The 71,933-nt window shown below is 41.5% G+C and overlaps 2 protein-coding genes across 10 annotated transcripts; both read right to left on the reverse strand.

Moving 5' to 3' along the window:
• Positions 1–7,195: 7,195 nt before the first annotated feature.
• On the reverse strand, positions 7,196–13,787 carry FCRLA (Fc receptor like A). 6 transcript variants are annotated; one of them, XM_046683278.1, is made up of 6 exons: positions 13,525–13,787; positions 10,532–10,546; positions 10,110–10,262; positions 9,521–9,787; positions 8,519–8,803; positions 7,196–7,666 (listed from the first exon to the last, which is right to left on the reverse strand). In XM_046683278.1, exons 1-6 carry the CDS (start codon positions 13,580–13,582, stop codon positions 7,365–7,367), a joined length of 1,080 nt encoding a protein of 359 aa, XP_046539234.1. In that variant the 5' UTR covers positions 13,583–13,787; the 3' UTR covers positions 7,196–7,364. The 6 variants fall into 6 exon arrangements, with proteins under 6 accessions (XP_046539234.1, XP_046539232.1, XP_046539233.1 ...); XM_046683276.1 differs by having other exon boundaries at positions 10,110–10,307; XM_046683277.1 differs by having other exon boundaries at positions 10,532–10,549.
• Positions 13,788–33,487: 19,700 nt separating this feature from the next.
• On the reverse strand, positions 33,488–49,646 carry LOC124249368 (low affinity immunoglobulin gamma Fc region receptor II-b-like). 4 transcript variants are annotated; one of them, XM_046680278.1, is made up of 8 exons: positions 49,449–49,646; positions 45,389–45,409; positions 43,890–44,147; positions 38,655–38,909; positions 37,790–37,906; positions 36,083–36,139; positions 34,107–34,144; positions 33,488–33,993 (listed from the first exon to the last, which is right to left on the reverse strand). In XM_046680278.1, the coding sequence occupies exons 1-8, from the start codon at positions 49,558–49,560 to the stop codon at positions 33,907–33,909; spliced, it is 945 nt and encodes a 314-aa protein (XP_046536234.1). In that variant the 5' UTR covers positions 49,561–49,646; the 3' UTR covers positions 33,488–33,906. The 4 variants fall into 4 exon arrangements, with proteins under 4 accessions (XP_046536234.1, XP_046536233.1, XP_046536236.1 ...); XM_046680277.1 differs by having other exon boundaries at positions 38,631–38,909; XM_046680280.1 differs by lacking the exon at positions 36,083–36,139.
• Positions 49,647–71,933: the final 22,287 nt, after the last annotated feature.

Here is a 71,933-nt window from a genome sequence, read left to right on the forward strand (position 1 = left end):
CACATCCTTCCACTGATGATTAGGCAAAAAAGCATGACTCATCAACCACCCTCTCTGTCACTGTCTCCCAGTGTCCCAGTCAAGGATAGAAACGCAATGTTTCCCCTTCTTTCTCCCTTTCTGAAACCTTAAACCCTCAAAAATTAGAAAACTCTTCTTTCCTATCCATCCCAATGATCTCACCCTGTGGCGTCTCCACTTACTTATGCCTTCCTTCCTTCTTCATCCCTGCAGCCCCTCCCCAACCACGCCTCAGTTCTAGGACTCCTTACCTGGGGCAGAGAAGTCACTGCATCAGCCCCTCAGAATCTTCTGAGATCGGACCTTCTGGCCCTACTTCTTGTGCTTTCTGAGTCACGTGATCATACCCTGAGCAAGGGGGAACCTGAATTCTCTTGTAAATACTTCATGAATTTTCCAACCTGATAATATGTCTCCTTGGACAGTCTCCTGCCCTCACCTGTGGCTGTTCAGTACTGGGGCACCTCCTTCCCTTGGAATTCTGGCAGGAAGGGGATCGATTATGACACTGCCGACTCTCTTTAAGACAGTCTCTTCCCCTCTTGACTGCTGATGCCCAAATCTTCACTCTGAGAATTGTCTCATAGTTTCTCTTAATGTGCTAGTCCTTGTTAAAAATGCAAATGCCTCTTAGGGAAATATGATTGGTCATTTAAACGATGCTGGCCACTTCAGATCCTATTTGGGAGCAGGTTTTGATAAAAGAGAGATAGTCATATGGGTCTAAAAGTAGGGGGGGGTGTTTGATAAGGTGCTCAGGAGCAGGGGAGGGAGAGAGCTGGACACTGAGGACAGAGACCATAAACTGGCTGCATCATCTACAGTTGCCCCAGAGGTCTGGCTTCTGCACCAGGCCTCCACCTCTATGACAGAAACGTAACCCACCCATCAGCTGTCTATCACCTTTGTCTACATAAGCTGACGCTGTTTTGGCTTCTTCTCACTCATAACTCAGATCTCAGCCTCTTCACCAGATTCCACAAGAAACCTGATTACACCCAAAATACATGAGGTATACAGTCTTCCCTGAAAATCTCTAGAATCACTGGGAGGGTTCACATCATACAGTGCTCAGAATTTGGCTTGCAGAATCTTCCACCCAACATTTCTTTATTCCAGGCTTTCTTCTGCATTTTCCCCAAGTTGGATCTTTTTCTCCATCGAGGACTTTTCCCTGCAGAATTTCTAATTCTTCACCCCTTTACTATGCAGAGAAATTTAGCAATTATCATTTGTTACCTGAGCAATTCTTCACAGCCTCTCGTGACATAGTTTCTGGACGAGATACGCCATCATCTGATAATTCTGATGAATAAAATGTCTCAGTGATGAGGATGATGATAATCAGATAGTGCAGCTGTTGCTGATGATAATGACACCAGTTCACTCTCAGCGAGGGCTGTAGTGTGAGTGTTGTGGCACGTAGCAGGCACTATGCCAAGTGCTTCACAAAAATTACTTCACCTAATTCTCACAAGGGCCCTTTGAAGAAGGAATAATCCTTCTTATCATCTCCATTTGATATATGAGGAAACCGAGGTGATAGAACTGGAATTTGAATTGAAGTCTATCTCATTCCAAAATTTGCTCTCTGTCTCTCGTGCTTGTGGCAGATTGTCAGCACTAGTCTTTTCAAGTCTCCTCTCTTGTTCTGTTATTTTTTTATCTTCAGCTATACTACCGTTTTCCTCTCCTCCACATAAGTACCCACTGTACAATGTTTACTGTATGTTCCTGTATGCAAGCATAGATTTATCTTTGAGAAATATTTAGTGTTATTAATTTACATAAATGATGTTGTGTTCTAGATATTATTTTCTCTTTTAGAACAAAGGTTTGGGTTAAGAGGAATTCACTCCTTTTTTTTCCTGCCTCGATGACTTAGCTGGGACATCTCATCTTGTCTTCTTCAGCGATCAGAGTGGGATTTACAACATCGGCTCCCCTTGTTCTCAGGCCTTTGGACTCGGACTGAATTGTGCTTTCCTGGGTCTCCATCTTGCAGATGGCAAATTGCGGGACTTCTCAGCCTCCCGTAATCTTGTGAACCAGTTCCTCTTGCTCTCTCTCCCTCTTGCCCTCCCCGTCTCTGACAACCACCATTCTACTTTCTGCTTCTATGAGTCTGACTATTTTAGATTCCACATGTAAATGAGATTACACAATATTTGACTTTTTCTGTCTGGTTTATTTCCTTTTCATAATGTCTTCCAAGTTCATCCATATTGTTGCAAATGGCAGGATTTTTTAAAAAGGCTGAATAATATTCCATTGTGAGTATATGTGTGCATATTATATATAATTATATATATAATATATTATACATACATATCTCACATTTTCTTTATGAATTCATCTATCAACAGACATTCAGGTTGTTTCCATATCTTGGCTATTGTAAATAATGCTGCAATGAACATGGGAGTGCAGGCGTCTCTTTGAGATACTGTTTACATTTCCTTTAGATATATACCCAAAAGTGAGATTCCTGTTCACAAGGTAATTCTATTTTTAATTTTTTGAGGAACTGCTATACTGTGTTCCATAGTGGCCGTGCCAATGTACATTCCTACTAACAGTGCACAAGGGTTCCCTTTTCTCCACAGCCTGACCAACGCTTATCTTTTGTCTTTTTGATAATAGCCATTCTAACAGGTGTGAGATGCTATCTCATTGTGGTTTTGATTTGCGTTTTCCTGATGATTAGTGATGCTAAGCACCTTTTCATATACCTCTTGGTCATTCATATGTATTCCTTTGAGAAATGTCTATTCAGGTCCTTTGTCCATTTTTAAACTGAGTTATTTGTTTGTTTGCTATAAGTTGTATGAGTTCCTTATATATTTTGGATAGCAACCCCTTATCAGATACATGGTTTGCAAGTATTTTCTCCCCTTCCATAGGCTGCCTTTTCATTCTGTCGACTGTTTCCTTTGCTGTTCAGCAGATGTTGCCTTTTCTCACAGAGGTATTAAGGAATAAAGGGATGTGTAGTATAATCAACTTAGACTTTTAAAAAGTGTCCAATCAAAAATATTGAATGATCTAGTCCAGTAATTCTCAAAGTTTGGTCTGTAGATACTTGCGGGTTCTCATGACGCTGTCAGGGTGTCCACAAAGTCAGAACTATTTTTGTAATAATGTTGAGATTATTTGCCTTTCTTACTAGGTTGACATTTGCAGTGATAGTGCAAAGCAGTGTGTGTGTGTTGGAGGGGGGAACTGCTGGTTCCTCAGCACAATTTAAGGCAGTGGCACCAAACTGTATTTTTCATCATCACGCACTCGCGATAAAAAAGATAAAAAATGAACTTACAGTAAAAAAAAACAACAAAAGGTAAACCTTAATGAAATAGTAAAAAAAAAAAAGAGTTAATTTTATTAAATTTTGAGACCAAGTATAAGTCGTTTTAACATTCCGTGTGATGGGAAGGGGGAAGCATGCACTTTTGTTCCATTCTGAAATATAACGGCTGTCTTTGGGGAAAGCTCTTGTGTGATTATTTGAGTTCTGAGCTGAACCGGCTACTTTTTTCACAGAGCACCATTTTTAATTGAAAGAATGACTGGAAAACTATGGTTGTTCAGACTTGGATATTCCGCAGACATTTCTCAAAAGTAAACCAAGTGATTTTGCCCCTTTGAGAAAAACAACTGACAGTAATTATTGCCAATGATAACATTCTAGCTTTCAAATGAAAATTAGAATTGTGGAAAGCTTATATTCATCATCATGAGCTTGACAGGTCTCCAATAATTAAAGACTTCTCTGATGGTGATATTAAATGTGATTTTTAAAATATCGTCTATAATGAAATGGTATCAACATTTGAAAGATCTGCATAACTTTGTGAACTAATATTTTCAAATGACCAATGCATGGGTAAAAGATTCATTTAAAGTACAAGGACCAATGGATTTTAATGTAACAGAGTAAGAAACATTTATTGATATGGTTTCAGATTCCATATTGCAACTGATCTTTAAGAAACTACCCCTTACCAAGTTTTTGTGACACATCAAAGAAGAATATCCACAATTATATAAAAAGTCTCTTAAACTGTTCCTAGCTTTTCCAATTATAAATCTGCAGGAGGCCAGATTTTCCTCATAAACTCAATTGAACTTGCCTATGAGAGCAGAGATTATTTTATATTTATCTTCTTTTTCTTCTTCTAGAACCTTGCACGTAAATGTTAAATTAAATGAAGTTGCTTCGGTACTGAAGAAAATTAGCTATCTTTTCTGGCCTGATTAAGGCTGGGGAAAATGTGTGAAACACGTCCAGTCGTGACTTTAAGGTCAAGAAAGGCTCACCAAATCCAGTAATACTCAGAGTATTCTGGAACAGTCTTTAATAAGTTGGTATGGTTACTTGAGGATCAATAAAGGGAAGAACTATTCCATATTGTAGGTAATAAACTTGGCCCCTTATTACGTTTAAGAAAAGATACAGGCAGAAAGCATAAAGGAATTTGAAGATGATTTAGAGAAATATATATATTTAAAGGAGGTCTAAATTCCTACTCGGAGAAGATTTTAAAAATTACTAATAATTTGTATCTACTTATGTGCTCCTCCCCCATGGTCTCCCTGATCAGCCCCTCAGAGGTAACTACTGTCCTGACTTTGATATTTCCATTTTCATGCCTTTTTAAAAAGGTTTATCATATGTTTGTGTGAATGCCTAAACAGTATATTCCTTTGTTTTACTTGTTTTTAAACTTTGTATAAAGGGAGTCACACTATATGTTATCTTCTGGGACTTACTTTTTTCACTCACTGATGCGTTTCTGATATTCTTTTATGTTGCTGAATTTTAACTATAGTTCATTTCATTCGTTTTTACTGTTGCTTAGTATTCCATTCTGTGAAAAATAGCACAATTTATCTATTTTTCTGTTGGTGGACAACTGAATTGACTCCAAGTTTTGCTTTTACAAGTAGTGTTATTACGAATATTATTATACCTGTCTTCTGATACACAGATACTAAAACTTCTCTTGGGTATATACATCCAGGCATAGAATTCTGGATAAAAAGGTATGCATATATTCGACTTTACAAGATAATGGATGTACTTACTATCTAACGTTTATTTCAGAGAAAATATTCAGCATAGCTGCATTGGGACCTCTGCGAGTTACAGAATCCTAAACTACACAGGTCGCAAACCAAATCCAGCACAATTCCTCCTTCCCACCTCCTCGCTGACCTCCCCAGGCTAGACAGACTGATGGAGACAAGTAAAAGCTCCTCCTCCCCTGTCTTTCTCTCTCTCTCATTCTTTCAGCTCTGTTCTTGCCTTCCTCATCCCTAATGGTAGGAGATCCTCCTCCTGAAGCTTCCAAGTCCTTGACCTAGGCTGGGTCTCCTGGGCAGAGTCTGGAGATTTTGCTGATGCCAGACATGCCACTCATCCTTTAAGGTCCAGCTTAATTCCCATCTTCTTCTAGATGCCTTCCCCTATTATGCTGACCCAACTCAATTTAACTAAACAAAATTTACTGAGATCTTAAATATGTCTCATTAAACTAGACACCAATGAGCCAATGTGGAACAAAGAGCTCACTCTTTAGTGAACAGAAATAACATACTATTAGCTGAAATCAACTCCATGTAGAATGGTTATAACATAGTATCTTTGGAGGTACATCCAGCCTGGTCCATTGGCAACTGAGCTTCCATTTTTTCAAATCCACCAAAGTCATGACATATCTCTGGTCATCATTTCTTTCAACTCACGTTCATACAGTTGTCAATCAGTCCTCTCAGGCTGCAGTGATATTTATGGACTTTTACCAATTCCCAATTGCCTCCTGATCCTTCACCTGGAAGGTGTTAGGAATCACAACAAAACTTGATTTTAGAGGATGCCAAGAACCACCATAAAACTCGAATTTAAACATCCAGCATGATTTTATTCCTTTGTTTCTTTGTGGCATGTCTAGAATGATCACGTATACATCTTTTGTAAATCTTTGTGGGTCACAGCTATGCACAGAATAAACAGCACAAAGAAAGAGTACAGTGGATAACATCATGCCACATGATTTAGGATAACATGGTAGAATGCTCATTGGCTGAGCTCATTATAAAATGGTGTACTAACTCATTGATCAAAGGTTACTGTACAGTCTGTCAGGCTACCTTTCGTTGGTTGAGAATGTACAATAGCAGTCCAAATATAGAAAAAAAGTATTATTTTGGTACCAAAATAGATTTATATATGTTTTTTAAGAAAAATATTTCAGAGACAAATGAATTAAAGCAAATAATTGCTACTCTGACAATGTTATGCTCGATCACATGTTTCTGAGGGTAGTAGGACCTGTGGGAAGTTGCTTTAATTGTTAATTGTTTTAAGGGTAGGAGTATTACTGTTCCTACATCCCAAAGTCTAAACCCTCTATAAACAGAAACACTGTCTTATGAGTACAATTAATATAGAATAAACTTGGGCGTGTATCAGAGGTCAGCAAAATATCAGCAAGTATATTTGCTGAATAAAGCTGAGAGGGGAGAGTAAGCAGAAGAGGCAAAGGCCCACCCCAAAGTCCAACACCAAGCTCTCACAAGGCTGGGGGTTCTCAACCTCAGGACCATCAATATTTTGGACCAGATAATCTTTTGTTGTTGGGGGCTGTTCTGGGTATTATAGGATGTTTAGCTGCATCCCTGGCTTCTACTCACTAGATGCCGGTAGCACTCTGCCCCCAAGTGTGACAACCAAAAATGTCTCCAGACATTGCCAAATGTCCCCTGGCTGGGGGGTGGGGGGAACTGCCCCCATTTGAGACTGCTGCATTAAATCCATCTCACTGCTTCTGTTTCAATCACCAGATTCTAGTCTGGGCAAAGGAAGGCAATTCCTGGTCTAGAGAAGGCAGGATTATGTTGTCATGTTAAGAGAGAATACATAGGAGCTGGCCCCGTGGCTGAGTGGTTAAGTTCGTGCGCTCCGCTGCAGGTGGCCCAGTGTTTCGTTAGTTCGAATCCTGGGCACTGACATGGCACTGCTCATCAAGCCGCGCTGAGGCAGCGTCTCACATGCCACAACTAGAAGGACCCACAATGAAGAATATACAACTATGTACTGGGGGGCTTTGGGGAGAAAAAGGGAAAAATAAAATCTTAAAAAAAAAAGAGAGAGAATACATAATTATGGCTAAACTCCAGTTATCACTTTGTACAAATTTATTTATACTCACCTATTTCTGTAACTCTAACAAAACACTGGGCAACTTGTAAAACGATTTATGCACATGTATAGGACAGAAAGAGGAAAAATAGAAAGAGTTGGATTTATTGGGGGTAGTTGGGTAATACTGCAGGCGAATTGTTTACTCATATTTGGCAGGACCCTTTGTGGTCTCAAGCTTCAGGTGGAAAGACAAGTTCCTCAACTCCATGACCAGGTGACCGAGGAGAGCTCTCATATCTTGCAGTTGTTTGAGAAGAGCGCCCATTTGGTGATACAGATGGGGGTCTGGTACCTGCAGAGGAGGGGAGAAGCCTGGATCCTCAGAAGAAGGGGTGGACAGTGGAGGCACAGGCTTAGGGGGCTCTTTAGGAGTAGTTTCTGGAGCAGCTGATTTCTGAGAAGCTGAATTCAAGGTGGGGGATGCAGCAGAGCTGGAGGGACCTGGATCACGGGATAGGAGGCACATACAAGAGTGAAGTCTGACTCTGGCCCTACCTTCTTATTCCTGGTCAATCTTTCTTGTTCTCTGAAAGTGGCTGTGTGGCCCAATGGCAGCAGAGACTTGAGAATTCTAGTGTCCCTCCTGGTCCAAATTTAAATCTCAAGCTTGGCTACCTTAGCTTGAAAATCTTCAATGATGAGACTTCATCATTAGAGCACTGTGGATATTAGCTAGCTTCTCTTCTATCAAGGCAGAATCTAATTCCCAGCACATGGATGTGGTAGCTGGTCCTAGGTCCCCCTCTTTATGGTATATGACATTAGTGTAATTCCTCATCCTTGTGCCAGCCTTCAGCATTTTGAAGACACTCTCTGCTGGCCCCTTAAGTCACCTCTTCTTCAGGATGAGCATCTCCCATCCCTTCCATGATTTTTCTTATGACATGGTTTCGAGCCCCTTCGTTACCCTGGACACCTCCTCTGGGTATATTTTAAGTCAAATGCAGCCTTCTTAACGAGGGCTCCCAGAATTGAACATAAACTCTGGACTACTTCAACCTCATTCTAGACACTATATTCCTACAAATGCCCAGAGTTCATGTAGGGACTGTAAGGTCTGTGGGGCAGCAGCTGGAGAGCTGGCTCGGGTCTTGTTTTGGTGAAATATGCACCGTGGTCTGAAGGAGGCGTTCCCTATCTGTGCTCTCTTCCATAACCAGAGACCGTGATTTACGGTTCCTGCCTCTTCTGTGTTCTTTCTTAAGCTGCTCACACCCAACCCCAGCTCATGGGCACATTCGTCCTATCCCCTACTTTTCACACACACCAACAGATGCATACATGCTTACTCACCCTGCACCCTGATCTCCAGCTTGGAGCTCTGTTTCCAAACTTGCTTGTCCTCGGTGGCCGCTTCACACCAGTAGGACCCAGAGTGTGCCTCTGAAGCTTTGAGGATCTGGAATTCTGAGGAGAGGCCCGTGCTGCGCACTGTCTTGCCATCCTTGTAGAAGGAGAAGAGGAGGCGAGTGGCTGACCTCTGCAGGGGCAGCTTTGTCTGACAGCTCAGGGTCACTGGGCCTCCCTCTTTGGGCTTAGCTGAGGGAGTGGCTCTGAGAACTGGTGCTGGAAACAGTTCTGGAGAGACAGGTGGGAAAGAAGAGCTCAGCCATCTGGCATTCAGGGCACCCATGACAGGCAATGAACTCTAGTCACACTTTCCTTCCCGTTTCCTTCCCCTATTTCCACCAGGAATGAGCTCTCTTAGAAAAGTTCCATTTGAATCTTTCAAGTCCTCTCTCTTCTCAAGTAGACAGGACTAGAAAAGATCCAGAGATGGGTAAATCTGACAATAGCCCAGATGTCTAATCAGCGAACATTGGGAAGCATAGATCTGTAGGATAGAGTGGTAGAAAACATGCTGAACTTGGAGGAGGGCTGAATGACTTGAAAAGCAATGATGAGGGGCCGGCCCAGTGGCATAGTGGTTAAGTTCACATGTTCCACTTTGGTGGCCTGGAGTTCGTGGGTTCAGATCCCAGATGCGGGCCTACACACTGCTCATCAAGCCATGCTGTGGTGGCATCCCACATACAAAATAGTGGAAGATTGGCACAGACATTAGCTCAGGGCTAGTCTTCCTCACCAAAAAAAACAAAAAAAAAGAAGAAGAAAGAAAGAAAGAAGGAAAAACAATGCTGAGATGCTTCCTCTCCTAAAGCCCAACTTGGGCATTTGCCAGCAAAATGCCTCTTAGGCCTTCAGTGATCTTGCCATCTCCAGTGAAAGACATTCTTGGTCCCTCTGTCTCTCCCCACCTGCATCTGCCACAACAACGCTCCCTCTAGCTCTCACCTTGAACTGTGATGGTCACAGAAGATGCTGTTTCTGGGCGACCAGGACCAGGACTCCTGAAGATGCCACTGCAGTGATAGTGCCCACTGTCTGCCTCTTTCGCCACGGCGATGGAGAATTCTCTGTTAGGTCCAGGGGGACCCAGGGCTGAGCCATCTCGGTAGAAGGTGACCTGGGCCAGTGGCCAGTCTTGCCAGGCTTGGCAGCGCAGAACTAATGGATCTCCTTCAAATATGGGCTTGGCTGGACTTTGGAGGATGAGCCAGTCTGTGGCCCAAAGAAAGAGCTGAGTGTGACCCATTGCCTTCCTTGGGAGTTCCCCCAGTACTGCCCTTAGCACACACCCCTAAACTTTCTCTGTGGGTCCAGGTAACTCTCACTCCTTGTTGGGAATGTGGAACAACTTCTCTAGGGCCCGGGACTGAGGGCACCCTAGCTTCTGTGGGCTGAATATGGGGAAGAAGATATCTCATACTATGGCCAGCTTCCTGGGGGCACCTTCCCAAGTGAGCTATGGGGCTGAAAGGAGAGGTTTGGGAAATGGGAGAAAGAGCAGGCCTGCACTGGTCAGTCCTTCCCAGGACCTCACCGTAGGACACAATCAGATGGAAGGGTTGACTGAAAGTGTAGCCCTTGAGCTGGAAGTCAGCTTCCCTCTGGCCTCTCAAGTCTTCATCAATGTGGCAGATGCCATCCTGGGTGCTGACAGGTCTTTCACATTGTAATGTCTCAAATCTGGCAGCTGAGGAGGGCATGGTCCGAGAAGAACCAGAAAATGATGCTGTGACTTAGAGAAAGAGGACAGGAGATTGCCCTTCACAAGTGTTCCTCCTTCTCCTGGGGGAATCATCCTTTTTAGGGTGAGATTAAGAAGACACCAAAACCTGTTTTCCAAGAGACTCTTATGGGTCTCTCATAGGGATACTTTGGACTTGATTCATTGGCTTCCAGGTTCTTGGACTGTGGTTTGGGGAAGAGGGAAGGGATAGAATGGCAGAATGGTGAACTCACCAGCATGACATCCAGCTGCTGGTGCAGAAAACCAGAGGCCAAAGACAACGATGACCCCAGAGCAGGCAGATACAGGACAGGAGGGAAAGGAAGATGATCAGATTCTAACATTCATTGGGCGTTTACCATGTGCCAGACACTTTCACACATTATCTTATTTAATCTTCACAAAATTTCTAGGTATGTGATTTCACCCCCATTTTATAAATCTTAAAGAAACAGGGTTAGAAAAGTCAATTAACTTACCCAAAGTTTAAAATAGAGTAGAGAATGAAGCAAGAAAGTCAGGTATGTCTGAGTCCAAAATCAGTGTTCTTTTTACTTCACTGTTCACGCATGATCTACTTCGGTCCTCAGACCTTCCTTGGGGGCTTTCTTCCATATTTTCATTTTCCCAAAATTCACTTGGCTCTTCATCCTTGAATATATTATCTACCAAATAGCTTTCAGTACCTAGCTGTGTCTCTCCTCCTTCCTGGATCTCCCTCTCAGGTCTTCATTGTTCAACCATCTCTACCTTGATGTCTTCTGTCCTTTGAACTTTCCTTGGCAACTTTAGAGCCCTTTCTATGTCCTTCTCTCTGTCCCTGACCCTCTATTCCCAGTCTGTACTGGTAACTACGGAACAATTCTTTCTTTACTTCTGACTTGAAGCAGAGTTATGATTTTCTCACCACATCTCCTCAACCTATCTGTTAGCTCCATGATGACCCAGGCGAAGTAAATTACATTTCTCCTATCTCCATGACTGCTTCACATCCCTCTTAATCCCTGTCTCCCTCTTCCAGGACCATGGCCATTCACGTATACTCTTTCCTTCACTCTGTCCTTTCCTGTCCCACTTGCCTTTGTTCCCTTCCAATCTCAATGACCCACTGCCCTTCTTTCACCTGTGTAACTTCTCTTAGTGAGGCCCCTCTCTACTTCCTAATTCTCATTATATCAGAATCAGGTGCTTTCTTTAGATCCTGTCTCAACTCCCTTCACCACTCTGCTACCCCTTTTCAGTTCCTCCCCTGTCACTCATCTGGACTCAGCCTCCTCTCCTTTTTTTAAAATAAAATCTTCTTGGGCTATCGGGCACTTTCACTCAATAAACCATGTGGTAAGCATTATTATTCTTGTTTTATGACTAGGAAAACCGAATTCATAGATGTAAAAAGTGACTTTTCCAAAGTTTTATAGAGCTAGTAAATAAAAGAAGAGGGGCTTGAACCAGAGTGCCTGAGTCCATGTCTGGAGTTCTTGTCACAATACCATTACTGTATCTTAATACAGTCACCCTGTCCTGTTTCTATGAGTTCAATAAAACAGTTCAATGAAATTATTGTGTAGGGACACTGCAGGTGCTGAGAATTCAAAGACTAATAAGATAAGGTTAAAAAACAAAAACAAAAAGGCATTGTCCCTGTCTACAAATAACTCTCAGTTTAGTGGATGACAGCATATGAAGAGATTATTTCAGCATGAGGAGGAAAGTAATAAGAAAGAGGTATCACAAGCAGCCGTAGGAGGGGAGAGGAAGTTTCAAGGAAGATTTCCTGATGAAGATGCCACCTAAGCTGAGTATTTAGGGATGCCACAAGTTTGTAAATGAGAGGGGAGTAGGGGGCCATGAGGAGAGCTCCTTTCAGGCAGAGGTAGCAGTATGAGCAAAGCTTTGGAGACAGGTGAGAGCCTGGTGTGTGAATGTATGAATATAAGCATGTTGGGATTTATTAGCACATAAATTACATGGCTCGAAGGGTGAGAGCAGAGGCTGAAGAGGCTAAATAAGGGCCAGATTATAGTGGGCCTTGTGTGCCATGATAAGGAGCTTGGCCTGGCAGACTTGAATTTTACAAATTACTCTGGCCGCAGAGTGCAGAATTCATTTCAAGGACATAAGGCTGAGACAGGGAGATTAGCTAGAAAATTATTGGTCTAGCCCAAGTCAGAAATGATGAAGGCTTTCCTAGGATACCATTAGCTATGTTTCAAGGAAGGGACTGGCTCAAAGAACAATTCAGAAAGTATATTTTGCCAAACTTGCTGATTGGCAATATGCAGAAGATGGAGAGAGAGAGGTCTAAGTTGTCTCCCAAGTTTTTGGCCTGGATGTCTGGGTGGATGCCATTAACTGAGATCAGAAATAGTGAAAGATGAAATTAGGAGAGGTAGATGCCAAGAAAACAGATGAGTTCAGCACTGGTCATATTGTGCTAAGATACCTGTGAAACATGTAGGTAGATATGTCTTGTGCAAAGCTTGGTATTTGAATGTGAAACTTAAGAGCATAATTAGGGTTTGAGACATGATTTAGGACTCTTAATTATACAGTGGTAGTGTTAAAATTATACAGACAAATAAGCTCACTAAGGCAATTGTATAAAGAAAGAAGAGTAGGGAAACAAGGATGCAATTGTAGAAAACACCAGTCTGTAAGGGGAAGAGAAGAGAAGCCACCGAAAGGACAAAGGCAGGTAGATAGAATACAAGGAGAAAATGGCATATGGAAGCCAGGATAGAGAATGCTAAGAAAGAATAAGTGATTAACAGTGCCCAATCCAGCAGAGAAGTCCAGCAGTTGAGAATTAAAGAATGTGCAATGGCCCAGTCAATATAGAGGTCATTGCACCCTGGGCAAAACTGATTCCAGTAGAAGCCAGGGTGTAAGCATTGAGGAGTGAGTGAAAAGTGAGGAAGTGAAGATAGAAAGTACAGACTTCTCTTTCCAGAAATTTATCTGAGAAAAGGGAGAAAGGAGTTGAGATTGTAGCTAAAGAGACGACATCATAGTCAAGGGGACTTTTAGGATGGAAAGTCTTAAAGATTTTTATATCCAGAAGGAGCCATTCAATCCTGCACACCAAACTTCCTAATATCTATCGTTCATATCCCACCTGAACACTGCTTCTCCAGAGGGCCGAAGTTAGTCTGCATTTCTTTCCTTTGGGTCCTTTCCCCAAAGTCAGGCATATCTCCATTTCCACACAACCAAACATTTTACTTACCCAGTAGTATCTGGGCTGCCCAGAGCATAGTAAGAGAAAAGTAGAAGGCACCAGCCATGAGGACACAGCTCAGCTTCGTGGTGACTGTGTTCAGGTCTCCTGCAGCATCTAACACACTGATTTTCTTCAACACGAAACCTCTCAAATTAGAAAAGAGGAAGTAAATCTAACTGTCTCATCTCTTTGCATCTGGGGCTTATTTTCAACTTTGTGGCTGACTTTTATCATTCAGATTGGCCAGGTTGGTTCCAGCATCTTCTGCATCCTTAGGGTTGTGGATGGAATGATAGTACTCTCAATTGTTCAAGAATTCCCCCACAGAGCTCAGAGACCTTTCAAAGCATGTAATTGTCTGATAGCTCACTGGCCTTCATGAACCCACTGGGAAAGTTCAGTGCAACAATCATCCATTTCACTGGTGAAACAACTGGGGACAAGAGGCAGGAAATTGCTTGAAGGCTACATGGAAAATCACTGGGAGAGCAATGACGAGAATTCAAGTGTCCTGCCTTATCCTGAGGCAAGCCTTGCATGTTTCTTGTGACAAGACTGGATCAAGACATAAAGGGGAAGAAGATGGGTAATGGGACCAATCAGCTATTATATTAGTCCTTTGTAGGCTCCTACCACCCAAAGCCCACACAAATTTGTACACAAATTTCTCTAGACTCACATCTCAGCTCTCTGTTTCTGCAGCATGACTAAGGCTATTCAGTCTCAGTGGAAATTTGAGTACAAGGCAAAGAGAGTCCCCGGGGAAAGAGCAGAGGAAAAAGGAAAATCAATTTCCAGAGGCCCCAGCAGTAAGCCCAGGACTCATGGCCGAAGCTCAAGCCACTGATCCTGAGGAAATTAGATACAAGAGGCATTCGATAGCTTGAGAAACCTGAGGAGACTCATGAATAGGGGCAATATGGAGGCTACAGCATGTCTCTTCACTCCAGTTGGCCTTATGGGACCCATTGTCCCTTCCTCTAAATATCTGCTGTTTGATTGAAGCATCCTCAGTGGCAGGGCCCATGCTTCTTTTCACAGGGACCACACTCCTCCCCCCTCCCCATCATAATACCCACCAGGCCCTCAGTTAATTATCTGAAGATGAAATGAGCCATCAAAAATGGGGGAAGGCAGTTCTGCTTGAAGGCAGAGGCAGGGCCAGCATGACCCTTCAGCTGTGCAAAAACCACAGATCAGAGCAGGCTTATTAGCAACATGAGCATGAGAGAGCGGATATTTCTCAATCTAAAATAAGCATTCAGAATAAATTTTCCATTATCTGAGAGGCATATGTTTTGTGTGCAGGTGGCCCCAAGGAATCCAGGGGGGTTGAATATGGTCGTGGGGGAGGCAGGAAGCCGTGCAGTTGATGTGATATAAAAGACCAAGCAGCCCCAGAAGAGGAAGAAAAGTCTAGGCCAGCCCTAATGAAAATTAAGAAAATGAATTATTTTTACATGGACCTCTCCCCCTAACACACCCTAAAAGAGAACATCAGGATTAGACAAGTTTTTAAGAGGCTTCTAAACTAACCACAAAAACTTTTCCCTTCTCATGCCACCCCTTCTTAACTGCCCTTACAGGCTTGTCATCCCAGGATAGAGACCCTCGTCTATACCATCTGCATCAACTTTCGCAAGACCCCACTCTCAATATGGAAAGCAAGAAGGCCTCTGAAGGTCTGGGGTGAAGCTATCATATTCTTTACCCTTAAATTCCTACTAAGCTTCTGGAAAGTTTTACTCATTTGAAGCCTGATCAATAAATGACAGTTTCACTGGAGAAAAAGCAACATTGGGCCTGCTATGTGCTTATGGAGACTGAGATTCAGTCCATCAAGTTAGTTCCACCATCAAGATCATCCCAGAATTCTCACAGAGATGGGCAGGTCCCTGCGCTCATCCCATCCCAACACCAATTAGGCCTGTGATGTCAACCCCAGCTGCTCCTGGCTTGTCACTAGTGAGCTGATGCTTATTTTTTCTTTATTTTTAATTGAGTAGATAAAAAATATTTATTAAAAAGGCAAATGTATAAAGAATAATGATGCAACGTGCACTTTTGTACCCTCACCCAGTTGAAGAAATAGACTCTTACCATTCTCCTTGAAGTGCCACGTGGGTTCCTTCTTATTACATCCTCTTCCTTCTCTATGATAATCAACTGCAATCCTGCTCTTGTATTTATCACTCCCTTTATTTTATAGTTGTAATAATTTTCTGCTTTTGAACTTTTAATAAATGAAATCATATTGTATTTATTGTTCTGAGAGTTGCTTTCATTTTTTTTTTCCTGTGAATTTCTTTTATTAGCCTTACGCTGGGCTTGGGCAGCAGGTTCTTAACTGCTTATCTGCCCCCCTTCAAGTCAAATGTGTGTGCATGTGTGTATGTGTGTGTGTCTGTACGTGTTTCATGTTTAAAGACTATTTTTAAAGAGTAGTTGAGGTGAAGGCACAGAGAGTTGTCATATGCCTCCTGCTCTCACACATGCATAGCCTCCCCCATTATCAACATCCCCCACCAGAGCGGCACATTTGTTACAATTGATGAACCTACATTGACACATCATTATCACCCAAAGTTCATAGTTTACTCTAGGGTTCACTCTTGGTGTTGTACATTCTGTGGATTTGGACAAATGCATAGTGACCTGTATCATACATTTTCATTTCCTTAAAAACCCTCTCGGCTCTGTCTATTCACCCCAACCCCTGGCAACGACAGATATTTTTATTGTCTTCATAGTTTTGCCTTTTCCAGAATGTCATATAGTTGGAATCATACAGTGTGTAGCCTTTTCAGACTGGCTGCTTCCACTTAGCAATAGGTATTTAGGGTTTACCCATGTCTTTTCATGGCTTGATAGCTCATTTCTTTTTAGCCCTGAATAATACTCCATTGTATAGATGTACCACAGTTTATTTAGCCATTCACCTACTGAAGGATATCTTGGTTGCTTCTAAGTTTTGGCAAGTATTGATAAAGCCGCTATAAACATCGTATGCAGGATTTTGTGTGGACGTAGTTTTCAACTCCTTTAGGCAAACACTAAGGAGTGCATTTGCTAGATGGTATGGTAAGAGTATGTTTAGCTTTGTAAGAAACCACCAAACTGTATTCCAAAGTGGCTGTACCATTTTTCATTCCCACCTGCAATAAATGAGGTTCTTGTCACTCCATATCCTCGTCAGCATTTGGTGTTTTCAGTGTTCCAGATTTTGACCGTTTTAATAGGTGTTTAGTGGTAGATTTGCATTTTTTTCCCCAAACGTAACAGTATGTTCCTGAGATTCAACCAAATCTTCTTTGTAGTTATAGTTGACTAATTTTCACTATGGTGAAGTATTCCATCATGTGATTATGCCAAATTATTCTACTGAAAATGGAGCTGTGAGTTATTTTCAGGTTTTTACTATTAAAAATTGTGCTTCTATACTCTTACATAACTTGTAGGTATAAGAGTTTCTCTAAGATACATATATGAATGAAATTTTCTTATTGACTTTTAGGGGTCTTTTTTACATTCTAAACAAATTCTTTGGCAATTATACGTGTTGCAAATATATTTCAATCTGTGGCTTGTCTTTTCACTTTATATGATTTTTAAGTTCACTTTTTGAGATATAATGACATACATAAAGTGCACATATTTATTTATTTTTTTATTTTTTATTTTTTTGAAGAGGATTAGCCCTGAGCCAACATCTGCTGCCAATTCTCCTCTTTTTGCTGAAGAAGACTGGCCCTGAGCTAACATCTGTGCCCATCTTCCTCTACTTTATATGTGGGATGCCTACCACAGCATGGCATGCCAAGCGGTGCCATGTCCGCACCTGGGATCCGAACCGGTGAACCCTGGGCCTCTGAAGCTGAATGTGCACACTTAACCGCTGAGCCACTGGGCCAGCCCCAAGTACACATATTTAAATTGTAAAATTTGATGAATTTTGACAAAAGTATGCACTCATGAAGCCATAACCACAGTCAAGATAATAAATAGATGAATCACTCTTGAAAATTTAATTGTGCCCCTTTGTAATCCTTTCTTCCCCAACCACCTTCCATAGGCAATCACAAATTTGTTTCATGTCACTATCATTTAGATCACATTTTCTAAAACCTTATGTAAATAGAATCATGCAGCATATTCTCTTTTTCATCTGGCTTCTCTTGTTCAGCACAGTTATTTTCAGGTTCGTCCGCGTTGTATCCACCAATAGTTCTTTCTGTTCTGTTGCAGAGTAGTAATCCACTGTGTGGCTATAACACACGTTGTTTCTCCATTCACTGTTGGTTGACCTTTGGGTTGGTTCCAGTTATGACTACCACAAATAAAACTACGATGAACATTCTTGTACAAGTTGTTGTGTGGATATATGCTTTCATTTCTTTTTATTTAATTATTTATATTGAGATATGATTGACATATAACATTTTATTAGTTTCAAGTGTGCTACATAATGATTCACTATTTTTATATATTGCAGAACGATCACCACAATATCTAATGAACATCCATCACTACACGTAGTTACAAATTTTTTTTCTTGTGATGAGAACTTTTAAGACCTACTCTCTCAGCAACTTTCAAACATACAATACAGTATTATGAACTACAGTCACCATGGGGTACATTACATCCCCAGGACTTATTGGCTTTCATTTTTCTTGAGTGCCTAGGAGTGGACTGGCTGGATCGTATAGTTATAGGTATTTAAGTTTTTTATTTTTATTTTTGAAAATGTAGGGGCCAGCCCGGTGGCATAGTGGTTAAGTTCGCATACTCAACCTTAGCGGTATGGGCTTCACCGGTTCGGATCCTGGACGTGGACCTACACACCACTCATCAAGCTATGCTGTGGCAGCGTCCCACACAGAAGAGCTAGAAGGACTTACATCTAGAATATACAGCTATGTACGGGGGCTTTGGGGAGAAAAAAAAAGAAGAAGATTGGCAACAGATGTTAGCTCAGGGCCAATCTTCCTCGCCAAAATAAAAGGGACTTAAAAAAAAATGATAGCCGCTCTATATTAAAAAAATAAACAAAGTTTATTTACTTATGTGAGTACGTAGGGGTGTGTGTGTATTTTTATAAGTTTTTATTGTAGCAAAATACACATAACGTAAAATTTACCATCTTAAACATTTTTAAGTGTACACTTCAGTGGTATTAAAAGCATTCATAATGTTGTGCAACCATCACAACCACCCATCCCTGTAACTTTTCATTTTATAAAACTGAAACTCTATACCCATTAAACAATAACTCCTCATCCCCGCCCCCAGTAGAGTGGCAACCACCATTCTACTTTCTGCCTCTATAATTTCAACTGCTCTAAGTACTTCATGTAAGTAGAATCACACAGTATCTGGCTTTTTTGTGACTGGCTTATTTCACTTAGTATAATGTCCTTAAGATTTATCCATGTTGTAGCATATATTAGAATTTACTTAGTTTTTAAGGTTGAGTAATAAATATTCCATTGTGTGTGCATGTGTGTATATATTATACCCCACATTTTGCTTATCCGTTGATAGACAATTGGGCTGCTTCCACAAGGTAGCTATTGCGAATAATGTTGCTAAGTATACGTGTGTACAAATATCTCTTCAAGATTTTCCTTTCAATTCTTTTGGGTATATATCCAGAAGTGGAATTTCTAGATCGTATGGTAATTTTATTTTTAACTTTTTGAGAAGTCACCATACTATTTTCCACAGTGGCTGCACCATTTTACATTTCCACCAACAGTGCACAGGGGTTCCAATTTCTCCACATATTTACCAACACTTGTTATTTTGTGTTTTTGATAGTAGCCATGCTAATGGATGTGAGGTGGTTTCATTGTAGTTTTGATTTGCATTTCCCTAATAATTAGTGATGTTGAGCATCTTTTCATGTGCTTATTGGCCATTTGTTTATCTTCTTTAGAGAAATGTCTGTTCAAGTCCTTTGCCCATTTTTGAATTCAATTGGTTTTTGGTTGTTGAGTTTTATGAGTTCTCTATATATTCTGGATTTTATTTTATTTTATTTTTTTGCTGAGGAAGATTCACCCTGAGATAACATCTGTTGCCAATCTTCCTCTATTTTGTGTGAGCCACTGCCACAGCATGGCCATTGATAGATGAGTGGTGTGGGTCTGTGCCTGGGAACCAAACCTAGGCTGCCAAAGCAGAGTGCGCCAAACTTAACAACTAAGCCACTGGGGCTGGCCCTATATTCTGGATTTTAATCCCTTATCAGATTTATGATTTGCAAATATTTTTACTCATTCCATAGGATGTCTTTTTATTATGTTGATATTGTCTTTTGATGCACAAAATTTTTAAATTTTCATGAAGTTCACTTTGTCTGCCTTTTTCTTTTGTCACCTGTGCCTATGGTGTCATATTCAAGAAATCATTCCCAAATCCAATGCCATGAAACTTTTGCCCTACGTTTTCTTCTAAGATTTTAATACTTTTAGGTCTAATATGTTTAAATTTTTAGGACACTGCCAAACTGTCTTTTCAAAGTTGTTGAACCATTTTACAATCCTCCTAGCAGCATATGAGAGTTCCAGTTACCAGACATCCTCTCCAACACTTGGTATAGACAGTCTTTTTACTTTAAGCTCTTCAAATAGATGTGTCATGGTATCTCATTATTGTTTTAATTTGCGTTTCTCTAGTGACTAATGATATGGAGCGTCTTTTCATGTATTTATTTAGTAATTGTATATATACTTCGATGAAGTATCAATTCAAATCTTTTGCCTATACTTAAAAATTGAATTGTTTTCTTATTAGAGGACTGTAAGAGTTTTTTGTTTGTTTGTTTTTATTCCAGATTCATGCCCTTTGTCAGGTATATGTTTTGCAAATATTTTCTCCCAATCTGTGGCTTGTCTTTTTATTTTCTTATCATTGTCTTTTGAAAAGCAAACATTTAAAATTTTTTTGAAGACTAATTTATTAGTTTTTTCTCTTATAGATCCTTTTTTAATCCTATTTAAGAGATCTCTGCCAAACCTAAGGTCACTAAGATTTTCTGCTGTTTTCTCCTGGAAGTTGTATTGGCTTAGCTCTTACATTTAGATCTATGATCGATTTTAAGTAAATTTTTATACATGGTATGACTTAAAGGTCAAGGTTTAATTTTTACACATGGCTGTCAATTGTTCTAGCACCATTTGTTGGAAAGATTACGCTTTCTTCATTGAATTGCCTTGACATCTCTATCAAAAAGAAATGGGCCATATGTATGTGATCCTATGTCTGGACTCTCTTCAACTTTGTCCTTCTTTTCAAAATTTCAAAAACTATTTCACCTAAGTTTTGCATTTCCATGCAAATATTTTTATACTTACACAAATTATTGAAACAGCATGTCAATTTCCCCAAAAAAACCTACTGGGACTTTGATTAGGACTACATTGATTCTACAGATCAATTTGGAGAAACTTGACGTCTTAACAATATCAAGTCTTCTGATTCACGAGCAACCTATCTCTCAACTTAAGTTTTCCTGAATTTCTCTCAGCAGTTTTCGTATATATATCTTGTACACTTTAGCCAAATTTATCCCTAAGTGTTATATTCTTGATGCTGTTTTAAATAATTATTAAAAAGTAAATTTGTGATTACTCATTGTTGGCATATAGAAATACAACTGAGTTTTGTATACTGACTTTGTAACCTTGCTGAACTCACTTATTAGCTATATGAGTTTTTTTAAACATAGATTCATTGGGATTTTCTATAGGGACCATCAAGTCGTTTTGAAATGGCGACAATTTCCAATCTGTACATTTTTAATTTTATTATTTATTGCCTTATTGCACTGGTGAGGACTTCCACCACTATGCTGAATAAAAGTGCTGAGAGCAGACATCATCTTGTTTCCAATCTTAGGGAGAAAGCATGCAGTCTTTCTCCGTTAATGAGATTGGATGCAGGTTTTTTGTATATGCCCTCTGTGAGGTTAAAGAAGTTTCCTTCTATTCCTAGTTCTTTTTCAAAATCATTAATGGGTGTTGGATCTCATCAAATGCCTTTTCTGCATCTATCGAAATGATCCTATGTTTTTTCTTTCTTACTCTGCTAATAAGGTGAATCACATTCCTTGGTTTTCCAATATAAAACCAACCTTGCATTGGTCAAGAGGTATTATCCTTTTTTATACTGTTGAATTTGTTTTCAAAATTTTTGTATCTGCGTTCATAAGAGATATGGTGTCTAGGTTTCTTTTCTTGTAATGTCTTTGCTTGGATGTCTAAACTGGGAAGTGGTCTTGCCTCTTATTTTCTGGAAGACTTTGTGTAGAATTAGTATTATTTAGTCCCTACATGTCTGTTATAATTCACCAGTGAAGCCGTCTGAGTCTCGAGTCTTCTTAGTGGCAAAGCGTGATAACAAATTCAGTTTCTTTAACAGATATAGATAAAGGGCTTTCAAGGTTATCTATTTCTCCTTGAATACACTTGGGTAGTTTCTGTCTATCAAGGAATTTGTCCATTTTGTCTAAGTTGTCAAATTTATCGGCATAAAGTTTTTCAAAATATTTATTATCTTTTTTACTGTCTACAGCAGCACTGCAGCTATTGAGTGCTTATATGGCTAGTTGCAAATCTATAGTATCTATGATGATGCCAATTGTCCCATTCCTAAGATTTGAAAATGTACTGCAGTACCCAGTTATTCCTCATATCTTGACTTGGCTTACTTGTGTATTTCTTCCAAGAGAATGAAGGAAGGAAGAGGGAGGGGAGGAGGAAGGAGGGGAGGGACGGAGGCAGGGGCAGGAAAAGAAAGAATACACTCAGGTATAGTTTCAGGCTGCTCAGGTAGAAGCTAGAAGTCTCCAGACAAGCCAGACATGAACTGACATGCCCCTCTCTGGATGCCTGTTTCACCCACAGTGAAAGTTTTAGAACACACATCCAGAAAGTATGCACAAAGATGCTCTGAGTCTCTCATGCACCAGACCTCTCATTCTATCGTTTCTTTTCCAGGTGGTGGCTCCCAGTTCCTAAAGAAAGCCAATCTCTTACTCCTAGGACACTAGAAGTATGAGAAACTCATCCTGGTGCCAGATGGGCTTCATTTTCATAAAGAAAACTCACATATTCCTGGAGGATAGTGCCCTAAGCTGTTCCTTCAACCTGATTGCTGGCAGCAAATAAAAGAATTAAGGATATTTCATAGAGGATAGTGCCCTGGGCTCTTTCTTCTTGAGAAATTGAAACTGCTTGAGTTTCTTTGGCCACAGAGGATTCAGTAAGTAAAACAGAGTTATTCTAAACTGGCAAGAGGCACATCACAGAGGCAGGCAGGCTCCTGCTGGGGCCCAAAATGATGGTCTATCTCCTGTCTCTTTGCTGCTTTATTTGGGCCTATCAGCACAGAGCACAGCCTTCAGCTCTCATCCTCTCTGTGGATTTGTTGCTGTAATTTGTCAATTAATTGAAGTAAATCTCTGAATTTCTTTGCTGAAGACTATTTAGCAAAGAAACCATAGTCTTCTTTCCCCCAACATACATGACTGAGAAAATGAAAGCATCAATAAGTGCTTCTTATTGACAGAACAATTTTACAAGTATTTATTCTGTGAAGGAATACAGAGATGTCAATTACGATATTATTGCCCAGGCAACAAATTATGAAATAAGATAACCAAATAGAATTATGGGTTTCTTTTTGAAGGTAATTTCCATAGTACATGGCAAGTTTTTAAGAAGTTCTTCTACAAGTCCCCCTTAGTCAAATTTTACTTCCAAGAACAGATTGATATGGACAGAACAAGTTGGTAAACAATTATGAATAGTCACACAAGTCTCTATTTTGCTCGGGAAAGCAATATTGATATTCTTACAAAAGTCCTTAATTTAACACCTCATCAAATTGGATTCTTTGAGCCAGCATTGTGGTGAAGAAGGATAATGCTCCCTCTGTTGATTCAGGTGAGAGGGTACATCTCTTTCATCTCTTTCCAAGACTCCTTTTATTAGTTATGAAGGCTTGCATTTTAAGGTTAGAGCCTGCAGTTTTATTGGTTAGCACTGTAAGCAAAAAGAAGGCCTGTAAAACTCTGTTTTACTGGTAGAAATGATGTAAAAATGAGTAGGATTTTACTTAAGAATAATAATGAAAGGCTCATAGAGTGTCAAGCTTCCAAATGTTATTTACAGTGATACATGCTAATTGTAGAAAACATGGAAAAAAGAAATAAAGAATTAAAAATCATCCATAGGGGGCTGGCCCCGTGGCCGAGTGGTTAAGTTCGCATGCTCCGCTGCAGGCGGTCCAGTGTTTCGTTGGTTCGAATCCTGGGCGCGGACATGGCACTGCTCATCAAACCACGCTGAGGCAGCGTCCCACATACCACAACTAGAAGGACCCACAACGAAGAATATACAACTATGTACTGGAGGGGCTTTGGGGAGAAAAAGGAAAAAATAAAATCTTTAAAAAAAAAAATCATCCATAAATCTTCCACCCAGAGATTTTTCCTATTGAAAGTTTGGCTTATTTTCTTCTTGGATATTTTTCCCCCAACAAGCTCAGGGGGAAATATAGACTATAATTAATTCTATGTGTTGAGAAAAAATACAAGTTTAAATGTGTATATTAAAAACATAAAGTTCCAGATATCTTCTGGGAATGTGGAGTAGAGGCAATTTTCCATATTCCTTCTGTTAAGTACAACTAAAACTTCTGGACATTATATACAAAAATAAGACTCTTAAAAAATGTAGAGAGGGGCCAGCGCCATGGCCAAGTGGTTAAGTTCACATGCTCCACTTCAGCAGCCCAGGGTTTCACCAGTTTGGATCCTGGGCACAGATATGGCACTGCTCCTCAGGCCATGCTGAGGCGGCGTCCCACATAGCACAACCAGAGGGACCTACAACTAGAATATACAACTATGTACAAGGGACCTTTGGGGAGAAGAAGAAGAAAAAGAAGAAGAAGAAGAAGAAGAAGAAGAAGATTGGCAACAGATGTTAGTTCAGGTGCCAATCTTTAAAAAGAAAAAAATTTAGAGAAGAAGGCAGACCAACTAGTGACCTTGGGACCCAGTGAACAACACGATGGCAAATTCCTTGAGTATTCTTTTTGCTTTATACATCCCAGACTTGGAGCTGAAAAAGCCAGCAACCCAAAAGTGTCAATGGCACAGATAAAAATAAAAAGCACCAGTAAAATCCTGCACTCTCTAGCCAAAGGTCTAGGAAAAGGACAGCCTAGCATGACTGAAAACATTCAGACAATAAGTGCTCTACTCCAGCAATATCACAGGAAAAACTTGCTCCTCCAGCACCCATAAAAGCCTCGGATAAAGAAGACTTTAGAGCAGAGAAAATTACCACAGACAGAGAGGGACACTATATAATAATAAAAAGATCAATCCTCTAAAAGACATCCTATATGTATATGTAACAAACAACAGAGTTGCAAAATATGTGAAGCAAAAATGGAAAGGAGAAGATGACAAACCCACAATTATAGTTGGAGGTTCAACACCCCTCTCTCAATAACTGACAAATCAACTAGACAGAAAATCAAGAAGAATATAGAAAAACTCAACACCGTCAGCCGACAGGATCTAATCAATATACAGATTACTCCACCCAATAGCAGTGTTGGGTCTAATCAATAACAGAACACACATTCTTTTCAAGTGTCCATGGAATATGTAGTAAAATAGTCCACACCTGGGATCAAAAAGAAACCTCAACAAATTTTTAAAAATTGAAATCAAACACAGGTGTGTTTTCCAGCCACAATGGAATCAAATTAGAAGTGAATCAAAGAAAGAGAACAGGAAAATCTCTAAACACTTGAAAATTAAACAATATACTTCCAAATAATCACGGGTCAAAGAGGAAGTCTCACAAGAAATTAAAAAATACACTGAACTGAATGAAAATCAAGATACAACATATCAAAATTTGGGACACAGTTACAGCAGTGCTGAGAGGGAAATTTATAGCACTAACTGCATTTATTAGAAAAAGAAAAATCTCAGATCAATAATCTAAGCTCCCACCTCAGGAACCTATAAAAAGAAGAGCAAAATAAATCCAAAGCAAGCCAAAGGAAGGAAATAACAAAGAGAAGAGCAGAAAACAAATGAAATTGAAAGTAGGAAAACAACAGAGAAAAATCAATGAAATAAAAAAGAGAAAATTGATCTTTATTGAAAAGATTGATGAAACTGACAAACCTCCAGCAAGACTGACAAAGAAAAAAAAAGGTAGAAGACGTAAGTTACCAATATTTGGATGAAATAGGATATCATTATAGAATCTGCAGATATCAAAAGGAGAATAAGGGAATACCACAAATAATTTTATACACACAAATTCAAGAACTTAGATAAAATGGACCAAATCCTTGAAAAGTAAAAACTATAACAATTCACCCAAAATGAAACAGATAATTGAATAGTCCTATAATGACAAAGAAAATGGAATTCATAATCTTAAAACTCCCCCAAAAGATATCTCCAGGAACAGATGGTTTCACTGGAGAATTCTGTCAAATTTTAAAGAAGAATTAACACCAACCCTACAAATCTCTTCCAGAATACAGAATAAAAAGAAACACATCCCAGTTCATTTTAGAAAGTTAGTATTACCCTGATACTAAAGCCAGACAAAGAGTAATACACATTATTTTCAAGAGCCCATGGAACATATACCAAGATAGACAGCATCCTAGGCCAAAAACAAATACAGGTTTAACACACGCAAACAGAGAATTACCGACTAATATCTCTCATGAATATAAATGCAAAAAATCCTTAACAAAATACAGCAAATAGAATTTAGCAACACATTAAAAGAATTATACACCATGACCAAATGGGATTTATTCCTGGGATGAAAGGATGGTTCAATATTTTAAAATTATTCATCGTCATTCACCATGTTAACAAGCTAAAGAAGAAAAATCACTTGATCAAGTTTATCAAGGCAAAAAAGCAATTGACAAAATCAACATTTATTCATGATAAAAAGTCTCAAAAAAAAAAGGAATACAAAGGAACTTCCTCAACTTGATAAAAAGCATGTACAAAAGACCTACAGCTAACATCATGCTTAACAGTGAAAAATTGCATGCTTTCCTCCTAAGATGGGAAACCAGGGAGAGATGTCTGCTCTCACCACTCTTATTCAACATAATTCTGGAAGTTCTAGCCAGTGGAACAAAGCAAGAAAATAAAATAAAAGGCTTTCAGATTAGGAAAAGAGAAACAAAAATATCCCTGCTTGTACATGATATGATCATCTACATAGAAAATCTCAAGAATCTATAAAAAAACTCCTAAACAACCCAATCAAAACATGGACAGGGGACATGAACAGACATTTCTCCAAAGAAGATATACGGATGGCCAATAGACACATGAAAAGATGCTCACCATCACTAATCATCAGGGAAATGAAAATCAAAACTACCCTAAGATATCATCTTACACCTGTTAGAATGGCAAAAATAAACAAAACAAAAAGTGACAAATGTTGGAGAGGTTGTGGAGAAAAAGGAACCCTCATACACTGTTGGTAGGAATACAAACTGGTGCAGCCACTATGGAAAACAGTATGGAGATTTCTCAAAAAATTAAAAATAGAAATACCTTATGACCCAGCATCCCACTACTGGGTATCTATCCAAAGAACTTGAAATCAGCAATTCCAAAAGTCCCATGCACCCCTATGTTCATTGCAGCATTACTTACAATAGCCAAGTTGTGGAAGCAACCTAAATGCCCATCAACTGATGATTGGATGAAGAAGATATGGTATATATATACAATGGAATACTCCTCAGCCAGAAAAAAGACAAAATCGTCCCATTCACAACAACATGGATGGACCTTGAAGGTATTATGTTAAGTGAAATAAGCCAGACAGAGAAAGACGAACTCTGTATGACTCAACTCATAGGTGGAAGTTAAACATAGAGACAAAGAGAACTGATTGGTGGTTACCAGGGGAAAGGGGGGGTGGGGGGAGGGCACAAAGGGTGAAGTGGTGCACCTACAACATGACTAATAATAATGTACAACTGAAACTTCACAAGGTTGTAAACTATCATAATCTTAATAAAAAGTTAAAAAAAAAAACTCCTAGAAACAATAAGTGAGTATCCAGCAAAGTTGCAGGATAAAGATAAACATACAAATTTCAATTGTATTTCCATATATTTAGCAATGAACACATTGACTCTGAAATCAAACACGCAATACCATTTATCTTCACTAAAAAGAAACAAAAGGTGTAAATCTAACAAAACATTTACAAGATTTGTATGATGAAAACTACCTAACAATGATGAAAGGAATTTTAAAAATCTAAATAAATGGAGAGATATACCAAGTTCATGGATTAGAAAACTCAACATAGTAAAGAATTCATTTCTCCTCAAACTAATATACAGGTTTAACACAATTCTTGTCAAAAACCTAGCAAGATGTTTTTTGTAGATATAAACAAAATTATTCTACAATGTATATGGAAGACAAGGGAACTAGAATAGCTAAGAGAATTTTGGAAAAGAAGAATAAAGTGGGAGGAATCAATCTACTCTATTTCAAAACTTACTACATAGCTGCAGTACCCAAGACTATATGGTATTGGCAGACAGATAGACACACAGACTAATGGAATGGAACAGAGAACCAGAAATACCAGACCCACACAAATATGCCCACTTGATTTTTGACAGGGGTGAAAAAGTAATTCAACTTGAAGAAAGACAGACTTGTTAACAAATAGTTGCTGAAGCAATTGGCCATCCACAGGAAAAAAAAATGAACCTCAACCCAAATCTCACACCTCATAAAAAATGAACTCAAAATGGATCATGGACTTAAAGATAAAATGTAAAACTATGCAACTTTTAGAAATTACATGAGAAATTTCTTCAGGATCTAGTGCTAGGCAAAGAGTTCTTAGATTTAATGCCAAAAGCATGATCTATTAAAAGACAGAACTTTTCGCTGGATATGTGGAAATCATAAATTGACACAGTTAATGTATTTTACCAAGAATAGTTATAGAAATGTATGTTACAAGGTGTTTGATGAAAAGTCTTAAGTAATCTTGTTGATGTAAATACCTATATAGTTTAAACACTCTGATGACATTGTGCTTCTCACAAAAACAAAAGAAGAGAAATATGGAATATTTAATTCCAGCAGACGCAGGAGTACAGTAAAAAAAAATGACTATTCTGGTGGGGCAAATATCTTAGATGACTTTAAATCTATACATATTCTTTAGTATTAAAAATGAAAAGTATTAGAAATAAGAAGGGGACATTATTCAAAAATTATTACAAATACAGAAGAGATTACAATGTACAAGACAGAAGGCCAACAGAAGACTTGACCAAAAAAACAAGAACTAAATCTGTGAAAAGACCAATAAAATGACCTTTGACAAGTCTGATTAAGATAAACAGAAGTATGAAGATGTCTCTTTAGTATTCAACCTCTGAACAACAATATTGTGTTTAATATTTATGAAGTAACGTTGGGATGACCACAAATCTCGGTCATGTTGTTATAGAAAATTGAGTTATAAGGAATTGAGTTTCTTTTCCCAAAGAGGAGAATGCTAATAAAAAGCAAAATAATTTTCCTGAAAGATCCTGTGAAATGTTCAGGAATTAGAGGAATGAGACACAATACAAGATATGGATCAAGAATGATTTTGAAAATAAGAGGATAAGGAGAATTTAGACTCTTAGGGCCTCTCTCCTACCCAAGGGGAGTAGGTGTTTCCGGGTGACTACTTTTCCCCCACAATAGTTTAATTCTCAGGAGAAATTGAACTAGTCCGTAGGTGCAGGTGAATTCAGGTGAGTCCACTGAATATGAGGTGGAGCATCAATGGCAGCTGTTGTGCCTTTCATGCACCCTGTCTGAGGACGTCCTGGCAAACGTGTTCCAGCCAAGCAAGGAAGTAAACCAAGAAACAGGAAGACATAAGATTCAGGAAAAACAGAGGTTTAACACAAAAGACTAATGAGGAGAAATCCCAGGACAACAGCTGTGCAGAAGGCCTACGGATCAGACAATCCAAATTAGTTTTGAAGTACAGAGAATTCCAGGAGGGACTTCTCGGTGAAGAGAAAAAAAGAAAAAGAAACCGAAAAACTACTTGGCATATTTGACCCTATGGGAAATAGTATTAAGCTGCTTCCGAATGTTTTTTAAAATTTTGGGAAAAGCTAATAATAGGTACATAGAAAACTAAACAAATAACAAAAATGAAACAGTTATTATCTTTAGAGGGGAAAAAAGATTGTTTAGGAAAGGAAATGTAATCAGAGAACACTATTTGTCTTAGTAACCAACAGTAGTCATAAAATTGTGATAAAGCTATATTGGATCACTGGCTAAGAAAAGTGGAAAGCAAGTATCATGGAATAATAATAATAGTCTTCATATTCTTTTGTAGGAAATCAAACAGATAATATCTAATATTGAAAAATCAAGGAATAGCATCTTGTATTATTTGGAAAGATGGAGGTAAATTAACAGAAGACATAGTTAAAATTGCTGAAAATGATTGCCTCTGGGGAACAAGACTGAACGGATGTGAGGGAAGGGGGAAGAAACAGCTATTTCTTATTATATGCCTTGTATTCTACTATACAATTCAAATTATGTGTGTGTTACTTTAAAAGAAAATTTAAAAATTATTTAAAAACAAAAGAAAGCATTGTCTTCACATATACATTTAAAGACATTCACATGCAGAAAAATCATACAGACCACATCACTGTGCAACAAAAGTGGAAAATAACAAAAAAAATAGTGCTCATTCCCCTTGGAAATAAAACCAAAAAAAAATATAAAACACTGTTCTAAATAAACCTTGAATTAAGAAAAAATAAAACTATAGTTATGGATTATTTAGAAACAAATAACAATGACAGCAGTACATATCAAAATCTAACAGATATGGCCAAAATAGCAATAAGAGGAAAAGTTATAGCCTTTTGTAAATTTGTTTAAAAACAGAAATTTAGAAATGAATGAATAATACAGTAAATCAAAATAAAGTAGAAGAAACATAATATGTTGGAAAACAAACAAAAGGTAAAGTCTTGGTCAATAAGTCAAAAGCTGTGACAAGACTAATAAAACAGACAAACCTTTGGCAAGTCTGATTAAGATAAACAGATATAGTGGTCAAGATAGTTGACTCTCCAGCAATCATTCCACCTCTAAATGATTAAGCTAAGTAAGTTATGGTAATAATCTCATTTCAGTTTCTAGTGATTGTTTTAAGAATGGGCATGTGACCCAGCCCTGGCCAATAGGATGTGATGGAAAGATTGTTAGAAAAAGGTTTCCTCACTTTTAAGAGACACATAGAAAAGGTAAGTAGTCCCTTTCTTCCCCTAGATATATGGGTATGATGGTTAGAACTGCTGTAATCATCTCGCTGCTAGCCTGAGAGCCATGCCCAGAGAATTGTGAAAAGTGGACCCAGAGTTCTGATGCACTGGAGACACCATGTCTCTGGGCTTTTTGTTATGTGAGATAATACATTTCCTTATTGTTTAAGCCAATTTGAATCATGACTTCCTGTTATTTCCAGCTGACATCACCTAACTGATAAAAGAAAGAATGCCCAAAAGCTAGATATGTGGGGGGAGATGTAAGTACAGACACAAATTATTACAAAAATTGGAAGAAAATACAGGGTACAGCTGCATACCGATAAAAGAGATGATTTCCTAGAAAGTAAAATTTTTCAAAATTGACTCCAAAAGAGATAGAAAAGCCTGATCAGACCAATAATGCAGGAAAAAAAAATTGTCAAAGATCTATCCTAAAAAGTGTATCAAGTCCATGTAATATTGTAGGAGAATTCTGTCAAATATAAATTAACTAATATAAGGAGAAGTTGAAGGACCTTCGAAACTACAAGAAACAGGACAGATTCAGGGATGTAGAAGTTGATCTCACCCGGGCAGTGCCACTGGGACGAATGAACTTCACCTGCTTTCAGTCCTAGTGTCACTCTGCTCAGGATTTAAATTCCAGGGAAACAGCACCTGTTGGCCAGCTCGGAGTGCACGCCCTCCTCTGGAATCAGGGATGAAGTCAGCCCACCTACCCACATGGACTGAGAGGGAGGGTAGAACCATTTTGCCAAAATTAAATTGGGCTCTGTTACTGGAACCAGGGGAAATTCACGCTGGGTAAGGAATAGCAACATAGTCGATCATAATCAGATTGGCAAAAATCAAAAATTAAAAACGTCCAACATTAAGTGTGTTGGGAAATGGGCTCCCTAATATACTGTGGGAGGACATGTAAACTGCTTTGTCAAAGACAATATGAGAGTATCCTCTGAGCCAGTGATTTGCCTTCTAGGAATTTATGCTGCAGAAATACACACACAGCCAAAAATATCATCCCAAAATGTTGATCATTGCAGTATTGTGTATAACAATGGAAAATCGGTAACATTTAGAATGTTGGTTAAATAAAATGCAGTATTGTATTTGTACTATGGAATGCTATATAATCATTAAAAAGAAAATACTTCCACAAATATCTCTATAGTACACTGTTAATCAAAATAAAACAACTGCAGAAACATATGTAAAGTATGATTCCATTTATGGACTTTAAAAAACCATACATATGTGTTATATGTATATGAAAAAATCCTGAAATACACATCCAATGTTCAACAGTGGCTACCCATAGAAAGGGAAAGAGGATTCTGGGGGGTGGAGGGGGTGGTGGTGCAGACAAAAAGGAACTTTCATTTTACTCTATATATTTCTGTATTATTTGAGGTTACACGCTTACAATGAACATGAATATTTCCTGATGTATATTTATGAACATGTAAAAATACAATGTGATCCAATTTTTAAAATACATACACATATTGCTACAGACAGGAATGTGAATTGACATCCTTTAAAAGTTAGTATTGATTATTTCTAGCTTGTGGGTTTATCTTTTTTTCTTATCTGTATTTTAATTTTATAAAGAGAACATTAGTGTTGTAAAATAATTTACATATAAATAAAAGGAAATTAGTTGCTACTATGTAACTTATAAATCAAGGAAAATACAGTGTTACTCTAAACATGGGCGAAAGTATGTGAACAGGAAAATCACAAAGAAGAAATAAGAATGGCTAATACTCTTCAACTCTCTAATTCTAAAGCACATAGTTTTGCATAAAGTAAGCCCTTAATGACCCAGTAATTGCGATTACTATTCCCTGTTATTATAACAATATCTGAGTGTGGGATCTGATTGTGGGGTTATAAAACGTAAGTATCATAGAAAGCTATGGAAACTACCCAACAAAGAAGTCTACTAAATCCTGAATACAAGAATGTCGCACAACGAAGCTGTGTTAAGAGTTCCAGGAAAACAAGGCTTCTCCAAGGGCATCCACCAAACCCCTAAGGAAGCTGTCAGTCATGCTTCTAACCTGCTGGGATGGCTTCTCTGAGAAGGCCACATCCTTCTAGTAACTATGATAGGAGAACAGCAGGGCAAGAAGAGTGAGCCATCTCCACTAAGGACTCATTGGAAGCTCAGCTTCCTGAGAAGCGGTCTTGCAAAACAAAATGATTGTCTCATTGCCGTGGGAGGAAGAGGAAGAAGACATGACAACAAGAATACAAACTCATTGGAAGAAGAGTATTCAGTTTTAAGAAGAAAGACATTCACTCTACACTCCCCATCTTCCCTCTCTCCCACCTCCTACCCATTTCTACCCTCCCAGGGTTTTTACTATTGAGAAAATATAGCAAAAATATTGTTGAAAAACAGACCCCAGATCAGTCCACCCTCCAACCAACACAGCCTTTAAAAGGTAAAAGAAATGTTGTTTTTACAGTGTTTTATTATAAAAGTAATACTTGATCTGTAGAGAAAAAGAGAGAAAGAAAAGGAAAAGTACCAATAATTCCATCACTATCACCTTAAAACAATCACTTTTAATATGTTGGCATATGTTAGCCTGTTCCAACATTTCTGAAATCATATATACTTATATAATTTTTCTCATGTAACATGTAACATAAGCATTTCTCAGGTTGCTACAATCTCGTAATAAAAGTAATTTTTATTGGCTGCGTGGATGTGTAACAGAAGAGTCTTCATGGTGAGAAGTGCTAAGGCACGGAGGAATTCAGCACAGTCAGTCATCTGGGATCATACTGTCTACGGCTTTCAGGACAAGGAGCTTCAGGATTCACGTCGATAACTCTGGAAGAGTCCCGTTCCTTTGGAACTGCAGCGTCCTCTCGTCCTCCCTCAAGGGAATTCAGGCCACAAGACACCAGATCCTGGCCTCTCCGGTTCTCTTCCCCAAATCTCAGGCAAGACAACAGAGACTAAATGTTCTGGTAATCCGGGGGCTCTGTTTCATCCTCTGGAGCTTCCGGGTGCATAAGAAGTGAATAGGTGATTGTATGCTCAGCCTAGAGAAAGCAGAAAAGAGCAATGCGGATCCACAGAGAAGTCTCTGGAACGGAGACAACAGAAGAGGCAGCAGGAGAAAAGGGGCGAAAGGGAGATGGCTGGGATGGCTCACCTCAATTTTGTCGGCCTCTTCAGCACCAGTGACGTTGGCTGTGGACAAAAAGAACAGATGAGCCAGGGCACTGCTGTGGAAGAGGGCCTGCGCACGCTGCTGCTGAGGCTGCACAGCCAAGCCCCAAACCAGACCTGAGGCAAGGACCACCAACCCCAACTCAGACCTGCAGGCCGAGAGCTTTGTTCCCTACCCACCCTCGGCATCCCAGGCACGGCCTCCTCCACTGACCATACTGGCAAAGGGAGGCAGGTATTTGTGCCGCATTCTTTTCAGAGAATTGCTGAGCTTTCCTAGAAGCAAACAAGGCAGCTTCGGGGATCTGAGATAATGGGGAAGAGGCGAGGGGTATTCAGTATCAGAGTAAAGTCAAGTCCAGATTTTTGCCAGCCGCAGACTTCGAGGAGAGAAGACTGAGGGCCATTTCCACTTTGGCCGGCTGTAGCACGTCTTTGTTAGAACTTTGAAGAATCTGATACTCCATGACATTAAAAGAAAGAAAGCATGAGAATGAGGGAGGGAGGGCCAGGGAGGGCAAGAAGGAAGCAAGCCAGCAAGCCAGTACTTTCCCTGGTAAATATCTAAAACACACCGAATTCCCTTATGTTTTTGCCAGTAAATTGACTTTGCCAATGTGAAAAGCAGCCTCAGGATCTGCAAAGCGGCTTTCCTCGGGAGGTGGGGGAGGGGTCTGAGACAAAGCATCTAGTCTCTTAACTCATCCCCTGGACACAAAGAGTCTCTGTTTGCCATGCTCCAAATTCTGGAACAAATCAGGTTCTGAATTCTCTTTTTCACACTTCAACAATCCCAGCAACCTTGCTCTGCCTTTTGGGGCTGGCTGCATAAGTGACTTGTGAAATATATTTGTGCCAGTATAGACAAACCAAACATCAAAGCAGCTAATCCAATTATGTTTATTAGGCTTTGTTTTCTAGATCTGGTTTGGCCCTGGCGCGGACTCAGGCCCGTATGCCCACTTGGCCCGGCCAAGGGACACAGGGGCCTTGCTCAAAGCGCAGCTGGACGAGTGCCATTTTGCTCATGCTCTCAAATCTGTTGGCTCTGCTCTGAGTCATACTCCAGCCATAGTCCTCGAGGCCTCTTTTTCCTGGCCGTTGCTGCCGTCCGGGAGCCCCGAGAGAAAGCTCCAGGTTCCTTGGTGCTCTGGATTTCACTACAGTCGAGAAGTCTCCTGGGACACTCCTGTTCCTTTTACACACTCCCACCTGGCCCAGGGGTTGGATGGTAACTGTCTATCAGACTATCAGACCTGGAAGGGCTTAGAGGGTATCCAGGCCAACCCACTCAATTCCTCAGTGAACTGACTGAACCCCGTGAGGCGGGAATGACTTGTTAAAGATTCCATTGTACAATGGTGGCAAAGCTAGGATCAGGCCCATAGTCAATAAACCTAGAACCAAGCTTTGCCCACAAAACCCACTAATACCTCTGGTCCCCCAGAACTTTCTCAAGCCAAAATCTCCTCTTAACGTTCCCTGAAAAGCTGAGCCCTATTACCCTTACCTATATCACTCCACAGAGACAGCCTCGCCAACAAATCCAGGGTTTTTCCCTAGGCCTCCTCCCTTCCTCTTAGAATACTACCCCTTTAATCTTATTTGCCTCAGTCACAATTTCTAACCCCTGCCCTGGGCCAGCTCTGCGAAAGCTCCACAGAAAGACCCAAATATCTCTGATTTCCTGTTCTGGAAATATCCCCAGCATCAAACACAGCCCTCCCCTCTCTATCTGGGTCAGGTGTTCCTCTTCTCATCTCTGGTGAGGTCCTCTTTAGGCCCAGGAGTTAGTCTCAGCACTGACCAAGCGATTTGAGCCCCTGCCCTCCTCCCACTGCCCCCTCCCTCTCCTGTGCCCCCAGCTGAACTCACACAAGCCACTTCTTGCTGGCTCTAATCCATCTGACAGCCCCAGGTGGGGTGTCACAGAGCCCCCAGAAGGGGAGCTGCACTCACCTGGTTCCTCAGGGAGAGTCTCTCCCATTTCCCTGTGCTCAGGGGCTCCTGAGTGAGCTAGGAGGGGCACATAGGAGGTTAGTAGGATTATGGGGTGAGGCCTCAGTCCTCAGAACCAAGGACCAGGGGCAGGATTGGATTAGAACCAATACAAACCCTTTCCCCACACAGACGTGTCTTCTCCTCCCCCCTCCCCAGCTCTGCTGCCCAGGGACTGACCTCGCCTGTAAGGGGGCTGGTCTAGAGAGATGTAAGTCAAGTAGGCTAACCGTGAGGGCTCCTTGGGCTGTCAGAAAGGCCATTTTATTGCATCTTTCTTAGGCTTGCTCTCTTTTAAAAAGCACCTCTTTCTCCCTTGTGGTATCTCTCTCCATATCTCTACATTTTCTTATCATCAGTATCTGCGGTCCTGGCTGTGAACCAATTGCAAAGTGCTTTGTCAGGTATTAGTAGTACTATTTTCTCTTTCTCAATGGCTCCGAGTCTCTTTTTCCCTTTACTTTCTCTGTGTCTGGGTGTCTTTAGTGCTCTCTCTCTCTACCAGGCTAGCTTTTCAGTGTGATGAATTATGACAATTTGCTTATTGGATTTCTATGGCATCCTCCCTTCTCTCTCAGCTCTTTCACATTAGTACTAAAGGGGAGAGAAGCTGCTTTCCAAGAGTTGAAGTTCTTCAGCTGATCAGTCAGTGAACAAATGTTTATTGAGCATCTTGCTGCAGGGCAAGCACTGTGTTCCGTGCCGGGGGGAAACATGAAGAATGAGGAAACGTGGTTACTGCCCTCCTGTGGTCTTGCCAACGCCGCTGGAATACAGCTGAGTTCTTTAATGTGACCTACATGGTCTGCGTAACCGGGTCCCTGCCCATATTTCTGCCCTGCTTCCTCTCTCCTCTTTTTCTGCCTTGCAATTTATGGTTTCAGTCTCATCAGACTGCTTATAGCATCCTCCTTATGCCTCCCTCGACCCCCATCCTAGCCACAACACTGCTCATTTCCATGCCGTGGCCCCCATGCTTGGAACGCTCTTCCAGCCCTCTTTGTCTGGCTAACCGCTACCCTCGAACATCACCTCTTCCGTAATGATAACAGCTAGTACTTATGTGCTGTTTGCTACATCCTAGGCACTGTTTTAAGAACTTCAGCCTCATTCATCCTCATAATGACTCTATGAGGTAGGTTTTATTAGTGTTCTCATTTTCCAGATGAAGAAACTGAGGCACAGAGAAGTTGAGTAACTCACCCAAGATCATATAGCTGGTGAGCTGTGGAGCTGAGATTTGGACTCAGGCCCCACGACATGTGCAACACAACACTGCTTCCCACTGAAAGCTTCTCTAGCTGCCCCAGCCCATGCTGGGTTATGTGGGCTCTTCTTCCCCTCATCAGAGCCTTTGCATTTCTCTCTCATTGCTCTCATCTCCTCTGACTATTGTACCTCCCCACAATACTGTGAACTCCTTGAGGACAGAGGCTGGGCTTTATCTCATTGTCATCCACAGTTTCTAGCACAGTCCTTGACACATAAGCAAGTTTGTTCAAGCCTGGTTGAATGGATGAATGAATAAATGAATGAATAAAATACAGGGCTCTCCCTGAAAGCTAAGGATTTCTCTAGCCCAAAGATGAGGGTTCTGGCAATGTTTAGGGTTAGGACCTTGGCCAAAAAAGGAACTAATAAAAAGAAGGACCAAGAAAAGCCACAAACCTGAAATCTTTTTTTTCCTGAGGCGGAACCAGCCTACTGCGGCACCACCAACGGCCACTGCAACCATCACAGCAACCACAGCCATGACTATCACCGCCAGTGAGGACTCCCTGGACCCTGGGGAAGACAGATCTCAGGAGAGGCAGTACTCTCCCAGTCCCGCCTCCACCCTCCCCGCCCTCCTCCAATGCTGTACCCCAGTGCTTCTCCCCTGGAGCTCTTTTGTGTCTGGGTCACTCACAGGGGCAACACTTACTTCCTTCCCCAACCTTACCTGCACAGGGTTTCTGTGCCTGGACTTGTGCCTCCCCCATACCCAGCTTTCTCCACTACTCTAACAAAGACACACTGTTGAGCGTGTGGGCACAGAGGGCAGGGTTCCTCTTAGCCCTCAGGTAGAGCAGGGAGGGGGACCTGAAGCCTCCCATAGTTGGAGGCAAGACCCCTGGATCCAGCACAGCCTTGAACTGTGCGGGACATACTATGCCTTTGAGAGTGAATGGGTGCAACACGAGAACTGAGAAGAAATGAGGAAAACCTCAGTTCTCAGGAATGTCCAGGAGCTTAGGGAACCCCTGAGCCATTGAGGAAGCTCTGCTCCGCTGCCATCCTTAGTATGGGCCTGCATTTCAAAGTAGCACAACAGCCTTGTCACCTGTCACTTATTACCGGAAGCTGAGGGCTTCAAGCTCTGGCCCCTACTCTTGCCCACTGGCCAATGCTTAGCAAGGCCCTCAAACCTCTCTTCTTTGCTCCAATGCCCCAATGCTGTGGCATTTCTTAGATCTCCATGTAGGCCTACATGACCTTAGCCCTAATTGTCCATCCCCTTTCTCCCCACCTTCCATCTTGACAGAGGTGTCACCTTGGACAGTGATGTTCACAGGCTGTGACGAGTGCAGCATCTGCCCTATAACTCCTGTGCAGTGGTACGCGCCACTGTGGCTGAGATTTGCCTGTGGAATGGAGTAGCTGAGATTCACATGGGAAAACATCTTGGATTTTCCATTCTGGAAGAATGTGACCTTGTACAGAGGCTTGCTTCTCCAGCTGTGGCACCTCAGGTGGATGGGCTCCCCCTCTTGGAACACCAGGCGAGGGGTCTGGAGCAGCATCCAGTCTGAAAGACACAAAGGAACCACAGGACCCAGGTGGTCTTGACTGAACTCTGAACCCACACCATCCTTACTGATAGGACATGACATGTAGGGGAAAGAGCTTAAGTTTGGAATCAGACAATCCTGGTCTCTAATTCTGGCTCCATCATTTATGAACTCTCTAATCTTGGGCAAGTAACGTAACTCTTCTGTGCCTCAGTTTCCTCATCTGTGAAAATGGATATAATAATACCATGCATCTACAATAGTTCCTGGCACATAGTAGGTGTACAGGATATGCTTGTCTTCTCTTTCCTCTTCTGGGAGAAGACAGCTGCCGTGCTGTCCTGCCCAACAGGCCTCCACAGGAAGGCTAACAAGAGACCCTTGGGTGCAGTCCCTTCCCTGGGGGAGGGAGGGAGGGATCCATTCTGACATGGGAGATGACATGTGAGGGAGACACAGCAGAGACATATGTCTTTGGGGATGGGAGGAAGTCATGGACATTCAACAAATATTTAGCTTATTTGATGAATGTTAGTAAATGTGGAGCTTTGCTTCAGTGGGGTCTTCATCTGAAGGCAGCAGTGTCATGGGTGGATCATTAGCCTGCTGTGTACATTTTTTCCCCCAATTTTCATACTTTCACTGAGGCATTAAAAAAAATATTTAGTATTTTTGTTGTAAGGGCATAGAGCCTAAGGCAAGTACTTACACTCCTGACCTCAGCCCCACACACTCCATTTTTCTAAACCTATAGGACAGAGAAGAGTTGGAATTGGAAGGCAAGGTAGAGTAGAAGACAACAGAGAAATCGGAAGGGAGCAGGGGATGCAGACAGAATGACAACAGCCACATACGTGCCAGTTGAACACTCTCAGTCCCTGCAGTGAATCAGAATGAGTCCAACCAAGTCTCTACACTGGCTGGTGACCCTGCCACGGAGGCAGGAGAAAATGTTCCATACCAAGGGAGGGAGTGACAACAAGGAGAAAACTCTGAGCCACAGCTACAGTAGGAAAATCTAGAGGGAAGAAGGAGGAGCACCAGATCTTGCCACTTGTGTCACTACCTCTCCCATTGAGGAGGCACTCCTACCTTCCACCCATTTTCTTGCCTACCATACTGCATATTCCTCCTCTTGGAGAACTGAAACCCTGGCTAGACACTCCACTCGAGAACAAGGCTGAGCAATCCTGGTTCTCTAGACTGCCTCTTCTATAAAGATTGGGTTAGGGTAGGTGGGAATGCTGAGAATTGTAAAAATTTTTTAAAATAAAGTAGAACCCAGAGAAAATGTCAAAGATGCTGCCATGTAGCACCAGCAGCCAATTCTTGCACTTCTCTTCCCTGTCTGGATAGTCCCCTTTGCAGAAGATTTACATCATTGGAACAGTTCTTTCTTCCCTGCAAAGTCTCTGCTGGCGCCAGGTTATAACCTGGATAGGGAGGAATGTCTGCCTTAGGCTGGTTTGTGCAAGAGGGCCACCCTAGGTTTCCTTGAGGACATTTATCTTGGTGCAGATCTTGAGGGCAGGGCCCAGCTTCATGTTCACGGCACTTATGAGATGTTTTTCTTTAAGTAATAAAAGGGCCTTTCCATCAATCTCATGGGAACAGAACTCCTCTGCAATCTCCTGGAAGCCTTGTAGAGAAGCAAAAACTCATATACCTGCTCTACACTCCAATAGCTAGGATTACTGGACAGGAACACAGGGTTGATGTCATATAATTTTGGTGTAGGCAGAGATGTATGGAGGTTCCCCAGGTCACAGTCTCCATGACCAGCTCTCACTGATAAAGGCCCAGGAGACATTTGAGAGAGTGCTTCATCGTAACTGGAATTCTCTGAACCTCGGCTAGAACCCTCTTGACCCCAATGGTGTTTGCCCTAGGTCTTGGCACGGGCAATGTCAGAGGAACTGCAGTGGGGTCCATGCTGTGAACATGAGCATAGTTGGCTTCTAAAACTCTCATTGTTTCCCCTTTCAGCCAGAAGTGGCTGAAAACTAGTTATACCTCTTAGAGGTACAGCTCACATTATACCTCTTGGAGCAACTCATGGAGCAGAAGCTGTTGGAGCCACGGAACTGCTCTGCAGGGGCATACTTCCCACAGTGCTTGCAATTCAGGAGATTCGCCTTCTTGTCTACTTGGCAGATGGGCTGTCCCCTCCCAAAGGGCCACCTGGCTGACTCTCGTTCAGCCCTATCAAAAGGCCAGTCTATAGTGACTTCTCAGACTCTTCCAGCAATGAAGAACAACCCACCAGGAAAGGTTCTGCTCCTTCCTAGACATCAAAGCCTTCAAAGATATGGGTGAAAATCTGAGGCTTCACAATGGCCTGTGGGGGTTTTGAGTCACTCATTTGTCTGGACACCAAGGTTAGTGTAGGAGGTGATGCTGGTGGGCAGGGGCCACCGCTGCCAGTTCACTGCTTGGGGTATTAGCATTCCCACTGGTTACCGGTTCAGATTTCTTTCCAAAACTGCTCTTCTCCATGGCCTTGGGGCTTTCTGCTACTGGAGATGCCTTGGCAGGAAGCATTGAATCGTCTCCCTTCTCCTCAGACTCAGCCTTATATTTAACAGCCAATGTCTGGATTTGCCTGCATGTGCACAAACTGCATGTAGAAGGACCTGGGCTCCGGTGGCTGAGAGACAGTGAGAGTTGTGGCTGCAGCTGCTGCTGCTGCACCAATTGGAGGTGCATAGCTGTGTGGAGCACTGGGATTGACGGTGCTAGAGCTGTTTCCAGTGGTGGATGGCAATCTGCTGCTGGATCACCACCTGTTTCTCCTGGGGCTGGATCTGCTGCTGTTGATAAACCAATGAATGGGGCTGGATCTGTGTGTGGGTGGCTGAGCTAATAAGAGACTGGCTGGGAGCAGCTGTAGCTGTCCCTGTCAGGTTCATAACCGTGTCCTGCTGTCCATACCCAACTGCTTCTACCTTCTTGGCTGCTGCACTTTCATCCTCTGCCTAGCTGCCCTGGCTCACAGTCACTATTTGAGCTGCAGCCCAGGGCTCCACAACTCCTATGCCTTTCCTGGGACAGCTCCCACCACCACCCATTCCTGAGTAAGGCAACTGATCCAAACGCCCACATGCCTGGCCACCGCCACCTGGACTCGTGAACCCTGGGATGCTATTCTCACTGCCTCCCTCAGCTTCACTAAGGTTGAGGACTAGCCTAAAGTGCCAGTGGAAGCCTGAGTCACAGCTAGGGCCTGGCTAGAGATGGAGGAGGCTAAAGACAGGAGAATGGCCTTCTGAGTAGATCCTTGGGCTGAGGCCTGTTGGTTCCTCACTGCCAAGTTCTGCACCTGATCTGCATCTGCATAGACTTCAGGAGACTGAGCAGATGGCACCTCCTGCCGGCCTGCAGCTACTGCCCTGATAGGCGTCAGGGTGAGTTGGGAGGCCAGAGGCACATTCTGGCTCAGGGTCCAGTTTACCTGCAGTAGGTTTCCCAGCCATGGCCTTAGATACCTCTGGGCTTGCGACTGGTCGAGAGGGCAAGGAGAAGTTGGTCCCCAGTAGCACAGATTGGGTTAAAGCAGTAATGCTGGGAAAGCTCACACTCTGGGATCAGCTGATGAGCTGAGTGGCTGATGTGGTGGCCAGATGGACTGAGGCATGGGTGGTAGTAGTCTGCTACTGAGTAGTGCTGGTGTCTGGGGAGCTGGGCTGCTGACTGGCAGCAATTGTGGCCTGCTGGACAGCAGCCAGCTATGCAACTGGGCGTTGCAGAGCTGCTGCTGTAGTGTGACCTCATAGAGAGCCTACTGGGCTCCCGCAGCAGTGCCTGCAGAGCCTTCTCTGCTTGCTGTTCATAGAGTGACGTTTGCGCTATCTGGGGCTGAGAGCTGCCTCCTGACCTGGAACTCCCATTGGTGGAGTTGGAGGTCTGTTGGCTCTCAGTCTCCATAGTAGTAGCCCAGGGTCTGCAAGACTGGTGCTCTGGCTCAAGACCCTGCACCCAAGTTCAGGGTCTGACTGCACCCAAGTCCTCCAGGGGAGCATCTGCCTCATAAGCTGGGTCCCCAGTTGCCAGGCTTGGCAGCTGAGTGGGGTCTCATTCCATCTCAATGGCGGCATTCCCTGACCTTCTCCCCTTCCTGGAGGGGCAGGGTCACTGAGGTCAAGGCTCTACCAGGCCTCCAGGGCTTCCGTCTGGGTCTGTCACTTCCTGCTGGGCTGAGAGAGAAAAGGCGGCAAGCCCAGGGTTGTGGGCCCCCCTGGCCTGCTATGTACTTTTGAGGAAAATTTGGAAATCAGGTGAGAGAAGGGGACTAAGTGAAGAGTAACAGTGACAATATTCATCATAAATCACATTGTAGCTTTTCTTTATGGAGAACCTACTTTTTGCCAGGGGCTCTGTAAAATCATTGATCTGTTTAGCAAACATTTATTAAGCCCTGCCCCGTGTCAGGGGCTGGAAATGCAAAGACAGTCAAAACATAACTTTCACCTCAAGTTGCATAGAGGGCAGGAGGGCAGGGAAACGCTGATTTTCACCAGAATCTGATGAGGGAGGCATTAGTATCCCCATTGATCAGATGAGGAAACTGAGACTCAGGGTAAATGAATTCATCATGTTTATATGGCTCATAATTTCCAGGGCTAGGATTCAGGTGTGGGTCTCCCTGTGCTTTTTGACTGCCATAAAAATAGAAGGATTTTTATGAAGTTGGGATTTCCTTCTGCTTCTCTCAACCCCGGCTGCTTGTCTTTGGCCTTTTAACCTTCTTGCTCAATCAGGACTGAGGCCAAACAGCCTAACATGTTCTGAGGAATCTCTTAGGAACTTCCACCCCGACCACACACACCAAGCAAAGGGGGTTGGTGAAAAGGGAAATGAGTGAGGAAAAACTACTTCAAACAACTCACAGCGATGCTGCTCAATAAACAGGCCACCCGTTCCCTAAAAACTTCTGCCATGTCGGCAGATTTCATCTCTCCTTGTCCTCCCAGACCTTCCCCGGACTTTCCTCCACTGACCGGAAATCACATCCAGATGCACAGGGTCACTGAGGCTGGTCTGGCCCGTCTGGCACCTGTAGTCTCCACTGTCATTGTGTTTGGCCTTAAAGCTGTAGCTGGTCTGGACCTGGGTTGGGATGGAGCTCCCATTATGGAACCACTGAGTGGGGTGGTCCTCAGGGGTATGGGCCCCCTGGCACTTCAGAGTCACATAATCCTCCCGGAGCACGTTGATCCATGGGGGCTCAAGGCTCACCACAGCCTTCGGGAGAGTTTCTGAGGGGCAGAGAGAGGAGGCAGCATAAGGAAAGGGGACACCAAGAGTCTAAGCAGGCCCCAAATCTCAGACAGTGAAAAACTGTGGTCCTGCTGGGGACATCAAGAGTGGAACCCGGCCCCCAACTGTTCTGCAACTGGAGGCAATTCCTCTTACTCATACATCCCACCATAGGGGTCTAACAGATCCCAGATCCTCTCAGAGAACTTGACTGCTCCTCAGAAGGAGAGGGCAAAAGGTAAAAGACAGGGAGAGGGGGCAAGGTAAACACTCTAGAAATATATGTATACCTCACCGAAGGATATCTAACCAGTTTCTTCTCTCTCTCTATTTATCTCTCTCTGTCTCTCACACACACATGCGTGCACACACACACACACACATCCTCTTGGGACTCACTTTCCTCCCCTCCAAACTGAGGCATTTGGACACTAGAGGATAAATTCTTTCCAGAGCTGGATGAAGACAAGTGGGGGCATCTGGTGGAGGTACCAGGCATAAGAGTCAGACATCAAGTTTCAGATCTGACCTGATGTCATTCTTTATCCCTTAGAAAGGAGGCCAGGATGGATTATCCTCACACCCCCCACAGAGGAGTCCCTGTGGCTTCAGAAGGATAAAGAAAGTGGGAGAAAGGCTGGAGGGCCAGTCTAGGGAGCCCTGAGTTCAGTGCCCCAGGGAGAGCCCTGGCCCCAACCAGTCCTGGGAGGTAGGGAGCTTAGTGGTATAGAGAAGGAAGTGCCCAGCAGAGCTCACACCACCAAGCTGCAACCGGGGCTATCTTCTCCTATTTCTGTTCAGGGGAACAGGCCCTGAAGCCCTCAGATACCGGCAAAGTAGAGGATTGATCAACACATGGGGACAACCTAAGCAGCGTATGTGATTTCGCGTGCAGCTGGCTTAAAATTGCCTGGGTTCTTAATTTTATTTGGAGAGGAAGGCAATTGAGAGACAGCACAGAGCGACATTCTGTGACAATGTCTGTGACATTTCACTATAACAGAACCAGAAGAGGTGAAGCACCTCTGCATCATGGCTGCCCCTCCCCTGACTCCCTGGGAGGAGGAGAAGGAGGAAGGAGAGAGGGAGAGGGGACAGGGCATCTTCTGGGAGCAATTATTCTTTCCTGGCTCTACCTCAGCATTGGGTTACTTGTGCATTCAGAGCAGTCCAGATAGGGTACTGGGAGTAAAAGAAGATGGTAGCTGGGGGAGGGAGAAGATGTGGGTAGAGTGCTTACCAGTTGTTCCAGCAACCGGAGCTGTAAGAGAGAAAGCAAAGATCAGCCAGGAAAGATTCGATGATTCATCGTTATAAATAATCACCTCCCTGCAAAGCTCTTTAACTCCCTTGCCCTTATCTGCATCAAATTCACCTGTATTGTCCATATCTTTACTTGTTTAGCTGTGTGTTCCTGAAATTACCACAAAGGCAGAAAGAAAGGTGTCGGTAAATTTAAGGTCACCATATTCAAAAGGAACACTGCCCCGCTACTAGTCCTGAGGGGTAGGGAAGTTACTCAGCTGCCATTCTGCCCCTTTTCTCTAGTAAATTTGCTCTGCTACTGTTGGTGGTGAAACTCATCCTTTCCTCACTCCCCAAACTTTCCCGTCCTTTGCCTCCAGTCCCCTCTCACTTAAAGCTGATGCCTTCCTTCACACTTCACAGAGAAAACAAAAGCTGTTAGACGGGAGATCTCACATCTTCTCCAACTGAATCTTCTACCTCTCCGCATCTCCACCCATCTTCCTTTCTTGTTTTTCCCTGGGGAAAGTCTCTCTCCTCCCATCCATCGTCAGTCTCTGTCCTGGTAGCCCCCAGGTTGTGATAGGGAATTCAGAACACATTCCTTATCATCCTTCTGAGGACTTCCCTCTCTCTGTAATTCCCTTTCTCTTCTGCATCACCAACTTCTCCTTTTCAACTGGATCTTTTCCACTAACATAAATATATTTCAGGAGCTTTAATTAAAAAAACAAACAAACAAGAAAAACTTTCCCTTAACGCCACCTATAATTCCAGAATTATTTCTCTGCTCCCTTTCGCAGCCTGATTCGTCCAACACTTTTCCTACATACGCTGTCCTCATTTCTTCTCCTCCCATTCACTAATTCTCTGCAATTTCGACTCTGCCCTCACCAGTCCGCTAAAGCTTTTCGTGTCATAATCACCAGTGAACCCCGTGTTGTCCAATCAAGTAGACACATTCTATTTCTCTCCCAGTCTTCCCCAAATAAGTATCTATCTTCACTATCTACACACTTACGCCTGAAACCTGCAAGTCACCTTTTACCCTCCCTGTCTCCCAAGCCTCATCCCTCGGTAAATCTTGTTATTCTGTTTCCAACTCAGGTCTTGAATCCATCAACTTCTCTCCACCTCCATGGCGGCCACTTTAGTTTAGGTCACCCACCACATGCTTTCTCCAATCTCCTTACTTGTCTCCTCACTTCTTTTGTCTTCCCTACAATCCATTTTCCGCAGAGAAGCTAGAGTTCTTTTTAAAAAATCAAATCAGATAATGTCACTCCCCTGCTAACAAGCCTTCAATGGCTTTCCCTTGCTCTTAAAATAAAATGTAAATAGTTTACAAGGCCCCACCTGACATGGCCCCTGCTCACCTCTCCAGCCTCATCTCAAAATCCTCTTCCCCTACTCACTGAGCTCCAGTAACACCAGCCGTCTTTAAATTCTTCAAACTTGGGGCTTTTGGGTACACCGATCCTCTACTCTAAACATGCTTCCTTTGTATTTTCAAATGGCTAAATTCTTACCATGCTTAAACTCTCAGCGTAAATGTCACCTCCTCAGAAGTCTTTCCATATCATCCTGCTTAAGTAGGCTGCTCTCACTTCTCCCCAACAACTATTCTTATCAGAGGATCCTGTTTACATCTTCATAGCGCTTTCCAATTTATATTTATGCCACTTTGTTTGTTTATTTAATGTTATATCCCTCCATAGAATGTAAGCTCAAAGAGCGCAGTAGCCAAACTAATTTTACTGTCAATGCTCTGGAAATCATTCATTGAATGCATCTAGGTGGGAGATAAAAGAGCCCAAAATTGTGTTGACAACAGGAAGTGAAGAAGAGGACAATAGACATGAGGGAAACTTAAGAGGCAGAACTTCGAGAACTTGGTATGTGATATGATGTGGGGTGGTAAAAGAGGGTGACTAGGAAAAGGGTTGGCTGTGCTCAGACAAATACAAATGTTAGAAGAAGAAGAACAGTTAAAAGGGGAAGATCATAAGTTGGATTCTGAGCATGTTTTTTATTCTGAGCTGGCAAATCAATTTGGAGGTGTCCAACCAGCAGGTGGAAATATGAAATTGTACTTGACACCAGCCAGAGAGATAGATTTGAGAGTTATTGACATAGAAGCGGTAGCTAAAACCCTCAGTGTGCAAGATTGACAAGGGAGACAGTGCAGGAGAAGAGCGGATAAAGAAGTAGTGACTAAAAGGAGGAGAAGGAAAAGAAGAAACAAGGAAGAGATGAGAAAAGGAGAGAAGTCACCAGTTATTTATTCCACATTCAGAAAACAGTAGCAAATACTAAATATGGTCACAACCAATGCAGTCATTTTCAGAGAGAGAAAAACCTTGTGCTTTAGGCCAGGAAGGCTGTCTGTCTTGGTCACTGATAAACCCCCAAGTCCTAGACCTTGTGTCTGCACGTAGCATTCACTTAGTGCTTAAATAAGGCAGTTTGTGGAATCTGTGAAAGCAGAAAGTGCAGTGCACACATCGCCCGGCTGTAGAGGAAGATCCACTTAGGATGCAATGGGGAACATGGTTAGGAGGGTAGAACCGGAGCTTTATTCAGTAGGCATTGGAGCAACACTGAAGGCGTTTATGAAGAGCAATGACTCAGCCACAGCTGTATTGAAGATGTCACTGCCTCAGTGTGCAGCATGAATTCAGGGAAGAGGAGACAGGAGCAGTTAAGACCAGGTCAGAGGGTGCTGTAAAAATGGAGTCTTGGAGTGATGAAGACCTAAATATGGGGGCCCGAATAAGAATGGAAAAGATCGAGTTGATCCTTTGTGACTTAGCAAAAAGATACATGGAAGAAAACACCGAATCTCTCCCAGGAGTCTTGCCCAGGTGACTGGCACATTGGTGGCACTATTAGCAGAGACAGAGAAGCATATCACCTCTCTAGGCCTGAGCTTCCTGACATGAAAAATGAAGTAGTTGAGTGCTCATTTTACATGCTGTTCTGCTTCAATCCATTTCATCCTGCTCATAGGGGAATACTCTCTCTTCCTCACCTCCACCTCCTGTCCCAGTAGCATCCAGCATTGAGGGCCTAGGGCTCCCAGAACTGACCAGATTGTACCACCAGTCATAGCACATAACATGGGAGAGTGGCTACATGCCTTCCTTTGGGGCCATCATTTGTGAATGTGAGGGTGGAAACTCCAGGAACTGAGCTGGAGGACACAGTCCTGGCAGTAGGGCTCCCCTCATCTGCCTCCCCTAGACTCTTCCTCCCACCCAGCACCATCTGTCCCTGGCCCCTGGCCCAGGCTAAGATCATGGTCAGAAAAATAGCCCTCCATCTTGGCTTAAGACCCTGGCTTTCTCCCTGATCAGAGCTACAACTTGTCCCCATGCTTGTGCAGTGCAAGGAGGCATATGTGACTTCTCTGGTCCCACAATTTGTAATTCCAGAATTGCCCAGGTTGTTTATCCTCTGAGCCCCTGTTGCCTAGATAACCCAGACCCGCTTGTGCTTCCCCCCAGGGGAATCTCCTTATACATAAACAGAATAGGCTTCTTCTGCATGAAGTGGTTTCAGTGACACAGAGAATGGCTTCTGCCTCCCCCACAAATGTGTCTTATAGCTTCCTCTCCACTGCTTGTCTAAGACAGCATTAGCCCTCCCAACTAAGATTTGGTCCTTGTGAAACACAAATTTCTAAGGAAGGGAAACATCCTGGCCACTCATCAGTCATTCGAGTCTAGGTCATTAGCCTTTCTTCCGAGCAGGTTCTGGTGTAGTGGGTGGCAGAGCATCAAGGACCTGGGTGCCCAGTGAGACTGGGTAAAAGACATTTAAAAAAAAAAACAAAAACAAACGCTGCCAATTTCACAATTTCCCAAGGCCAGCAAAGTTGGCAGAGTTTCCTCTTCATTAGCCTGCCTTCACCCTCCTGACTTTCCTCACACACTTCCTATGCCACCCCTCATCCTCACCTAAGCTCAGCTCCAACCAAGTGGCAGCGGCTGAGTTAGGAAAGCTCACCTGCCTCTGTTCCTGCTCCTCTCTCCCTTCTGGGGACTCTGACTTACCCAGGAATAGCAGAGCAGTCCACAGTAGCATGTGGCCCAAAGGATGGCAGAGTGTGCAGTCGGCCCAGCCACTCTCAGCAGCAGGGATGGGCAGGAATGAAGGAATCTCCATCCCCTCCTGGAGTAAGCTGGCTCTGCAGCACCCGCGTGGCAGGCACAGGTTTCTCTGGAGGCTTGACAGATCACCTCAGAGGACAAATTCTGGAGTCCAAAAGAGGAAGTGAAAAGAAGTGTTCTTTTATCACAGGCTCCTCCCCTTCCACCCTCTTTCCTTTCAACTGTTCCCTCCCAGAAGATTCAGGGCTTCCCAGAATGAATCTGGCTCAGCCCAACTCCAAATTCACAGAAATCTTAGAAGCTGGGAGACAACTTCCTCCTCTTCCTCTGGAGTCATGGTGGGGCTGGGCCTCTGGAGAAAGAGGGGAATGGTCTCCCCAACTCAGCTCAGAACCCCCTATCTGTCTCTAACTCTTTAGAGAAGGTGAAGGAGGAGAGTGTGCAATAGTCTTCTTATACTTCCATGTACTTGTAGTACTTCTTGTACTTATAGCTCCATTTGGGGGCCTGGACCCTGGAATCTGGATTCTTCTTGAAACTGAGCATGGGAGCTTGAGGCCACCCACCATTGTTTGATTTTCTTTATTATAATCCCTGACTCACTTTTGGATTGTGGAACAAGAGCAAAGAGGTGTGTCAGGGTGGCAAGTGGATGATCACACTCATCCTCATTATTCCCTTCCCTCATTCACTTTTACTCATTCAACAAATATCTATTGAGCACCAATTTGTGCCCTGGTTCTTTGTCTTCGCCACCCTCATTCCCATCACTGTTCTTATCACTACGGCATGGTGAAAGAGCATGGATTTGGAGCTGTGTAAGTCCAGGTTTGAATGCCAGGTAGCTTCTCAGAACTTCAGGCTCCTGATCCATAAAAATGAAGATTATCATGCCTACCATTCCAGCAAGATTTCTCAGCCTCAGCACTTTTGAAGTTTTGGGCCAAATAACTCTTGTTGTGAGGACCTGTCGTGTACATTGTAGGATATTTAGCAGCATCTCTAGCCTCTACCCACTAGATATCAGTGGCACCCCCCAGTTGCAAAAATAAAAATGTCTCTAGATATTGGCAAACATTCCCTTGGGGGTAAAATCGCCCCTGGTTAAGAACCGCTACACTCAAGGTTCTTGGGAAAAAAAGCCAATGTTTATGCTAGCAGAGTGCATAGCCAGTGATTACTAATTTCCTTTTCTTGCTTTCTGTCATCATCTTCACCACTACTTGTTCACCCTTCACACCTCTAAAACATGAGATATGCTGGCACCCCTCTTGGGGCCCTCTGCTAGAGCCTCTTTCCCAAATGCCCTCTCAGGAAGCAAGCTGTAATACTCAAGGAAATGACTCTGTGGTCTTCAGAAACCTCAACAGCCCCACCCTCGGGACACATGATTTTACTACCTGCTGCATTCTATCCTGGGCCACCCAATCTACCTCTGGCCTTTTTCTGATTTTCAGGTGAGAATTTTTTTTTTTTTGGTGAAGAAGTTTGGCCCTGAGCCAACATCTATTGCCAATCCTCCTCTTTTTGCTCAAGGAAGATTGTCCCTGAGGTAACATCTGTGCCAATCTTCTATTTTTTGCATGGGAGGCTGCCACAGCATGGCTTGAGGAGCAGTATGTAGGTCCGCCCCAGGGATCTGAACCTGCGAACTTAGGGCTGCTGGAGCAGAGCGCGTGAGCTTAACCACTACACCACCAGGCTGGCCCTTAAATTTTTTATTGTGGTAAAATACATATAACATAAAATTCACCATCTTAACCATTTTTAAATGTACAGTTTGGTGGTGTTGAGTACTGCTTTGCTTTTTAAATTTATAATTTCCTAAAAAATAAAAAATGTTCTTGCTTTTCTCCCCTCCTTACCTTTAAAATTTCTTTATTTGATTTTTCTTTCCCTATTCTTTTTATTTTATGGAGGTAACGTTGGTTTATAACATTACGTAGATTTCAATTGTACATCATTACATTTCAATTTCTGTATAGATTATATTGTGCTCACAATGCAAAAAAAGTCTGGTTGCCTGAGAAATGTTTTTATCAGTGACAAGACGCCAATAAGCTGACATCAGCACTTTGAAAATATCATTAGGAACAAAAGTATAGAGCAATATATAATTAACACACTGAGACCACAATTAATACTGTATAACCACGTGAATGCTTACTATGGAGGAGGCGCTCGACTTGCAGTATCTCTAATACAACAATCTCAAAAGGTAAGTTATATCATCCTCATTTGCACACAAAGAAACTGTTAAAAGATAAACTGAGGCATATTAAAAATTTTAAGAGTTTATTTAAGCAAAAATCAATTCGAATTTCATATCACCAAACCAGAAGTGATGAAGAGTCCCCCACCAACAGGAGCCAGGAGAAAGAATTTATAGAGAAAAGGTGGAAGCAAAGCAAGGAAATCATTTGATTGACTATGACTTAAGCATTTGCATTATTCGGGAAAGCCTAGTTGGCTGTTTGTGATTGGTTGTCCTGAGGTTTTGATTTCTTAACCTTTGAGGCATTCACAGGCTTAGGTTTTGGTTTGCTTACATGGGCTGCTAGGGTATCAAAAGCCCATCAGTCTAATGGTTTCTTGGTTTAACTAGTTTGACAAAGCTTAGCTGAAGAGAAGTTAAAATGATTTGTCCAAGGCCACGTGGTTAGTAAGTGGTGGAGTTAGAATGAGAAACCAGGTCTGCCTGACTCTAACACCTTCATGCTTTCTACACCAGAGGTTCCTCAACAGTGTACAGGGACCAAGCAACCCAATCAGAGCATTTCTATACACTAATAATGAACTAGCAGAAAGAGAAGTCAAGAATTCAATTCCATTTACAATCACAACAAAAAGAGTGCCAGTGTGAGTTCTAGGCGGGCTGAACCACTGCGTCTCCCTGGGGTCTGGGATGACTGGGTGGGGCCAATCGCCTTGTTTGCTTACAAAGGTACACGTAGGATTTTCTGTGTGTGCCACGATGTGCTAACCATCCAGAAGCACTGCACGGAACATGCTAGCACCCTGAACGGTCTCAGGCACCAGATACCACTACTGCCGCCTCACTGAGATAAAAGTGCCAGACAAAATCTTTAGGGTGACGTAGAAAAGGAGAGATTCACAGAGTCAAGTAGGGCATTTCCAGGGACACAAAACCAAAACAGAAATAGGAGTCTCTCTTTCCCATCACACCAGGAAAAGATTAAAGAAAGAACAAAACACAAGGAGAGGTTTCTAAAAGAAAAGGATTACAAAAACGGGGGCACACTATTTAGTGAAAACTGAAATATGTCAATGAGAAAGCAGAATCCTTTGGAAGGGACAGCTTCATATAAAATGTATATGTCTGGAAATGGGAAAGGGATAAAGAATTAAAAAAATCAGAAAAGCTCAGTGATTAAGAGCACGAACTTTGGACATAGACTCAGATCAAAAGGCTCATCTCTTACTGTGTAATCTTGAATATATTACTCATCCTTTCTGAGCTTCATTGCCTTGTCTGTAAAATGGAAATTACATTAGTACTTACCTTATTATGATGTTGTGAGGATTAAATGAGAAAATCCACAAATAACACTTAACACAGAACCTGACATATAGATTTGTCTTTGTCACTATTACTAAAAGACTAAGAGAGTCTAGTCCACTGCTTCCAGTGGGGACCGGAGATTATGGACCCAGTTTGGAAAGAACAGATAAATGCTATAACCTCAAATGATTCCAGCTCTAGATACTTTCAGATTACAGCTGCTTGATCAGAAGGTGCTATTTTCTCTTTTCTCCGCTTGATTGGGTTTTGTTTCTCTTTCTCTTAGTACCCTGACCACCCTTCAGTGGATCCCTGTGATTGTTTTATCAGTCCTCTCTAGGATTTCCTCATTATGGCTTTTCCCCAAAAGCTGAGCCACCTGTGACAACACTACAATCAGCGCCTGATCGCAAAGGAGGAGGAAGTCTGGGAAGGAAGGCAACCACAAAAGGGGAAGAAAGGAGAAAAAATGACTGAGTTATGGAGGTTCTGGCTTGAGGGGTCTCAGCCAGGTCCATGCACCAGCATCACTAGTCTCACCAGGAAAATTCCTTAGGGAATTCATGTCTTTGTGTTAAAGTATTGTCTTTAATAACCTTTTAGAAATGCCAATATCCCAAGCTATGTGGATCATTAATTTTAGAGTGTGAATTTGTTCACCAGTCACTCTTTTTTAGAACAGCAGAGTGCTGAAGAGTTTTGATGAGAAGAGGAGAGAGAAATAATATGGGAGAAGGGCTATTTCCCAGGAAGCCAAGACTCATGACAACGTAAGGGACAACTGAGGCCTATTTATCTCTGAGGACCTAGGTCAGGGAGGGAGAGACAAGACCTGATCTTAGACCCAGCTATGCCACTGTGGGGTCTTCGGCAAGGCAGTTTGCTTCTCTGGACCTCCATAAAGTGAGGGGGGTGGACGGGATGCTCTTTAACAGATATGACTTTTGCAAATATTTCCTCCCCATCCGTGGCTTGTCTTCTCATTCTCTTGACAATGTCTTTTGCAGAGCAAAAGGTCTTAATTTTAAGTCCAGCTTGCCGATTATTTCTTTCATGGACCATACTTTTGGTGTTGTATCTAAAAAGTCATCATCAAACTCAAAGTCATCTAGATTTTTCTCCTTTGTTATCTTCTAGGAGTTTTATACTTTTGCATTTTACATTTAAGCCTGTGATCCTTTTTGAGTTAATTTCTATGAAGGGTGTAATGTCTGTGTCTAGGTTTACTTTTTTGCATGTGGATGTCCAGTTGTTCCAGCATCATTTGTTGAAAAGATATCTTTTATCTATTGTATTGCTTTTGATTCTTTGTCAATGATCAGTTGACTGTATTTATGTGGGTTTATCTCTGGGCTCTCTAGTCTGCTCCATTGATTTGTCTATTCTTTTGCCAATAACCAGATGCTCTTTAGGAGCTCTTCCAGTTCTAGCCACCATGTTCCCAAATGTCTAAAAGGCTAATAATGAAGCTGAGCATTGACTCATTTCCAGTTTTACACAGTTCCAGATCCAGACTCTACTTTCTCTTCAGTGATGATTTCCAGGCTAAGGATGACCAGTCTTTCATGACCTGTCAGAGAAAAGAGAGAGTCAGGACCCTAGGTCACACTCAGGCAGGCTGTTCTCTGGGGCAACATACAGAAGGGTGGGGACAAAGAGATAGCTTACCCTGAGTGTAGTCCTAAACAGATGCTATGCCAGGAGGGGAGAGGTATGCCATTGCCTGGGGAGAAAGCAGAAGAATCAGGAGCCAGAGAGGCCTATTAATCAAGTATTCAGAGCAGAAGTACTAGAAGATGAAGAGTCAGAGACAGATGTAGGTGTGGTAGATCCAGACTCAGCTTGGAACAAATCTCGTCAATACCAAGTTCCCACCATTCATTCCTCTTGTGCATTGGTTGACAGATTACTGGGAAGGACAGATCCTAAAATGACAGGAATGTAAATAAAGGAGATCTCTGACCGTAGCATTTGAGTAAAGTTGCAAATATGAAAGTTAGTGCTGTTGCTCGTTGAGGAGCCTTATGAAAAAGTCCCTCTATGGCACCTCAGTTTATCAGTTTAGAAACTGGGAAAAGTTATTTTGTGCAAGAAGACAGTGGGAGTCCCCAGATCAGCACCTGTTCTTTCCTGTGGGTCCCAGTCTCAGGAGAGGCCTCAGGAAAAGAGTTTACTATGGCAAAGGTACAGAGCAAGTGGGCAGGCTGGAATGAACTTGGGCCCTAGCAGAATTGCTGAAGTGAAGGTTGGTCTTCTGGAACCACTGAAGAGAAATGATACTGAGGTTATTGTTGGGACCCAGGGCAGTGCACCCCTAAATATCCTACAATGGCATACTGATTACTTTGAAGTAAAGTTACTTGAGAAGCAGCCAATGTTAAAAAAATTAGAAAGGCATTTTGACCCTCGTCTCTCTATTCTCCTTGAAAAGTGGAATAAATCTCCCATATGAATGGTACCTTCTTTGCACCAGAAGATAGACGTCCTATTACCAGAGCTAGGGAATTCAGGACTGGGAAACCTGTATAAACAAACCCTGTTACTTTGACTAATGTACTACCTCAAGCCTAAAGTCTGTTTAAATTCCTCTCTTATTAGGTAACCCCCAATGTAAGTTTCTTTATCCTGTCATTCCTCACAAATTTATTGGGGTTTTTTGTGTGTAAAAAGACATAAAAGCAGCCTGGTTTGCCTATCTTGGAGAGCACTATTTTTATTATCTCCAATGGGTACACATTAAATTGGATTTTTCTCCTGTTAATCTGGTCTTCTGTCAATTTTATTATGAGTCCAGCCATAAGAACACAAGAAGGGTAGAAGGGAGACTTTCCCCCTCCCTGACATTGGCAATAGCACCAAACACTGAGCAAGGGAGAACTTGCCCAAGGGGAAGGGGCCAATTAGAGACTTGGTGATTCAATCAACACCCAGTGTTCTAACTATTTGTTGACTCTACTGACAAAAGAGATGGGGTTGGGGTGGGAGAAGAAGATGAAGAAGTAAGAAAAGACAGGAGTCTCTGCCCTGAGGAACTCTTGTTATAATGACAAAGACAGGATACATGCAGAAGACAGATATAAAAACAACAAGAACACATCCTGTCCTTCACCTGTATTAGCAGAGCAGAAAGGAGCTTTGAGTTTGTGACTGGAATTAAAATATGAAGAAAAGTGTGAGTGTTAGAAAAAATGATTATTGATTGTAGAGTGAAAGTATCCTGGGGGATCAGAATTGGCCACTCAAAAATGTGTCTCTTTGACTTGATTATTTTTAAGAACAGAAGACTCTAGAAGAAACTTTGATCTCTCCCCTAACTGCCTAAAAGAATTTAACTTTAGAGGCAGAAGAGGGTGAGACAAGGAAGTTACTAGTAAAAAAGTGGATTGTTTCAGACAAGGTCACCTTCCTTTGGGGGACAGCAGGGGTCTATCAGGTAGATTAACTCACTAGTGCTGGCCAGGTAATTCCAGATTGACTGGGTTAAGATTCCATTCCTGAGAAAGATGAAAACTGCAATTAAACTAGGTATGAAGTTTTGGTTTGGTGACATAGGCTTAGTACAAGTGACTCCATTTTGGGCTTGTTGTCTCTTTTTTCAATAGAAGTAATGGCATTCAACCCCTGGAAAGAGACCTTCTGAGGTACAGGCACATAGGAAAGGCCTAAAGTTGAGGGTAGAGCAGGAACATGGAGAAAAACCCTTCAGGAAAATCAGCTCTCACCCCAAGCACAAAATAACACTAGCAGAATCAAAGGTAACTATGGCAACAACAAAATCCAAGCCTGGCTCAACTCCTGACTAAATTGCAACCCTGTGCACTAATAGCTTAACAGAAGAAAAGGGTGCCCGTGTCCAAGCATGAATACAATTTACCTCAGTCTCTACCATCCTATGTTCAGAATTCAATTAAAAATGATAAAAATACACAAAAAAAGCAAGACAAAAACAACCTTGTCAAAAGACAACACAAGTAATAGAAACTGTCTCGGAGATGATCCAGATGTTAGTACTATCAAACAGGGAATTTAAAACAACTATAAGTAATATGTTAAAAGCTCTAGTGGAAAACACAGACAACATGAATAGATGGGGAATTTCAGCAGAGAGATAGAAACCATAAGAAGAATCAAAAGGAAATGTTAAAAAAATTTTAAAACATGGTAAGAGAGAGGAAGAATATATTCATTAGGCTCATCAGTAGACTCCATACATCTGAGAAATAATTAGTACCTTGAAGATGGTTCACAGAAATTACCCAAACTGAAATTCCAAGAGAAAAAAAGAGTGAAAAAGAGAAAATAGAACAGAACATCCAAAAACTGGCACAATATAAAATGGTCTAATACATATGTAATTGAAATTCCAAAGAAGAAAGAAAGAATAGGGCAGAAGAAACATTTGAAGAAATAATGGCCAAGAATTTTTCAAAAATAGTGGAAGTCATCAAGCCACAGATCCAAGACGCTGAGAGAACCACAGGCAGAATAAATACACAGACACACACATCACCCAAATACATCATATTCAAATGGCTGAAAACCAAAGATAAAGAGAAAACTGTTAAACTACCAGCAGACCTTTATTTTAAAAATCTTGGAGAGCTAGTGTATCAGTGCTACTACTCTAACCAGCCACCAAGGGCATAACTGCTCCAGAGGCTATGTTAGCAGAAATGTCAAGATATTTAAATCTTTCTCTTGGTTAACTCACAATTGGCTAGAAGATTTTTTAAAAACCACTTTTTTAAAGACATGGAGATGAGCAAAAGAAGAATGGCAGGGCCCAGTTTCTAATGCATGCCATGCAACAATACTCTCCTAGAATAGGTGAGAACCTCAGTGGAGCCCAGAGCTGGTTTTCTAGTCTTCCCTTCAAGATTAAAACGTTAGGCCATCTCCTCAGGCTCCAGGTGGCTGCTCTACAGTCTTCCTTATTTCTTCCCTTGAAGAGGAAGTCACTTTTCTTTCTGAATTTCAAGGGTTCCTCTCCTGAGTTGTCCTAGATGCAGCCCTGGGTCCTGTCACAGGAAATGCTCCTTTCACTCTAAGGCCAGGGAGTACTCAGAATCCTCTCACTTTTCTATGAAGTAACTTATGAACCCCAGGGGCAGGACATAATCTATTGTGAAATATCATTGCACTTTTCAGGGCCAAAATACTTTGATGTTGTTCATCATCCCTTTCATCAAGACTTATTAGGGTTCTCTTCCTGGTGCCCTTCTGATGTTTCTTGTTACTCTCCTTGAATGTTCCTCTATCTTCACTGGCTCATCAAATATTGGTGTTTGTTCAGCTTTCTGTTCTCAGTGTACTTATCTAAATAAGGAGAGACTCCTCCATGGGGTATATCAGAGTAGGAGGGGGAAAGAGAAGTAGGGGTGTAGACTGAAAAGCTTATTCAGCATTACAATCAATTTTATACTTGTAAATTTGACAAACCAATTTTGAAACTTCAGATAAAATTAAAGGAAAATGAAAAAAATTTATGTTTACACTTGAAAGGTTGAGAATGGACTTTAAAGTATTGAGAAACATGATGCTGTAAATTTCTCACTTCTTCTAAATGATTTTATTCACACTCGTGACTACTTCTATACTGGTGGTTCTCAAGTGAGGTGATTTTGTTCCCTGGGGACATTCGCCAATGTCTAGAGACATTTTTGGTTGTTAAAACCAAATGCTCCTGGTATCCACTGGGTAGAGGCCAAGAATACTGCTAAATGTCCTCCAATGGGCAGAATGGCCCCCACAACAAAGAATTATCTAGCCTCAAATGTCACTAGCACTGAGGTTAAGAAACTCTGCTCTGCTCCCTATATGCTGATGATTCCCAAGTCTTTATCTTTACTCAACACTTTTCTCCTGAATTCTAGAAAAGTGAAAAATATTTAGCTACTTATTAGGCATTTCTACTTCAAAATTTTTTTCCAAAATGGAATTCATTTGTTCTTCCAAACTTGCACTTCTTTCTCTATGATCTACTTTGTTACCTAAGTCAAAATCCTTCAAATTATCCTAGGTCCCTGACTCTCCTTCATCATTCCCATCCAATCAATAATTAAGTCCTCTCAAATTTCTTTCCCTCATGCCAGTTGTTAGCAGTATAAAACTTTGAGTAAGTGACTTAATCTCTCCATGCCTTGGTTTTTTTCATCTGTAAAACAGGGACAATAATAGTACAACTACCTCACAGGGTTGATGTGAGGATTGAATAAGTTAAAGTGGGAGTCATGCCAGCATCATGGCAGACTGAGTTGTTCCCTTAGTCTTTCCCCTCTAAGTTACAGTGAAAGTCCACTAACCAGCAGAGCACTCCCTGTACAGCACAAAAGGACTTCCGAGAGATCCACTCAGATACATCTGAAGGTTGGTGGATTGGATCCCCAGGAGGCAGTGGAACTAGGTGAGTTCACTGCTACCCCTCCCTGGTGGCAGCAAGCCAGGTCATCGATCCTCACACTGTTGCCTTCATGACTGTAAGAGGAGGGAGGGACAGTCCAGCTTGCACAAACACTTTTGGAGTTGCAGCTCAGCCAACAGGAACACCCACTGAGCCGTGGCAGCCATGCTGGTGGGAACTCTCTACACTGAGTGGTGGTGGCTCAGCCACTGTGAAGGTGCCTGTCCCTGAGCAGGGCATAGGTGGAATGCACCTTGCCCACTCAGAGGCATCCCTGCTCATAGAGCACAGCAGCCCATGGGACCTACCGAGTGGTGGCTCAGCCCCCACGTAGACACTTCTCCCATCTAGCACACAGTATCTCAGCAGGCCCCCTGCCAAGCACAGAGGCGCTGCCTAGGGTGCCTGACTCACCTGCCCGGTGCAGAGGCCATGGCCACATGAGGGCAACCAGCAGAATGGCTGCAGCAAACATGGGCAAATGCAGAGTAGCCCTACCTGCACAACTTCCAGCAGACAGGGTGGGATCAGAAAACACAGCTCCTACTCTGCCCCACTGGTGCCAGGTGGAACCTGTGACCTGATACTATCACAGATGCACCAGCAAAGGATCCATTCATCAAACACCATGAAGAACTACAGTAACATTTCAGAATAGAAGGTAAATAACAAGTCTCCGAAAATCCTGAAGTCATAGAAATTTACAAACTAAATGCCAGATAATCCAGAATAGTTGTCATAAAGAAACTCAAAGCATTACAAGAAAACTCAGAAAGACAGTCCAAGTAGCTCAGGAATAAAACTAATGAGCAGAAGGAATACTTCACCAAAGAGATGGAAACTATTAAAAAAAAAAAACCAAACAGAAATTCTGGATATGAAGAACATAATTAATGAGATAAAAAATAATCTAGAAACCATAAAAAAAAATAGAGGTGATATTATGGAAGACAGAATTAGTGAATTAGAGGACATAAATATAGAAATGCTACAGGCAGAGGAAGAGAGAGAACTAAGATTTTTTTTTTTAAAAAAAGAAGGAATTCTTCAAGAAATATCAAACTCAATTAGGAAAATCAGGATAAGGATTACAGATATTCCAGAGAGAGAAGGAGCAGAGAGCTTGTGCAAAGAAATAGCTGAGAATTTCCCAAACCTGGGGAAAGAACTGGATTCACAAGTACATGAAGCCAGTAGAACTCCTAATTGCATCAAAGCAAAAAGACCTTCTCCAAGGCATATAACATGAAAACTGGCAAAAGTCAATGACAAAGAAAAAATATTAAGTGCAGCAAGGCAGAAGAAAATAACCTACAGAGGAACCTCTCTGAGATTTTCAGTGGATTTCACAGCAGACACCTTACAGGTTACAAGAGAATGGGATGATATATTCAAAATACTGAAAGACAAAAACTTTCAGCCAAGAATACTTTATCCAGAGAAACCATCCTGCAGATACAATGGAGAAAAGACAGTTTTCCCAGATAAGCAAGAGCTGAGGGATTTCATCACCAATAGACCTCCCTTACAAGAAATGATGAAGGACACCCTCATATCTTGAACAAAAATCTACAAAGCTTTGAGCAAGGAGATAAATAGACAGACAAAATCAGAAAATTTTGCAGCTTTCTATCAGAACAGGTTAGCAAACACTGAATTGTAACATAAAAGATAAAGGGAAGGAAAGCATCAAAAATAACTTTAGGGGCCAGCCCAGTGGCATAGTGGTTAAGTTCACATGCTCTGCTTCAGTGGTCCAGGGCTAGCAGGTTCAGGTCCCATGCACAGACCTACACACTGCTCATCAAGCCATGTTATGGCAGGTTCCACGTAAAAAAAATAGAAGAAGATTGGCACAAGATGTTAGCTTAGGGACAATCTTCCTCAACCAAAAAGAGGAAGGTTGGCAACAGATGTTAGCTCAGAGCCAATCTTCCTGACCAAAAAAAAAAAAAAAAACACACACAAAAAAATCCCCACAACTATAAACACTTCAATTTAGTGACAAACTCACAAAACAAAACAGAATAATTTCTGAGAATAATAACTCAGAAGGGGAAGAGAAGAGGGATGGAACCTGCTTAGGCTAATGGAGACAAGAGGCTATCAGAAAATGGATTATCTCATCTATGAAATCTTTTATACAAACCTCATAGTGACCACTAAACAAAGAATCAGAACAGAGCCACAAATCAAAAATAAGGAAAAAACTGAGAAAACCATCACAGAAAACCATGAAACTGAAATGGCAATCAGAAAGACAAGGGAAGAGAAACAATAGAAATATAGAACAACTGGAAAACAAGAGATAAAATAACAGTATTAAGCCCTCATATATCAACAATCACTTTAAATGTAAATGGATCGAGTCCTCTAATCAAAAGACACAGAGTGGCTGGATGGATTAAAAAACAAGACCCAACAATATGCTGACTCCAGGAAACACATCTCAGCTATAAAGACAAAAATAGACTCTGAGTGAGGGGATGGAAGACAATACTCCAAGCAAATGGCAAGTAAAAAAAAGCAGATGTTGTCATACTTAGACAAAGCAGACTTCAAGATAAAAAAGATAATGAAAGACAAGGAGGAGCAGGATATAATGAAAAAAGGGACATTCCACCAAGAGGTAATAACACTTACAAATATATATGCACCTAACACAGGAGCATCAAAGTATATAAAGCAAATAACAGACCTAAAGGGAGAAATGGACAGCAACACAATGATAGTAGGAGATCTCAACATCCCACTTACATCAATGGATAGATCATCCAGACAGAAAGTCAACAAGGAAACAGTGGCCTGAAAGGAAACACTAGACCAGATGGGCTTAATAGATATGTATAGAACATTCCGTCCAAAAACAGCAGAATACACATTCTTTTCAAGTGCACATGGAACATTCTCAAAGATAGACCATATGTAGGGAAACAAGGCAAGCCTCAATAAACCTAAGAAGATTGAAACCATATATCAAGCATCTTTTCCAACCACAGCACTTCAAAACTAGAAATCAACTACAAAAATAAGCTGGGAAAGCCACAAATATGTGGAGACTAAACAACATGCTACTGAACAACCATTGGATCAATGAAGAAATCAAAGAAGAAATCAAAAAATACTTTGAGACAAATGAAAATGAAAATACAACATACCAACTCTTATGGGATGCAGCAAAAGCAGTTCTAAGAGGGAAATTTACATCAATACAGCCCACTTCAACAAACAAGAAAAATCTCTAAGTAATTTTAAACTAACAGAACCAGAAAAAGAAGAACAAGCAAAGCCCAAAGTCAGCAGAAGGAGGTTAAATAGAGAAAGCATCTGACAAGATCCAACATCTATTTATTATTTTAAAAACTGTCAATAAAATGGGTATAGAAGGAAAGTACCTCAACATGATAAAGGCCATATATGACAAACCCAATGACAACATCATACTCAATGGTGAAAAACTGAAAGCCATCCCTCTGAGAACAGGAACAAGACAAGGGTGCCCACTCTCACCACTCTTATTCAACATAGTACTGGAGGTTTTGGCCACAGCAATTAGGCAAGAAAAAGAAATAAAAGCTATCCAAATTGGAAAGGAAGAAGTGAAACTCTCACTATTTGCAGATGACATGATTCGACATATAGAAAACCCTAAAGAATCCACCAGAAAACTACTATAAATAACCAACAACTATAGCAAAGTTGCAGGGTAAAAAATCAACTTAAGAAAATCAGTTGCATTTCTATACACTAATAATGAACTATCACAAAGAGAAGTCAAGAATACAATCTCATTCACAATTGCAACAAAAATAATAAAATATCTAGGAATTATTGAAAGAAAATTGAAGAAGACATAAAGAAATGGAAAGATATTCCATGCTCATGGGTTGGAAGAAAAAAACATAGTTAACATGTCCATATTACCTAAAACAATCTACAGATTCAATGCAATCCCAATCAGAATCCCAATCAGAATCCCAATGACTTTCTTCGTGGAAACAGAACAAAGAATCCTAAAATTTATATAGAACAACAAAGACCCAAATAGCCAAAGCAACCCTGAGAAAAAAGACAAAGCTGGAGGCATCACAATCCCTGACTTCAAAATGTACTACAAATCTATAGCAATCAAAACAGCATGGTACTGGCACAAAAATAGACACACAGATCAATGGAACAGAATGGAATGCCCAGAAATAAAACCATACATCTATGAATAGCTAATCTTTGACAAAGGAGCCAAGAACATACAATGGAGAAAGGAAAGTCTCTTCAATAAATCGTGTTGGGAAAACTGGACAGCCACATGCAAAAAAACGAATGTAGACCCTTATCTTACATCATACACAAAAATTAACTCAAAACAGATTAAAGACTTGAATGTAACATCTGAAACCATAACATTCCTGGAAGAAAATATAGGTAGTACACTCTTTGACATTGGTCTTAGCAGCATCTGTTTGAATACCATGTCTACTTGGGCAAGGGAAACAAAACAAAAAATAAACAATTGGAACTACATCAGACTAAGAAGCTTCTGCAAGGCAAAGGAAACTGTGAACAAAATGAAAAGACAACCCACCAACTGGGAGAAAATATTTGCAAATCATATATCCGACAAGGGATTAATTTCCAAAATATATAAAGAACTCATACAACTCAACAACAAGAAAACAAACAATTCAATCGAAAAATGGGCAGAGGATAGGAACAGACATTTTTCCAATGAGGATATACAGATGGCCAACAGGCACATGAAAATATGTTCAATATCACTAATTGTAGGGAAATGCAAATCAAAGCTACAATGAGATATCACCTTACACCTGTTAGAATGGCTATAATTAACAAGACAAAAAATGACGATTGTTGGAGAGGATGTGGAGAAAAGAGAACCCTCATACACTGCTGGTGGGAATGCAAACTGGTGTAGCCACTATGGAAAACAGTATGGAGATTTCTCAAAAAATTAAAAATAGAAATACCATATGATCCAGCTATCCCACTACTGGTTATTTATCCAAAGAACATGAAATGAACAATTCAAAGATATTTATGCACCCCTATATTCATTGCAGCGTTATTCACAATAGCCAAGAAGTGGAAGCAACCCAAGTGCCCATCAACTGATGAGTGGACAAAGAAGATGTAGTATACATACACAATGGAATACTACTCAGCCATAAAAAAAAACAAAATTGTCCCATTTGCAACAACATGGATGGACCTTGAGAGTATTATGTTAAGCAAGATAAGCCAGACAGAGAAAGACAAACACTGTATGATTTCACTCATATATGGAAGATAAGCAAACACATGGATAAAGAGAATAGACTAGTGGTTACCAGAAAGGAAGGGGGTAGGGGTTGGGTGAAAGGGGTAAAGGGACACATGTGTATGGTGATGGATAAAATTTAGACTATTGATGGTAAGCATGATGCAATCTACACAGAAACTGATATATAATAATGTACATCTGACATTATACAATGTTATAAGCTAACATGACCTCAATAAAATAATTGGAAAAAAAAGTTAAAGTGCTTAGAATGGTGCCTGCACACACTGCTTGCTATTATTATTATTATTATTATTATTATTTCATGTCCTAATTACTCCTTGCCTAAATTATTGAAACAGAGTCTCAACTAGTCTTCCTTCCTCAGTCTTGCTTCATTCCAATCCCACTTCTATACTGTTTTCAAAGACTTATCAAGTTTTTGCTCATCAAAAGACATCGTTTAGAAAGTGAGCAGCCATACACTAGGCCTTGTAATAGGTATATCTGTTTTTCTAAAGGGTATATCTAACAAGGGATTCATATCTGGAATATACAAAGAACTCCTACTAATCAATAAGAAGATAGACAACCCAATTAAAAAGCGAGCAAAAGATTTAAACAGACACTTCATAAAAGAGGATATCCAAATCGCCAAATAAGCACATGAAAAGATACTAAACATCAACACTTATCAGAGAAACGCAAATTAAAACTCAATGAGATATCATTATACACTCACTTGATTGGCTAAAATTAAAAAGACTGACAATACCAAGATATACCTCAATTAAAAACAAAAAAATAAACAAGAAACCAAAACTGCCTAACAGACCAGGTTCCAGCCCTGGTCAAAATCCTTCGATGACTTCCCATTGCCTTTAGGATCTTCAACGCTTCAAGATGACATGTAAACCCTTCAGGGTGGCACATAGCATCAGAGAGGGTATCTATCACTGCTGTTCCCACCCAAATCCTGTGCTCCACCAATACCAAACCTCTTGCTGTTCCCAAATTTGCCATGTGTTGCCATGTTTTCACCCATGTTGTTTTCTGTGAACCAAACTATCTCACCAACTCATACTCATTCTTCAAGACCAAACTCCTTCTCCATAAAGCCTTCTATAATTTGCACATAGCTAAACTCTTGTTTGAACGAGGAAGTGTCATCTAAAAGTTGTTGACTCTCCAGGGGCTGCCCTGCCTCCACAAAGATCTCTCTTATTCATGAACACATGAAGCACAATGTGTCACGTTTTGGGTACCTTGACATTGGGATAATGTTGTAGACTGACTTGTTTTGCTTTTTTCTGGGCTTAGAAATGTAAGCTGTTTGTTGTTCTCTACTGCCCTCTGTTGAAACAAAGTGGGCAATGTGAGTCCCATCTGCAGGACAAAGATACCCAGTTTTCAAGAAAACTAAAGAAAGATCTGAGTGGTTTAACACAAAAAGCAGCCATCTTATGGGCCAGGGGAGTAAGAGTCAGGTTCAGGAGCAAGGAGATGCTGGGGATGCTCTTGCTTTCAGCCACTTGCTCTGCTCTTCTGCTTGAGCGACTCTTGACCAAGACAGTGACATTCAGAAACAGCCTTGCTTTCATTCCTCTGTACTCTGGCTTTGGGCCCTTAGTGGTGAGGGTAGAATTTGAAGTTGTAGTAGAAAGCTAGGAGTTGGATCCCAACATCTAGGGTCTGCAACTCATAGCTTAGAACCTCCCCCTCAGGCCTGCTTTGTCCTTTAACCGTATGGAGTGCATGGGTCTCTAGCAAAGGTGAAGATTCAGGAAGGTAAGAACACTGTCCTAAGCAGGACATGCTGAGAGTTGCTGGGAACTGCTTCTGGGGGAGGCTGAAGCTGCCCTGCTCAGTAGCAAGTAAATATTTGGCAAGAACATTTGAAGTGAGGTTCTAAGTGATTCAACATTATCTTCTCATCAGCGGAAAGAGACCCACCTCAAGGCCTCAGCAAATAAAAGAATCACTTCTACGGCTTCCAGTTATTTCTTAAAGCACAATTCAGGGTCCATGTCTCTCGTTCTAGCCCAGACCGCTCCTTCCAGATATCCAATGATGCTGACCACTCCACTGTTACGTCCTGTAGGCACCTCAAACTCAGCACATCCAAACCTGAACTTATCACGTCTCCCCAGCTCCGTTCCAGCTAAACTTCTTCCTGTCATATTTCCCACCCCAGGGAATGACACCTCCTAAGCCAGAAATCACGGTTTCCTTCCTCTCTTTTATAATTTACATTCCATTTTGCCAGCTCTCCTTGCTAAATATCTCAACCCCACCACCATCACCTTAGCAAAAGGATTCAAAGCAAGATTTTGAAGAAATATCTACCCTCCCATGTTCTCTGCAGCTTTATTCACAGCAGCCAAGATATGGAAACAACCCAAATATCCATCAATGGATGAACAGACAAAGAAAATGTGACATGTGTACAATGGAATGTTATGCAGCCTTTAAAAGAAAAGGGAAATCCTCTCACATGCTACAACATTCATGAACCTCAAGGACATTATACAAAGCAAAATAAGCCAGTCACAAAAGGACAAATATTGTATGATTCCACTCATAGGAAGTATCTAAATTAGTAAAAGCCATAGAAACAGAGAGTACAAAGGTAGTTGCCAAGGGCTCAGAAGAGGGGAGAGGGAGAATTAGTGTTTAGTGGGTATAGAGTTTCAATTTTGCAAGATGAAAATGTTGTAGAGATCTGCTAAGCAGCAATTTGAATAGACTTAACACTACTGAACCGTACACTTTACAATAGTTACTGTAAATTTAATGTTATGTGGGGTTTTGTTGTTTTTCTTTGGTGAGGAAGACTGGCCCTGAGAAATGTTACACCACCGGAAGGCCCCACTGTTATGTGTTTTTTACCGCAATCTTTTTTTAAAGTAGAGAGCTAAGAAGCAGGGACTTGAAGGTATCAATAAGTCCCTTTTAATAATGCCAGTTTTGGGGCACACAACTCCTCTGAATACACGCAAATACATTCAGAAGCTATAGAAAACTCAGAATATAACAGAACTAAATACTGATCAAAGACTCTGAAGGAAGAAAGATTTCTAAGCCTAGGAGGAAAAAAGTAAAAGATCCTCATAAAACTTTTAAATTTCTGAATCATACAAAACTAAAGTCAACCCCAAATAAACAATCAACTGCAAACTAGAAAAAAAGAATATTTTTTTAAAAAATTACACTCCCCCAAAGAGGCATTTTAATTATATAAACAATTAATGAGAAAAATACAGAGTCCCGATAAATAGGCAAGGGCAGGGATATCAACAGAGACATCCAAAAACATCTGGTTAAACAAACATTAAACGGCTAAGGGTACCAGACGCTGCTAAGTGCTTTCCATCGAATAAAAGTAAGAAAGAGGAAATGCAACTAGTAAACAAATACGTGGGAAATGTTCAGACAACTGGTAATCAAAGAAAAGCAAATTAAAACAATGAGACCCCATTTCTCGTCAATTCAGTTACCTAAGACTAAGAAAAAGAATGCGACTAAGTGGATTCTCACAGATTTCTGAATGGAGTGTAAATTAAAACAATTGCTTTGGGAAGAAATGTGGAAATACTACAAGGACTTAGAAATGTGCATGCTTATGACATTGTAATTTCATTTCTGGGAAAATGACCTGTGGAAATATGCCAAGATATTTTTTTAAATACTGTTACTTTTGCAGCATTATTGAAAATTCGGAATAACGTAAAAATGTCCAAAATCTGGCTTTAGGTAAATTGCTCTGCATCTGCATCAGCTGGACTCTCCCTGGGCACTGAGATAGAGGTCTATGTGTCAGTTAGGTGACTTTCTGCAGCAAGTGCCAGAAAATTCCACTCAAATAGCTTAAACAAGAAGAAATATTTTACTATCTTACATGTCAGGTTGTCTGAAGACAGGGCAGTTCCAGGGTTGGTTAATCTATAACTCAATAATGTCATCGGTAACCCAGATTCTTCCCTCTCTTTGCTTTGCTATCGTTAGCGTGTCAGCCACTTCCTTCATAAAACTAAGACGGCTGCAGCAGTTCCCAGCATCACATCCTTAAACATCACTATGTCCAAAAACTGACAGGGAATCCTTACTTCTTGTGCCCCAGAATCCCCCCGGTAGATTGCCCCTAAGGGTTCACTGTCCAGAGCTATAGCATATGTTCGGTCCTAAGTCAATCACTGGCAAGCAAATTGGTTCTCAAAGTGCGGTCCTTGGACCAGCAGCATCAGCATCACCTGGAAACTTGCTAGAAATGCAAATTCTTGGGCCCCACGAGAATCAGAAAATCTGAAAGTGAGACCCACCAATTTGTATTTTAACAAGCCTTCCAGATGACTCTGATGTAGGTCAAGTTTGAGAACCACTGACTTAGGCTAACCAAAAGCCACCTCCTGGGACTGGAAAAGGTCTAGTCTTCCCTCAAGTTCATGGCCACCATGTATCTGAACAAAATCATGTTCTGTCGGCAAGGAAGAAACAGAGACATGGCTGTGGAGTAGGCAACCTCTGTACAGGAGAAAGCCCCTGTTCTGGTGCTTATAATAACCTGAGTCTTTCAAAGATACAAGAAAGTCAAAGGAGTAACACTGTCTCTCCTTTCCACATATTCCTCAAAAATATTTTTAGCATTCCTTCTCTGATTAAAAAAAAATGTGAAAAACATTGAGTGGTGTGTGCGTTTGTGTGCCTATGTGTATGTGAAAGTACTGGAAAAAATCAAGTTGCAGAAAAATCGTGGAATATAATATGTGAACAATAACAAACAGAATGAACTAAATATAAATAAGTATAGGTAGGTACATGTTGACATGAATATGCATGTATTGGGAGAGTTCTGGAAGGACAAAACAAACTTCTCAGTGGTTACCCCCAAGGAGGGGAGTGAAATTGGGGAAGAGAGGTCATTAAGTATCACTTTCACTTTTACCTTATGTTTTTCTGAATTGTGCCCTTATTTAACAGCAAGAATATATTATAGGTCATGTGTGTATTTTCAAACAAAAAATTGTCTAAAACAACAACAAAACATTGGTAAGAGGGACAAGGACTGAATCTCTAGATGGTTCTGGGCTCTGCTCATGCTCTCATTGATGCCTCCAAACTTCCCCTCATCTCCAAAAGGATGGCACTGACAAAAAAAAACCCAAAAAAACAAAAACAAAAACAAAACAGTATTTCCATTTCCTTTTCAAAACTAAGGTTTCTTTCTGGTGTTGCTTTTTATTTTTCTAGTAGGTTCCCACTAGTTTGCACATGAATGAAAGCGTGAGTTCAGTTTTTATAATTAACTTTTAAATCTTAGAGATACTAATTTGCTAGCTCTGCTGGAAAATTCTTTTGGCTCCCAAAAGTTGTCCAATGGCCTTCATTATGGTTTTTAGAAGACAAAGACAACTACATTCTGCAATGTCCAGCAATTACCATCAGAAGTCCACATTCAGAACTATAAATATTAAAGATGGGAAGAGCTAAATATAACCTAGCCCAATTACCTCACTTACAAAGCAGGAAACAGAGTTTTAGGGAAGTGAAGTGGCCTATAGCTAGCAGTTGTCAGACTGAAACCAAAACCTGGATTTCCTTCCTCCTCCCCTGAGATCCCCCCCATTACACATCACCCACACTCTTCTCTTGACACTGGAAAATTTTGTAAGTTTTGGGGGACTCTAAGTGTGTCCCTATGTGAGATAACAAGGTAGGGCATTTATAAGTCATCCTAGCAGGTAGCATCAAATTTCTGGGAAGCTCTTATAGGTCAATAAGCTACATTATTTTAATGACCACAGCCAAAGTAAACAGGCTGTGGCTTAAGAGTACACCACAAAATCTATTTCAGTTCCTTGTATTTTTCTTCCCTTGCTTCCATCTATCTCTTCCTGTTTTTTGGAGTCGTTTTCTCATCTGCCCCATAACTGCCTTTGTGTTTGTCACTTCAGGAGTGTCTGTTTCCAGGCCTTTGTGTGTGTTTTTTGTTCTGAGTGTATTTTTCATACATGGTCGAGACTCGGTGTCTGTGAACCTGGCTATCTTGCTTCTTATCGTTTACTTTCCCAGTATCTGTGTCCTTCTCAGCTTTTCCGCAATGGTTCTTCTCTATCTTCTGTCTCCATTTAATGTCTTCATGTCTCACTCTCTGCCTTCCCTCCCTTTTCTTTTATACCACCAATTTCCTTTCCTATTTCTTTTCCTCACTTTACTAGATATGTAATAGCAAACATTTTTTATTAAGTGATTTTTGGTATCTGTTGTATTTATTAGTTCACAGATTACTATATTTTGTTATTAAAATGAATAAGGAGGCCAGCCCTGTGGCCAAGTGGTTAAGTCCGCGTGCTCTGCTTTGGTGGCCCAGGGTTTCACCGGTTCAGATCCTGGGCGCGGACATGGCACTGCTCATCAGGCCATGCTGAGGCAGCGTCCCACATGCCAAAGCTCGAAGGACCTACAGCTAGAATATACAACTAGGTACTGGGGGGGCTTTGGGGAGAAGAAGGAAAAAAAAGATTGGCAACCGTTGTTAGCTCAGGTGCCAATCTTTAAAATGAATAAGTAGAAATATTTTCTAAGAGAGAATTAAATTGCTTTTTGCCTTTCTGTAGGCCTTAACTGTTCCTTTCTTTGTGGACCAGTGATGCTTAACAGAAAAAAGTGAGGGAGTCATCTTTCCTCGAGTTGACATTCACTAAGACAGAATCGTTTAATCATAGGGGATCTTAGGAAACATGCAGCCACCTTCTCATTTCATGGATGTAGAGGGTGAGATCTAGTCAGATTCGGTGACTTGCTCAGGGTCGCATAGCTAGGTTTAGAGCTCCTGGCCTCCAGGTCAGTATTCTTTATTCTTCATTAAATGCCAAGTTTCCCCTCCCTATTCATTAGGCGCTCCTTTCAGAAAGAGAGTTTTTTATCCTTTTGTTAGGTACTCAGTAAATACCTATGCGTCCATTAGGATGCCTTTGGTTGCAAGTAACAATCCCGGACTTAAACAGGCTTAAACAAAAAGGAAATATATCTCAAAGTATAAGAAATCTGGATTGATTGCTTCAGAAGCTCAGTGATGTCACCAAGGCCACATTCTATCCTTTCCCTCTTTCCTCTCTGCCCTCCTTGACATTTTGGCTTTGGCCTCAGGCTGGCTGCCCTCAAAGACTTAACAAAAGCTGTCAGCAGAACTTGAGACAAAATGAGTCCTTGTTCATGTCCAGTGGAAGA

The sequence above is a fragment of the Equus quagga genome, chromosome 13, assembly GCF_021613505.1.
Source record: "Equus quagga isolate Etosha38 chromosome 13, UCLA_HA_Equagga_1.0, whole genome shotgun sequence".
Lineage (NCBI taxonomy): Eukaryota > Metazoa > Chordata > Mammalia > Perissodactyla > Equidae > Equus > Equus quagga.

What these genes read in the sequence shown, in the direction of transcription:
- LOC124249368 (XM_046680277.1), bottom strand. Translation starts at nt 49,560, where the DNA reads ATGGAGATTCCTTCATTCCTGCCCATCCCTGCTGCTGAGAGTGGCTGG. An exon ending in CACCTCTGTCAAGATGGAAG is followed by an intron (nt 37,907 to 38,630) that starts GTGGGGAGAAAG and finishes TGTCTTCCCCAG; the next exon opens with GGTCCAGGGAGTCCTCACTG. An exon ending in CAGGAAAAAAAAGATTTCAG is followed by an intron (nt 36,140 to 37,789) that starts GTTTGTGGCTTT and finishes TGCCCCTCCTAG; the next exon opens with CTCACTCAGGAGCCCCTGAG.
- FCRLA (XM_046683275.1), bottom strand. Translation starts at nt 13,582, where the DNA reads ATGGCTGGTGCCTTCTACTTTTCTCTTACTATGCTCTGGGCAGCCCAG. An exon ending in CCATCTGATTGTGTCCTACG is followed by an intron (nt 9,788 to 10,109) that starts GTGAGGTCCTGG and finishes TTTGGGCCACAG; the next exon opens with ACTGGCTCATCCTCCAAAGT. An exon ending in GCTGGAGATCAGGGTGCAGG is followed by an intron (nt 7,667 to 8,518) that starts GTGAGTAAGCAT and finishes CCCGTGATCCAG; the next exon opens with GTCCCTCCAGCTCTGCTGCA.